The sequence below is a fragment of the Mytilus galloprovincialis genome, chromosome 8 (genome assembly GCF_965363235.1).
Source record: "Mytilus galloprovincialis chromosome 8, xbMytGall1.hap1.1, whole genome shotgun sequence".
NCBI lineage: Eukaryota > Metazoa > Mollusca > Bivalvia > Mytilida > Mytilidae > Mytilus > Mytilus galloprovincialis.
The window spans coordinates 52,695,209-52,766,486 of NC_134845.1; the positions used below are offsets into that span (position 1 = coordinate 52,695,209).

The 71,278-nt window shown below is 32.0% G+C and overlaps 3 protein-coding genes across 3 annotated transcripts in view; 1 reads left to right on the forward strand and 2 right to left on the reverse strand.

The window, feature by feature from the left end:
• Positions 1-13,216: 13,216 nt before the first annotated feature.
• LOC143042189 (von Willebrand factor D and EGF domain-containing protein-like) lies at positions 13,217-41,861 on the reverse strand. The gene is made up of 19 exons (XM_076214458.1): positions 41,723-41,861; positions 39,972-40,172; positions 39,337-39,525; positions 39,016-39,078; positions 38,167-38,531; positions 36,991-37,094; positions 35,075-35,390; positions 33,069-33,154; positions 31,286-31,361; positions 29,494-29,691; positions 26,419-26,618; positions 24,194-24,506; positions 22,047-22,202; positions 20,595-20,790; positions 19,655-19,845; positions 18,834-19,094; positions 18,405-18,429; positions 15,136-15,250; positions 13,217-14,043 (listed from the first exon to the last, which is right to left on the reverse strand). Exons 1-19 carry the CDS (start codon positions 41,808-41,810, stop codon positions 13,929-13,931), a joined length of 3,258 nt encoding a protein of 1,085 aa, XP_076070573.1. The 5' UTR covers positions 41,811-41,861; the 3' UTR covers positions 13,217-13,928.
• A 6,404-nt stretch (positions 41,862-48,265) lies between these two features.
• On the reverse strand, positions 48,266-58,229 carry LOC143042191 (uncharacterized). Its single transcript, XM_076214460.1, has 12 exons — positions 58,106-58,229; positions 56,846-57,052; positions 55,776-55,940; positions 55,253-55,315; positions 54,130-54,330; positions 53,652-53,816; positions 52,796-52,861; positions 52,108-52,317; positions 51,115-51,279; positions 50,410-50,481; positions 49,361-49,457; positions 48,266-48,653 (listed from the first exon to the last, which is right to left on the reverse strand). The coding sequence occupies exons 1-12, from the start codon at positions 58,161-58,163 to the stop codon at positions 48,407-48,409; spliced, it is 1,716 nt and encodes a 571-aa protein (XP_076070575.1). The 5' UTR covers positions 58,164-58,229; the 3' UTR covers positions 48,266-48,406.
• A 6,807-nt stretch (positions 58,230-65,036) lies between these two features.
• LOC143043374 (uncharacterized) overlaps positions 65,037-71,278 on the forward strand; it is a 7,220-nt gene continuing 978 nt past the window's right edge. The window contains exons 1-6 of the mRNA XM_076215710.1: positions 65,037-65,166; positions 66,493-66,693; positions 67,412-67,576; positions 69,632-69,694; positions 70,112-70,351; positions 70,801-70,891. Of these exons, the coding sequence (XP_076071825.1) occupies positions 65,112-65,166; positions 66,493-66,693; positions 67,412-67,576; positions 69,632-69,694; positions 70,112-70,351; positions 70,801-70,891 (815 nt within the window). The 5' untranslated portion in view covers positions 65,037-65,111. The remainder of the gene's footprint in view (positions 65,167-66,492; positions 66,694-67,411; positions 67,577-69,631; positions 69,695-70,111; positions 70,352-70,800; positions 70,892-71,278) is intronic.

Below are 71,278 nucleotides of genomic sequence, written 5' to 3' on the forward strand. Positions count from 1 at the left end.
AAAAATCAAATGGTAGCTCCCTTATGAGAATAAAGATATATATAAGTTTGTTTCTTATGGTGCACTGTTCAAAATTTATTTTCATATATGAAGACATTTTAAGAAATGACTGTATAACTGGACAAAACGAAACCAATAAGATAATGCATTTTTACTACATGCAACACACTAAGTTCATATATGACCCGTTTGAGTAATATATTTCGGGCCTTCAACAGTGAGTAAAGCGCATAGCACATAGTCATTATTTCATAAATTATTTCGTACGATATGTTAAGCAGACAATTTGTTAAAAACAATACAAATCGGATTTCCTTCTGACATACTTGCCACAGGCATTTGTCTCAGAAAAAAAATTCCTATATACCTTTTCTGAGACAAGTGCCTGTGATACTTGTTCTTCTTTAAGAAAAGTAGATTTAAAGAAATTATAGTTGAAAATATTTCTGTCGGCTTTTTCTTTTTTTCGCGTGATACATTTAGGAGATAACTGTATTGTATTTTAAGCTCCGACGGCATCAATTGGGGATTTGATGGTCGCAAATTAAGTTTACTGGCGACGCGTTAGCGGAGACAGTAAACGGATATTTGCGACCATCAAATCCCAAATTGATGCCGTCGGAGCTTAAAATACAATATTGTTATCTCCATTCTAATGAAACTGACAGAAAAAAACGTTAAAACATGTATTTAAAATCTGTCATATGCCGTCTGCGCTTGCGCGTACGTCCCATTGCATCAATTGTCAATTGATGCCCAATCGGAACAACTCGGCCTTTCTGGTTGCACGAAGAAATAACCTCGTATGCATTAGGCGGAGGAATCATTGTCCGGAAAATTTTCCGATTCGATTCAAAATTATATTTTTTCGACTGGACTGGTACATTTTTTTTACCACTACTGATTTAACTTGCTCCTGTCCGGAAAATTTTCCGATCCGATTGAATTTTATATTTTTTCGACTGGAATGGTACAAATTTTTTACCATTACTTATTTACTTTGCTCCTTCTTTCGCGCCAAAATATTTGGCAGAGTTAAAGTTCTTGATTACTCTGTGATATTTAACCAAATTATAGCGCCACCTGGAGGATAGAACTTCTTTGTGTCGCGGATCACTACAATTCCGGCCAACAATTTAAGAAGAATTTCTCCGTAGTGCATACGAGGCTATTGTACTGCGTAGCGAGAATGGCCGAGTAGTTACGATTGAATTGATGCCATGTAAGAAAGTGACGTTATCCAATCAAAATGAACGTTACAAACGTTGTTGCATTAGAATTAGGTTTAAATATTCTGATTATATTGCATTACTAAAAATAATTATTTACACATCATGTGGTAAAGGCATATTTTCAAGGCATTCATACGAAGCATTCTCTTTCTCTGTCAGAATTATATCTTTAGCTCTAAATTTACACATACTGAAAAAAAATTCGTGAATACTGTACTAAAAACTGTGGAACATTTTTAAAACATTTGTCTCTTTTATATATTTGAAAATGAAACTTAATCTGACTTAAAATCGGGAAATGATTTTTTTTAACTTCTTTTACTTTTAGAAGAATAATAAAATGTCGAAATATACAAACAAATAAGTACCGTATGAAGCCTTTGTAAAAAAATATCAAGCTGGTTGAAAACTAGTGGTTTCGATAAACCCCAAGAACGACACATAATTTTCTGTCTCTCAATTCCATCGTATTGTTTTAGTGAAACCATTTGTATATATACACGCATCTTTGTCGAAATTAAAATAAAAACAAAACACTTATCAATATATATATTTATTTTGTCTTCATATCTCTTACATAACAAGCTGACCACACTCTAACTTATTAGTCATTTAGTAGGCGCACATCAAAGTCGTGCACCTGTGGCAAATAACTTTGTCGGGAAAGAAGTAAAACAAAAACAAAATTATTTGTTCTGTTATCATTTTTCATAAGAACAACACATTTTATTATAAATATTAAGCATACATTTTTTTAGATACAATTGTTTATTACCTAAAATAAAAAGATTATGATTGTTTAATGAATTGTTTTGTCATTTGGCACGTGTCAAACGGTTCATTGATTTTCGGCATATCAAAGAAAAACGGGCACGTGCCTAAATAATGTTGAATATCTTGTTTATTTATGATTATTTTTCTATAAAATTTGAAATTTATGCATGAAATATTAATCTCTAACATAATATGTAAAAATAATACACACAAAAGCACTCCTTCTAGTCCTTAGTGGCATTGTATAGTCCTTAGTGCACTAAGGAGTCCTTAGCAGTGTTTAGACGTACCGTGATATTCTAGCCTAACGTGTTGATGTGTCTGTTGTCAGAGATGCACATAGACCTAGGTGAACAATACTGTCTTTAGTTACATCTAGTGTTTAGTTCCATAAAATTTCAGTTATTATCAAATTTTGTTGAAGAATTTATTGGTGAAAGTTAATGTAAATGTTCAGTTGCAAATACTACATGCATATTGAGGACACAATAGAAGAAGTATGGTTACTGGCAAATATATCCAGGCATCTCCACAATAAAAATATCTTCACGGAAAGCAAGCTATACTAAATAAAAAAATAAAAAACACTTATGTACGATTTTCAAAGTTGTTTAAGTAATTGTAATGTATTGGATATATACCTGTTGGACGCATGTTTCTGTCTTGTCATTACTTTCAATGAAAAGCTGGTGGTATTCTTAGCCCCAACACCATGTGTTGTTTTAAAATTGCTTCTGATTTTATTCACAGTTTTTGTTCAGATGGTGTCACAGTCATGTCTCAGTACCCAACAAGTCGGTTGAGTACAGGAACCCTGATGAGTTCAAAATGATGTGTCCTCTATGCAGAAAGAAAATTCCGCACATAGAGGCGGTCCTCTTTTGGTCACTAAACAATAATGAATAATAGTTCAGAGAAATGGTTGCTACACTAAACACTAAAATGCACTTTTGAACTTAAATTGAAAAAAAGCACATGAGATTACCAAAGGATAAAGGTTTCTGCTTTGAGACAGGCGATGGATGTATACTCATGACTTTTGATATCTCAACCGGCCCCTATTCCTTTAGCAAATGAGGAATAAACAACCACAATGCATTAAACAAGAGAAAACTCGATTTAAAAGAAGCCAGAGTCAAATGTAGAAATAGGTAACAGAAGAAACTACACAAATGGCAATAATAAACATAAAATAACAAACGGACCAGTAGCAGTAACTCAATGCAAGCTCCATGTTTGAAGTACACTTATCGGTAATTTGTGTCATTGGTAGAAAAATTAACAATTCTTAAACAATAATATCTGGGAATATTTGGTCTGCTCCAATAAAATAATATCCTTACCTACTACAAAAACATATAAAACTATTCTCTGTTCTTTGGTTGAGTTCACAAATAGATTTTTCTCTAAGATATTTCATTCTCCCATAGGATATTTGTTTCTCCTATAGGATATTTATTTCTCCTATAGGATATTTCTTTCTCCCTTAGGATTTTTTTTCTCTCTTATGAGTTGCTTTGATCTCCCATAGGATTTTTAATCTCCCTTAGGATTTGTAATCTCCCTTAGGATTTATTTATTACCCTTAGGATTTATTTATTACCCTTAGGATTTATTTATTACCCTTAGGATTCTTTTTTATCCCACAGGATATTTTTTCTGTTATGAAATCCCTTAGGATATTTATTAATCCTATCGGATATTTTTAATCCCATGGGATTATTTTATTAGACTAATATCCTGTAGGATAAAAAATATCCTATAGGAAATGCTTTTATTTTTCCTAAGGGATTTTTTTAATCCTAAGGGCGAAACTATATCCTATAGGATATTTTTATTCTCCTAAGGGATTATAAATCCCTTAGGATTTAAATATCCTGTAGGATATAAAAAAATATCCTATGGGATTATGACTTTATCCTATAGGATTTCTCAAAACCCTGTAGGATTTTTAAAAATCCTATGGGAGAAAAAAATATCCTACAGGATTTTGTCACTATTTTCACTCCAGTTGCCGAACCGGGCGAGCCACACCAATTTTTTTTGTGTATTGTGTTATTTATCCCCAGAGGTACATTATTGCCAAATTTGATGATTCTACGACAAAAAAAAGTGTGGTTCCAATGTGCAAATTAATCCAAGAACATGTTTTTAGGAAATATAATATTTATGTTATCAATTTAGCCGACATAGATACAATAAATGTGACATGAGTAAATTAATTGGATTAAGGAGTAGTATTCCATTTTTAGAGCTCTGTGATTTGATGTATGGGTTTAAATATTGTTTTATTAAATGAGTTCAAAATAAATTTTAAAACGTATTGAATTATTTTCTTTAAACGTATTTGTTGTTCAATGACGGCTACATATATAAAAGAATATGCATACAATTCGGAAAAAAAATAAATTCCCTTTTATTTCAGTGTCAAATGGTCGGCTTTGATTATTGTCGATGCCTTTCTCAGTAAAAAATAAAATTGAAACTTAAATATATAAATGCAGAAGTCATAGTGTATGAAACGCCGGAACTGTCTTATAGTGTAAAATATTAAATGTGTTTTGTCGCGGTGCCTGTTTACGTCCTGTCATTTCTTCTTTATGTAATGTACAGGTGCCTTTATTTCCTGATACTGCATCTCTAGACTAAAAAAGACTAGAGGCCTAATTAAAGTACCAAAAATTGAACTAAATACAAATAAGTAACACAACAACAAACGCCCCTGAATTACGGGCTCCTGATTTGGGACAGGTTCATACAGAATGTGGCGGGGTTTAACATTTTAATGGGAGCCGAACCTGCCCCTGAACATGGGACAGTATACCATTAGAACAAACTATAAAAAAATAGTTGAAAAAGGCTTAACTCATGATTTGGATACACATAGAAATACATCTAACTAAAACACAGAGTGGACCTGGCCCAGTAATTGTAAAAAGCACACGAAGTACTTATCTGAGAGAACTCGCAGTTATAAACAGCCATTAGTTCAAAGATCTCATTGTTATCACGACTGCAACCTCGAACTAGAAATATAATGGGTGTCAGGGTGATTTGTTATTACCCTCCTAGTAGGCTATTCTTGCAAGAAATGTGTACCAGTTTAAAGCTACCAATGCAATGACGTCTCCCATGATTTATGTAGCAGCTAAGGAATCCATCATTTTGAGATTTTCAGATTTGTATACTTTAGTGTCGTTCTTTACCCATTTAAGAGGGGCGAAAGATAGTAAAGGGACAGTTAAACTCATAGATCGAACATAAACTGACAACGCCATGGCTGAAAAATAAAAAGACAAACAGACAAATAATAGTGCACTAGCTAGCCCCAACATAGAAAACTAAATAATAAGCAACACGAACCCCGCAAAAAATTAGGGGTGATCTCAGGTACTCCGGAAGGGTATGCAGATCCTGTTCCACATGTTGCACCCGTCGTATTGCTCATGATATTACAAACCCGATACATAATCTAATTCGGTAGGTCACATTTTTGGTGAAAAGGGAAGTGGATTGTAATTACGACATTAGGAACATATCTGGTATCATCATCACCGATACGGTCTGATTAGTCAGAGGCTGGACGTCAGGATCGGGTAAATCTGTTAATGGTATTTCATTGGTTATAAATACTATTTAATGGCTGCTTCGTGGTTGCTTCCGGAATGATTCTGGGAGAAATAAAGGCCATATTAACGTCTGATTGGCTATTATTGAGTGGTATGCATTATATGTCAACGCGTCCGTATGTGCGGTCGGATAAAAATCATGATAGTAGGTCATCGGTATAAATTATAATGAAGTAAGTGTTCATTCGCTATCGTAAAGAGCTATAATGTTTATTAACAAAGCACTGTCAATTTAGTGTAAATAATTAAATCAATACAATTCTGTGATAACGAAATCATGTATTCTTGAAATTATGTTGCAATTTTGGTACGAGGCTGTATATCTATGTAACATTGATATTCTTTAAAAATAAAACAGTTATACACACAGTCTACACTTTAGACTGTGTATTAAAACGGTTGAATGATTGAGATACTTTAGTGTTAGATTTCTTCGTAAGCATAGATTTTAAATAGTAAATACACAAAACGTTTGGTCTATGTATAAAAATAATAATCATTTAGTTTTTATTGCTTGGACATATTGATAGGAAAATATCAAAATCACGGAATTTACCGAAAATGTCATTTCGTTTCCCCCGCTTTCATCGCTTCATTGATTTCTGGTGTAAATAAACAAAAGCAGAAAACAGCTGACTGATTAGAAGAATAAAAAACTTAAAGGTGAGCAATATGGTTTCTTGTGTGCAAAGAAGCCTACACCAAGCATCACGGTATAGTTATCGGCAAGGGTTACAGTGCACTATAGTGTCAGCTGTTGTAATATTATTTTTTTACAATATGGGATAGTACGGAAGGGATCCCAGAAAAAAATTAAAATAGCCTTGCCAGACGTCATAATTATTTGGACTAAATATGGGACAGCATCGTACATTGAGTAACTTAGACACAATTATGACTATGAGTTACCAAGCTTGACAATGCATGGTGATAAAAAATCAAAGCTAAGTCTACAGCAAAAATTTGAAAAAATGTCCTTAGGTGAACATCTTTATATCAACATAGCTGGATACAGTTGTATATCTAACCCCTCTAGCTGGACGTCCTCGACTAAAGATGATATTATTATTGAAGGCAGAAATTTATACAATCGCATCTTATTTCCTTCAAACCCAAAATACTTGCAACACAGCGAGGGTAGCGAGCTCCCAAAAGATGTTCTCATGTGGGGTAGACAGTTTGATGTATACTCGTACATGATGATTTATTCTTTTGAGTTGTCGGAGGCGGATTTAGAGAGTGACCCAGGAGGCCCCCCATAATTGTCCCAGCTGACCTGAGAATCTGTCCCTCCTCAACCATTGACGTCATACAACAATTACTTTTCCATTGTGGCATCAGATATTTATTATTACAATCTAATTAAAATATTGATCTCTGATTACGTTATACTACATATGTAGTATAACGTAATCACAGATCAATATTTTAATTAGATTGTTATTATTATAACATCAAAATTTTACATGGAAAAGTTTTGGTCCAAATAATTATGACGGCTGGCAAGACTATTTTAATTTTTTTCTGGGAGCCCTTCCAGGCCCCTTCCTACGAAAAATTAGGTCGCAAAATTCCCCCCAAAATTTGCTCTCAAAGTCCAGATGTAAAACATGGCTTCAGTGTTATGACGTCGTAGGAAGGTGTCCCAGAAAAAAATAAAAATAGCCTTGCCAGACGTCAGTCCTAAGAAGGCGTCCCAGAAAAAAATTCAAGTAGCTTTGCCAGACATCATAATTATTTGGACTAGGAATATTTGTGATGTACAGTTAGTAATGGCGGACATGTACATATTGTAGCAACAATTTTATTATTAAGTCTTCTTCCATTATAACCCTGGTTCACCAATAATACAACTAAAATCACAAATTAGTAGAAAAAAGCGCTATGCATTCATATTGCTTGGAGTGCAATATTCCAAAAAAAATAATAATAACCTATACTCACAAACCACTGATCTCAATATAATCAGCTAAAATACTACAAGCTTTTTAGAAAAGCTATTACTTGTCTGTGAAATGATTATTCGATAACGGTAAACCAACTCGTAATGGCGTCTGGAAAATTTACAATGGATGGTTTTAATGTCCCCATTTGAAACTCGTAAAAGTCGTGTATTTTATTCTGAATGACCTTCTTAAGACTTACTACTTTCTCCGTTTCTGACAAGGCTCATTGATACGTGGTCAGGCGGCCCGCCCCTCTTATCTGAAAGTATTTAAAAACTAACAGAGATTAGGTACGATCTCAGGGTACGATTAGCTACCCCTTTTCTCTCTCCTTATTTGCAAGACAAGTTTGTTTCAATTGTGCATGATTTGATCTTTTCACCCAAAAACTGAGTAATTTAACTTCTTAAAAAAACAATGATTTCTGTCTTTCGCATATACATGATATATGTCACTAGATACAATTCAACCATGCAGTTATTTATTAAATAATTCTAAGATGGTTTACATATTTGCAAATGATTAAATGTAATTCAAATTGTCATTTCAGAGTTTTCGGTTGCCTGATATTTAAAATGTGTGAACATTTAGTCAATTTTACTTTCATATGTGTATGCATGTACGGGGTAACATATAAAAGTAATCCAGAGTTTCTAAGAAAGTAAGCAATGCTATGTCCATAGCACCTTGCCCCGATAGAACTAACATGTGTCATGTTATTCAACTTAATGTGACCACAACTTAATTCGGGGTAAGGTAAACTACTGACCCAAAAATCAAAATTTCTTTTTTTTTACTTCTTAGTACCATTGCACGGAATGAACTGAAACATAATCTATTTCCTGCAAGCAGAAGCAGTAGTTTTCAGTGCTCTGTTTGCTCAAAGACCTCTCCCTAGTTTTTCGTGTTGCAGATTTTGAGGCTTCATATGCAAATTTCTGGAAAAAAAACTACTTTAGACGACTTCCTCCCGTATCATTTATATAGAATTGAATTCCTATCATGACACCCCGATCGACACTTCATATTTTGATGAAAAACTAGTTTTAAACCCAATTAATTTTAAGTAAGAAGCTGTTATTTGGTTAAATTGCATGATATAAATGATACGAGAGGAAGTCGTCTAAATTAGTTTTTTAACATGAGCAGACGCGAATACTAGTACCACGAATATTTTGAAACAGTAAATCATTTGCTTCCAACAAACAACACATTAAAATATCTCCGTGTTACTGGCGTCCGCTCATAGTTAACAATATTATTCCTTAAACTGATTCAAACACTTCTGATTTTCATTAAATCTACGTTTTTCATGAGAAAGAGAGAGATATTCTATAATTTTCAAACACTGACAAAGAAAAAATACAATGATTTTTTTGTAAGATGAGACACTACATGACTGTATACTTTTTAGAAATAATCATTTGTCTTGGATTCTGTTCTTTCTAAACTCAACGAAAACAGGGGGCCAGTTGCAATAGCTTATGGTACATATTATCCCTGTTAGGTTTTAAAAAGTTTTAGATAAGAGGGGCGGCTATGCTGATGGGAACTTTGAACTAACGGCTGTTAGTAACTGCGATAACTCTCCGATTTGTATACTTAGTGTGTTTTATTTTTGTTGAGACGTACAAGTACTGAGCCACGTCCACTATGTGTGTTTTTCTATGTGTATCCAACTCATGAGGTAAGCCTTTTTCAACTAGTTTTTATAATCTGTTCTTATGTTGTAGTGTTACACCACAGTCCCTTCTTCAATCGAGGGTTCGGCTCCCATTAGAATATTTAACCCTACCACATTTTGTATGTACTTGTTCCAAGTTAGGAGCGCATAATTCAGTGGTTGTCGTTTGTTGTTGAGTTACTTATTTGTATTTAGTGCAATTTTTTGTTACATGATTAGGCCGCTAGTTTTTTGGTTTTTTAATAGCTGACTGTGTGGTACGAACTTTGCTCATTTGCAACATATCTATATAGCATTTTTACTAATCAATATCTGAAAATGCCACATTTCCAATACTAAATCAACAATCCGATGCACTCATATTTTCAGCGAAGCAGTCAACAGCTTTTTAGAAAGCTTAAACTTGTAATTTCTTAATTTTCAAAGTGAATATCATTGATGCGTTTTGTTTTGATCTGTGTCAAAATAAGCCTTTACCAGAACGTAATAGGTGTTTGCACATAACGTCATAGGTGTTGGCACATAACGGCACATAACGTAATAGATGTTTGGACATAATGTAATAGGCATTTGCACATAACGTAATAGGTGTTTGCACATAATGTAATAGGTATTTGAACATAACGTATTAGGTGTTTGCACATAATGAAATAGGTGTTATACATAACGTAATAGGTGTTTGCTGAAAATGTAATAGGCATTCGCACATGATGCAATAGGTGTTTGCACATAACATTAACGATGTTTGCACAAAACGTATAAGCTGTTTTCACATCATGTAAAAGTGTTTGCATATAATGCATTGTGTTTGAACATAATGTAAAAGGCATGTGCACATGACGTAATGAATGCTCACAGAGAGTATCAGTTGTTCGGCAAAACGTATAATTATAAACTATACCATGACGTATTATGTTTTTCACTGGAGAGACATATGTATAAACACAACATGAAGCCGTTAGACTATAATATCATGTTGTTTGAATAGAACAAAGATGTATCAAAACAAAATGTTTAGAACATTCAGCATAACAATCACATTTGCGACAGGTCGCAATTATTAACTGACTTACGTAAAGGAAGAATAGACACAAAATAGAATAAATATGAAAGAATGTAAAGGTGGTTGATCATAAAGTTTGGAGGTATTTACAGAATATATAGTAGTTACAGCATAATTTAATGCCTATTGCACACAACAAAGTTCAGCAATGACATATAATACAATTGTTTTACCAAACAAATAACAAATTTGACAAAACACACAGATGCAGTATCAGAAAAAATGGCACCTATGCATAACATATGACAGGACGTAAAGGCAAAGTGACAAAACATATGAAATATGTACACTATGAAACAGTTCCGGCGTTCCATAATAGACCTTTTCAACATCTCTCGATACCTACAGTTGAGAACGACTACGACAGGTAAAATGTGAAGGGTCGTCTCAAAAATAAAAAATAAATGATATCATTATTAATTTTATTGCTCTCAATCATTGACAATGATAAAACTTTCCTACAGAGTTCAAATGACATGTTTTGTTTTAATTTATTATAAAGAAAATGATAGACTTTAAGTCACATTTCATCTTTTAGATGTTTAGCTACTAGCTGTCCTGGTTGAATTTGGAAAACGAAAAGAACAAATCATGTTTTATTGTAGTTGATATTTAATTAAACAATGATTATGTCGTTAGGGCGGCACATGTCTGTTAGTTTTTGCCTTGGATGCCTCCATAATGTACTCAATACTTTGTATCATTTCAATTCACCAATTTGGTGTTCCACTTGAATTCTGTATTCACCAATCACTGCTTAAATGTTGTAACATTGAAACGAGGGATCAATTATATTTTTTTTTCAAAATTCATCAAGGAAAAACTTTACCTCGAGCAAGATATCTCAAAGCGTAGAAGACCGTCGTTGATAAAAAAAAAAAAAACATGATATTTTCCTTCGACCTTAAAAAATCAATTTGTAATTATGTAAAAATTGAATATGTACAACTAAGGTGAAGATCGGTAGAAAAACACAAAGTTGATCGTGTTCACTAGTGTGATACCGACGGACGGTCCAGTATTTTTTTTCATTTTTGAAAAAAATCATAAAAGCTTTTACACCAACAAATAAATCATTATTGGCATGCAGCAAATATTTGGCGAAAGACTCAAATAATCACAAAAGTGGAGAGAAAATGGGTTAGGATTCTGAATGATTGGAATATTTGTTTAATCAATTCAATATGAAATGTCGTGCAAATACATACGAAATAAGAATATTATATGACAGAGACATATGTATAGTGGACGGATGCGGACGTTTCCCCTTTTCGTGTTTTCGTGGGAAATCCAGAAATCGAAAAAGCGAAATCGAGAAAATGAGAAATCGGGAAATCGAAAAATCAAGAAATTGGGAAATCGAGAAATAGAGAAAGCAAAAACACAAAATCGAGAATTCATTTCGCGTTTTCGTGGGTTTCTTTCCGTGTTTTGGCGTTTTTGCTTTCTTGATTTCTCGATTTCTCGATTTCCCGATCTTACCTATTTCCCAATTTCTTGATTTCCCTATTTGTCGATTTCCCGATTTCTCAATTTCGCGATTTTGCTTTCTCGATTTCTCGAATTGCCAATATCGCGTTTGCAAAATGAAAGGAGAAGTAACGAAAACGCGGAAAGGCGAAATGAATGGCCGCATCCGGCCACCATACATATGTTTATTTATTTATTTGGTTGATATATATTCTTAAACTATATAGTCAAAACAGTAAAACACCGCCAATTCAATATGTTACGTAATGATAATCATGATGGCTTTTGTCTTTGAAACGACCAATCTATTTTACCTGTAAAAAGTAGGTGTCATTAGTCGGTGTCGAGAGATGTTGAAAAGGTCTAATATTAATGCCTTACTGATTAGATAATCACAACAATGAATAAATAGAATGAGACTATACAAATATCAGTATATCGAAGAACATACACATTAAGCTTTTATCCATAACGGAATAGGCAATTGTATTAAAAAATGATTTAGAAACGTCGCACGATACTGGTGTCACCTTTACACGCTTAGAAGACGTTAGCCAAAATAAAAACGTTAATTTAGAATGCATATTTTTAAGATGGCTTTCTAAAATAAATTTTGACGGAATGTTTTGGTAAAATACCTTAAGAAATTTAGATTCATGTTTTCAAGTTTTCTTAGATAATACATGTAGATACTAAGCTTTTTATTAGCAAATTAGGAATTAAAGTGTAAATGGAATTGAATCATTTGAATAATAAACATTTTCATTACTAAAGCAATCATATATTCCTTTTTGATAAACTACGCACTGTAAATGCACTAATTAATACAATCCACCACAATGTCGAGGCGATTGGATTACGGTATTAAGCATGGCAGTGTCATTGAGTTCTGAACAAATGTATACAAGTAAAGGGAATCAACGGGAACAGTAGCTGTTTTTTTCTTTTCTATTAATTTGTATCTAAGCAGATGGGAGTGTCGAACATAATAAAGTCTGGAAAACACTTCAGTTCCGCGAGGAAATCTTGCCCGTCTAATGAATTGATAGAGCTTTTACTTAAAACATTAAAAGTTTTCTTCACAAGCAACCAAAAAATAGCCGTATTCCGAATCGTCTGTGAAAGCTTTAAAATGATATATAACACTTTAGGATATCAATTTTAATATTTATAGATTAATGACATGAATGTGTCTTGTCCACGATTTCACCAAAATAACACAAGTAGCGTGCGACGTTTCTGTCAATTAGACGTAACATTTGTATACTGTACATGTTACATAACGTCAAAATCGCATGTGGGGACATTGCATCGGACATTATAGTTTTATCTGATATCTCGTAATTTAGATTAAATTTATGGGAAATTAATATCAAAATAGAGAGATTTTTTTGTACTTTTATCCCTATACTTTTTTTATGTAGCGAAAAAAGCACTGTATAAAGAATATCATGAAAAAAACAGAAAAACTTAACCCTATGTCAATTGGGTATGAAGGGGACAAAATGTCGGACATTGTCATTCAACTCGAATAAAAAGAAATTATTTTTTCAAAATAGCTGATTATTGCATGAGGTGATAGTGTGAGCTTTGTACAAAATACTATAATAAGAATTATTCACTTACGACATGGTGATTGCTGTGTTTTCACCTTATTTGGGGACAATTTGGAAAAATGACGGCAATTTTTCTTCCATGGGACTCATTATTTGTGTCATATTTATCCATTTTTCAAAATTCAGTCTTTTCAAAGAAAGAAACCTACATTACATCATCGACCAATTATGACGTGCTTGTTCTAGACAAAACATTTATATCGGTTGGTGGAATTTTATATATATTTTTTACGATACTTAGAATTTTCCAAAATTTAAAGTGTAACGCGGTGCAAGGAAAAAATATTCAAACATGAAGGTTTTATTGATTTTTACTTAATGAAAACAGTCTGTTACATATACAAAATTGCATTTTTCTGAATATAAATTTTAAAAGCTTTAAAATGATATATAACACTTTAGCACATCAATTTTAATGTTTATAAATTAATGGCATGAATGTGTCTTGTCCACGATTTCACCAAAATAACACCAGTAGCGTGCGACGTTTCTTACAATATCTTAAGGTCCTTAATTATTTATAAAAATTAAAAGGTATATTTTCATCTGCTAGGAATTGAGGCCTTGCCGCACTCTGTCGTGATGTGTCTGGCATGCTTATAAAAGATGCGTCTCTCACATAAGATTGCCTGAAATTTAAATGAAACGAAAAATATCATCTCAAAATAATATCCTAATATAGAATTAGAAGTTATCAGTGGTATTCAAACGAACAGCTAAACATATGTTTAAGATAAACATACTTTTGACCAACTGAATGAATAAGATCTACCACTTGATTGATTGCTTGATTGTGTTTGCCAATCAAATAATTAAACGTAAGTCGACTACATATGATAGCCCCATATTCAGTTGTTGCATGGTTGCATAATACATCTCCCTAGTCTCTCTCGTGTAAAAAAGTTGTAAACATCGATATCAGATTTACATATATATCTATACATGTAAATTTTATATAAAAGAGAACACTCACACACACACACACACACATTTCTTTGTCGAAATACGTAAATGTCATTCGCCTACTAATGTGTCAATCGAATATCTTGACGACTTAAAACTGTATTTTTTTAATAGAATCAATAGAAATGAACATACCATTTTTGTAAATGTCAGCTTTTTGCAACTATTTACTTGACTGTGTGAACAAATCTAGGTTTCAACGTATATTTAAAAAAGAAAAAGTGTTGCTGGCATGTTTGTTGAACATACACATCATATCATTTATATTGTTTATGGTTGTGTGGTGTTTGATGTTATAACTTTATAAGTTTGTTTGTTTGGCTTGCTTTCTTTATAATTGAAATATTTTTTTTTGTTTTTGTCTCGGTTACCATTGTCAAATATTACTCTTAAAAAAACGTTTGCACGTTTAATGAAAAAATATAAGGTTGGAAAATTTTGCCTCTACTCGGAATGTTAAATTTTGTACCAATATTGAACACAAATTACGTACATATATCTATGTTTATATTTTTGTGTGTGACCTATATGAAATTAATTGATGATGTGCATTCACATATACCTTCCCTTTAAGTCTTATGTTAGCATGTATACAATTTTGACAATGAAATGCCATGCATTCGCCTATTACTGCAATAATTAACAGTTGATAATTCTACATTTGATAGTTCATATATTTCCTATAAATGTATTGTTTTATTGATAGAAAACTATCTACATTTTTATAACTATGAAGTTACGCATAGACCACTACTTACTTGGGTTTTACTTTCCATTTGAAGACGATTACAGCAATAACAATTAATATGATGATAACAGGCGCTATTATCAGAACTATTAACCAAACTTTAGTCTTTGATTCTTCTGAAGGCTCTGTAAACAATTGCACTGATTAGTCATTATTTTAGTAAGTGTAGGTCTAAGTTGATCTTATGTCGGGTCCGAAGCGCTTTACTGGATTTGTCTTCACCAGTGAATAATGCAAATAAGTACTTTTTGAGAGGTTAAATGATCAAAAGGACATACTTAATTTGTTAAACTTATATCAGTTATACCATGCGTAAAGGAATAGAAACCATAGTTAGTATTAGTTCTAGTTTAAAGTTGTATTGGGGAATTTATCAAAAGTATGTCAAGGCTGTACGGAAATCTTTATTTCGTAATTTCTGTGTCATTTGGTCTCTTGTAGAGAGTTGTCTCATTGACAGTCATACCACATTTTCTTATTTTTATATATTAATATAATTTTAATAGATTTACATGAGTAAAATATTATGATCTTTATAATGAGTTGGTTATACCCTCAGGAAATAGCAGTCATGTTCACTTACCGGTCGAATCGAACCGATGCTAGAAACACGAAAATAATAGTGTATAAAGTTGTTGGATCCGACGCGCATTTGTTGAGTTACCTAAGGAACACTAAATAAAGGCAACAGTAGAATACCTCTATTCCAAAGTCTTTAATCGATTGAGAAAAAGAAAATCCGGATAACAATCTAAAACCGAAGAAAACACACCAACTGTAGGACGAAAACAACGGAACAACATAAACCCTGAAGTGCGACAAAAGCAAATGCCATTGCATACATATAAACGAACAGATAATTCTAATAAAAAGAAATATGGGTTGAACCTGGTTGTATTGCTCGCCAAACCTATCTCTTAAGCTGGGGTCACACATTCACGATTTTTACTACCGTCCTTGACAGGACAATTCCCGATTAAAATTTGCCAAAAGTCTGATCAAGATCCTGTGAATCGTGGATGGAAATTCAAACTTTAATTAAAATTTGTAAAACAAATAATTTAATCACGACAACAATCAGATATTGTTCAGGAAGCGTCGATACTCAACGTTTTCCAAACGAATTTATCCCGATAATCCAGTTCTCAATCCGCTTCTAATCCAATTTGTATCTGTCGCCTGGTAAAATTCGACCGAGTCTGTCACGACTGCGTCCCGATTCTACCGAAGGTAATCCGACAGAGATCAGACAGTGACCAGACAGTGAACCGACGCTGACGGGAGTTATCCGTTCGAAAACTGTCGGCATACTCGGGATGATCAGGTACTGTCGGAACGAAATCCTATCACGGTCCGCTCTATCGCATTGCAAACGGCTTTATGTGGGCTCAGTCGTATTGTATTTTGAAATTGTTTGGACTCTGACGTGGGTACCATTGACGAATTTCGTATTAATAACGGGACTGTTCTGGAACGGTTTTGGCAAAAACGGTTCGCAATCAACAAGATCTGGATGCAATCTGGACTTATTCGGCAGAAAAACAGCAATGAAAAATTTCTCCAGATCATTCCCGTTCCACCGATCACCGTCCAGAATACACAGAACATTGTTAGGATTTTGATCTGATACAACAGAATCTGTCACGACATAGGAACGATTGTAGTACGACTAGACAAAATCGGCTGAGTTTCCCCGAATGTTACGGGATGCACCTAACTGTCCGATGCTTCGTCGAACTATTCGGACCCTTCTCGACCTGTAGGAATCTGTTACGAACTTAAACGACTGCGTTCAGACAATGTAAGGACATTCCAGATAATTGAGGATAGTAATCCGACTTTTTCACTTTTCGTGTCGTATCGCTGACTAATCTCAAACGAGAGCAATAATCGGCAATGTGTGAACTCCGCATTAATGGCATTGTTAAGAATATCGCAAAAAGGACAACATTGCATGACTAGAATACAGAACAAATAAATGCAAGAGAAATGCATAAATAAATAATATAATAGTAAATTAACATTAACAATAAAGCCTCGGTCACACCTTACCGGATAGCACGAACGGACGCCTAACGGATTAAAATAAAAGTTGTCCGTTGACAAAATTGTTATCCGTTGGGAGTCCGTTGATGTACTGACCTAATAAAACGGACGTGTAACAGATGCATAATGGACACACACCGGATATGCAACGTTCGAGAAACGGAAACGTACCGGACAGAACGGATGTCGAACGTACATCCAACGGACGAGTAACGCATATAACGGACATCTAACGGAATCGTACCGGATAAAACGGATGAACAAGATATACGGAAAAATCAAAGGCAACAATAATAATACATGTAAATCGCATAAATATTCAAAATTTGTCTGAGTAACTGGTTTTGGTTTGTTCTTCAAAATTCCGCCAAAAGGCCGTGTCTGGCCTGAATAAGAACTGCTTGATTGTGAAGACGTGCCTATACTCTAAGATCAATTATGAATAATAAGAATTCATGAACCTTAAGAAATCTGACATACCAATAATTGGCATTTCTGATGCAAAATTTTCAATTGACATTTATCCGTTTCAGATCCGTTCATCATCCGTTTTATCTGTTATACGTCCGGTAGAAGTCCGTTTCTCGTCCGTTCAACATCCGTTTTATCCGTTAAACGTCCGGTAGAAGTCTGTTGGTGAATTTATCTTTCAGACCTCCAACGGATGTATAACGAACACGTAACGGATACAAAACGGAAACGAAACGGACGAGTACCGTACAAAACGGACGCCTAACGGACATTTTATCCGTTGGACGTCCGTTCAAAGTTTTGAACATGCTCAAAATTTTCCACCGGACAGAACGGACGTCGACGGATAAAACGTACAATTAAAGGATATGCAACGGATATGGACGGACGTCTAACGGATAAGAACGGACGTCTTACGGACATGACTGGATTGAAAAAAAGTTATCCGTTAGTCTTCCGTTCGAGCTATCCGGTAAGGTGTGACCGAGGCTTTAACAATGAATACCTTGAATTAATTGACGACAGTACACAAAAACAGCATAGGTATATTATACTTGAGTGTGCTTCCCCTTTAAAGGGATTGCAACAACTTAGTATGGGATTCATAAAATTTGAGATAAAAGTCGTGTACATCTACATACATTGCATGTGATATAGTTCTTGAGATAAGCGATTATTCATGAAAGAGGAATTTAATATATCAATTTGAAAAGCAGATTTGATAAAAAAAAAAAAAAAATTATGTGCAATGGCTTTACATACCTTCAGATTTAACAGGACATGTTTCCTAAAATAATAAAAGTACATTTAATTTAAACATCAAATACATGTATATATACATCAAATAGTAAATTGCACACTTCGAAGTGAAATAACTTAACAAAATAAACGAAAAACGAAGTAATGAACATGTACGCTCAAATAAATGTGATATAGGGAGTTTAATAAATTGATATTGCGTACCATGGAACAATGAAACATCTTCTATTTATAGAAAATTGAAGGAAGGTAGTTAAATTTAAAGTGGAAAATGGTTCAACCATATTCATAGCACAAATATACCCAATTTAATGTTAAAATTAATCACAATTTGAATTAAGTGTAACACAAAGCAGGATTTTCACGTGGTAATTTACAGACTATTATGTTGCAAGGAAAAAGATCGCCGATAAAAACATGTTAATGACATACCAATATATCACATGCCATAGTTGTTGTATCACATTCATAGCACGTCGAGTCGTAGACAATTGTTGTTACAGGATCTGTATAATTTTGTCCGTTATTTGAAACTGAAATACGGTATCCAGTGGCAACAGTTTCAAAACCAGTCGATCGTTTCCTTCTAGATCCAGGTAGCTTACAATACATATACTGTGAGCTACCATATACTCCTGAATGGGTGAATGTATTTTCTTCTTCTAGTAATGTATTCGTATCGTTCTTTTTAAGCTAAAATATACATTAAACTACATTGATATACCCCGGGTAAAGTTGTTTTATTGTGGGTGACAAATACATAAAATTAGTTATTAACCCTTAGTTTTTACAGATGTACCAATGTTTTTAAAATAGGAAAAGCATATTTTTATATCGTGAACTTGATGATTGCATCTTAAATTGTACTTGATTCCAAGTGAAGAGCTCACTGTTGAAGACCGGACGATTGCCTATAATTGCTTGCATCCAGATCATTAAAACGTTTTTTTGTTATTTCGATATAACGTGAGTTATGAAAAGGAAGTTATTGAGTCCACACATTGTTTATTATTTCATTTTTATTTTGCATAATTATACGTTTATATATGTTAGATGTTTAAATCAAAGATAACCGGTAAAAGTAAGATATTTTAATTATACGAAATCATCAGGGAATCATTATTAACTACATGGTACTTGTTACGAATGTTTAAGATGAAACAGTTTCAAAACATGTAGTCTACGTGTTAATTCATTTCTATTGTTTATTTGTAATCTTATAATTCTTAAACAATGTTAAATATTCAACATACAATAATGGTAGTATATTTGCACGTCAGACTTGATCCGTGAATGAAATCATATCCAGGAATGATAAAAGTACGGCATGGCTTTTTTGACGAGTCACATAAACCTTCAAATGCATCAAAGATAACTGTCGGTGCTTGAGAAGCCGTGAAGGAACACAATTCCCCATAATAACCGTCAATACATTGACATTCTTCTGAAAAATGCACAACAAAAACACGATGATAGCAGAAAAAAGTATTGATATTTTATGTATTTGTCTTAGTGTTTTTATCTATAATAAAAGTAAACAATGTGAACCGTTTTGAAATTTTAGTCCTAATTTTCCTGAGTGGATATTTATAAAAAAGAAGATGTAATTATGCAATTTTAAAAACAACAGTATAAAATGTGTATAGACAACTTTTGAACAGCGGTATACTACTGTTGCCTTTATTTATATTTAACAAGTATTTTTCTTATAACTAAAAACACCGTTTACTGTAAAAAAAAGTTATAACCGTATGTATCTGAATAATATATAATATTAATCTCATTATATTCAATTCTTTTACTCAGGGTATCTATCACTCATGTAAGATCTGTACACATGTAATTGGAGAACGTCTTGTGATCTTATATAAGTATTAAAACGTTTCTGTATTGACTATTAAACATAATGTTGAATAAACTGAAAATCATTTCTAAGTTCTAAAATATTCGATCTTTGACGGGTAAAGTTTTCCTTGCATGATTCTGAAGCAATTCGGTATTTTAGAAATAGACTTTTGAAAACATAAAATAAAGAAAGACGCACATTTTATCTTTGAATATTACGAAATCAAAACAAGGGCTTAGATCTGGTTTAATCTCACGGCCAATAGTTGTAATTCATCGTAAATAATTCTATCTTTTTATAAAATTTGTTCAATAATAGTAAATGAAATTGTCGTTTCTTAATCATACCATCTACACAAAGTCCGTGGCTCGAACAGTTGTCTGGACACGTCGACTCCTCAATGATAGCTGATATTGGTTTATCGACACCTGTTGAATTAGTGCTATTGGTAACCGTCAGAATTTCCAGACGTTTTGATTCCTGAAGGCATGCACTTGCAAAATTTTTAATTGCAACCTTCAACCAGCTATCTCCTCCTGTGGACTGAAACAAAATTCAAAAATAAAGTTATATCAACACTTTTACTTAATCTGGAAGTTTAGCTACCTAATGATGCTTGTATAGAAATTAGATCACATGACAACACATTTGTTACGTTTGGAAGGTTCTCATTCCCGTTGGAACCAAATGTGCCATCTTCTTGCCGACCTGTCCCTTATTCTGATGAGGCAGACCCCATGCAGGAATTTCTTTGGACATGACAAACATAGGTTAGCAATACCCTTTACCTTTAACTTCTACTATATACATGACGTTCTTTCACTAAGTAATTAAAAAAACGGGTATGTTCGTTATGTCGTAACTACATATAAAATCCCGATCCCTTTACAAGAATGTGACCTATTTACCAAGTTTGAAATAACACGAAAACACGACGATTTCCATATGTTCAGCATGATATGCTTACCATTCCGGACAACATTCATTTGGTGTTTTTTTTAGACATGGCGTGATCAGTTTGTTGCCAATCTATGAGTTTGAATGTCCTTCTTGTATCACTCGCCTCTTTTTTATGATAAAAACTAAATATTTAAAATGTCGATGAATAACTTTTGTAAATAACATTCCCATTAACACTTCAAAATTTTACTACTTGAAGTTTTGAACAAACCATCAAACACATTTGCACGTGATGCTTTTTTACAACCATTGGGACTTTTTAAATTAAGTGATATGTCTCTGATTCGTAATCCTTAGGATTTTGAAATATTTACCTATTATCAATCAATGTACTAGTAAATTACCTTCGCCGTATTTGGCACAACTTTTGGGAATTTGGAATCCTCAACTTTGTACTTGTTTGGCTTTATCAATATTTTGATAAGAGCGTCACTGATGAGTTTTATGTAGACGAAACGCGCGTCTGGCGTACAAAATATACTCCTGGTACCTTTAATAACTATTTTCCCTTAATATTTACTATCACATTTTGATCTAAACTCATGATGCAGGTATCAGTTTTTGAGTAAGATTTGAGGGCCCAGTACACGTGTGCGTGAGTGCGCGTAAGTGTGTATTCAGTGTTTTTTTCTATGCACTGATTTGCAGGGTGTATTTTATTATTAAGTTGTCATTTTCAGTTTTTCTTTGACCTATATGCTCTTTTTTACTTTCTCCGTTGGTATCATATAAAGCTCTTTTTTTTGTAGAGTACATAGATTATCATTAAGTAACATTATAAAGCTATCTCATTTGTCTTACATTTTCGTTTATCTAGTTTGTATAAATGAGAGCACTACCTTAATGTCCAAAACACATCCAGAGATAAATGGAACTGATTCCACATAAGGAACATATTCAGAGCACACATTGTAAGCTGCAGCATTTTGAAAATGGTATGTACAATGTTGTCGTGCAGAATCCTCTGTCCAGCCATTGTGCCATGCTTTTGTAATCTTAAAAAAACAAAAAGCTTAATTGTTAGTCTAGTATAATTTTTATTTTAAGTTTCTTGCGTATAATTCGATGTTTAGTGTGACGTCCATTATCACTGAACTATTGTTTATATTTGTTAAGGGCCATGGTGAAGGACTCCTCCGGGTGTGGGACTTTCTCGCTGCATTTAAATCACATTGGTCGCATTCGGATGCTTCTGCTCTATGTTCGGGTTGTTGCTTCATTGCAACAGTCCCCATTTCCATTCTCTATTATAACATGGAAACTGGAGCGCGAATATCAAACCTCAAGTGCATTACAAAAGGGATTCGTTATTGTTCAAAACAAGCTAAATAAACGGACATTCATAATTTTTATCAACATATACAGTACGATATACAAATAATCCTGAAGGACAATTCCGATTGCTGAAGTTTGTGGATTCTAAAAAACTGTATAAAATCAAAAAAAAAAAAATTTATATCAAATATATCGCACAATTAAAAAAAGTTTCAAAATTATAATTTTTTTGCATGAACGATCTCAAAATCATTAAGGCGGGCCTTTAAACTGATACGCTTAACGACCCTTTAACTAGTCAAAACAGCATAAATTAAAACAAAAAGCAACCAACATCACAGAATTAGAATAAAAATAATTTGAATTTGAGAGGGCGTATATGGCTGAGGGTAGACATATAGGGGATAATTTTAGGGAGATAATTAATTTTAAATTACATAAAATCTTTCTTGAGTTTGAAACATACATTTTTTAATTTATTTATATATTTTCGCGGAAAAATGATATCCTGTTTAAGGTATTCGGCCCATAATAGGCCAATATACAACAGGCAAAATAATTTACATTTTTATGAAGGATTGTAAGTAGGGAGGTCTAAGAGTTCTTACTATGAAAAAAAAAATCCGCAAAATATTTCAGGTTAACAGCAGAGCTGGGTTACAGTGCCCCCCCCCTTTTTTGTCCTCAAATGCCAAATAAGGGGTTTAAATAGTATGCAATTTAAAAAAATCTATATAGTATAATTTACTAATCTATCTTTTAAAAGGAACCTTCCATGTAACCCTGTAAAACAGAACATAAAAAATAAATTGTTTTTTTGCTATTCTATTTTTAGAACTGTGTTATTGTTGCTAATAATAGAAAAAGGAGAAAAGTCTAAAAATTGCCAATGCCGGTACAACATATTTGACAACCAGTTGCATCCAAACTGCACACATTATTTCCGTATCACGATAAGACGAAGAGACTTAAATCGGCGTACTTTTTTGGTAAAACGCCTTCGTCTGTCTTGGCAGCCGACCGAGTCGTCCATATTTGTTTACCATAACTTCTGTTTCCGGATTGTCAAAATTGTACAATTTATAGAAAAAATGAGCGTTTACTCCATAGTTAATGAAAATATACTTCAATTAAGCCTTTCTGATATTTTAATCGTCATTTTAAAAATAATAATTATACGTTCGCTTACTAGGCGGAAAATACCGAGGTGTTGAAAAAATTAAAACCTCGGTCAACTCTGGAAAATTTTCCGTAAATCTTTATTATGGGTCGGATACCTTAAGATAGGGTTGAAGTATGCATAACATATATTTTTTTCTTTGAAATATAACAAAATTAGGTAGCGATCACGTTTCGCACTTCTAATACTAAGTATATAAATAGATACTAAACAATCTCCCTGTTGTTGTCAATAATGTGAACCACTCACATGAAGCGAATACGAATCACAAAAATAACCCCAAAAACCTTTTAACAAATTAATCATGTTTATTGCAACATACACTAGTGTGAAAAAGATATAATCATTCGTACTATGAACAACATAAATCACATTGCAATTGTGTTTTTAAGAATTAAAATTAACATCCATTGAATATGAATATTATCATAGAAGGCAATACACAAATGACATAAAAATAACGAACTATCATTATGACTTTAAAGAGATCTGTGGGCAAATAATGAAATAATACATATTAACTTGTCTTACGTTCATTAAAGGAGACTCGTCAGATTCCATTGGATAAGATGGTGGTTCTTCGTCATCATGTTCATAACCTGATACATCTCTTTTTTTTCGATTTGCAACTGTAGCACAATCGGCAGTATAAACTCCTAGTGTAGTTCTTGTGTTCCTGCATGGTCTCATCGCAGATGTTAATTCACAGTCGAATTCTGGGTCACCATGGGGATAAGTGTTATTAGGTGTCACGCAGGTACAATATTGCTGACCGTAATATTCTGTTTCCTTTAATGTCCCGTTAGGATGAAATAAAGTTTCGTCTGGATATGTACTATTGACACTACAATATTAACGATACTATTACCATAGTTAACAAATGGTAATAGCATACATATTACGTATATGTAAGCAAATTTGGATGAAGGGGCCTTCTATATTTCAATCACATTTGTAGTAATCTTTTTTCTGTTCTTTATCTTTTTTTACTATAATATCTATACTAATATATTATCACCCTATTATGAACTGTTAAATAAGTATTTGAAGAAAAAAAAAATCCCCTTCATTCTGGACGTTTTGCCTATTACATTCTCTATTCTATAAATATTTGTCTATGTATTCTCTTCTTTTTGCCATTTAGTTCTCTATTCTCCATAACACAATGTTGACTGTTGAACGCCAACTTCTAATATTTTTACCTAGTATTATGTCGGTTTGTTATGTTCACATATCGTAGATAGAAAATCAGGTTTAATCCATCATTTTCTACATAAGAAAATGCCTGTACCAGTCATTATCAGGATTAAGAAAATTGTTATCTATTCTTTTGATGTGTTTGAGCTTTTGATTGTTCAATTTGATAAGGGAGTTTCCGATTTGAATTTTCCTCGTTCGGTATTTTTGTGATTTAACTTATGACTTTCACTGATGAACATAAAAATAGCAGGATTTTTTTTATACGTGTTATGTTCTCCTTATATGGTTTATGATGGTATGATACTAAACCCCTTGTATGAGAGATTGTGCTTTATATTTATTTGATGCAAACACAATCTTTCAATTAGTTTAATTGATGTATTGAGCTGGCATGTCAGTAACTGCTAGTAGTTCTTTATTGATTAATGTACGATTGTCATTTTTTTCTTTAGTAACATATTCTGACATCGGACCTTGACTTTCACGAAACTTTGCGTATTTCTGTGCGTTTGTTTTGTCTACATTGGCTCAAAGTATAATGGGGGAGGGAGGGTTCAGATCTCAATAAAAATGTTTGATTTCCTATCACATTGTTGTGCCTGTTCCAAGTCAGAAGCATATGGCATTTATTAGTCTTGTTTGATTTGTATTTTAGTTTCCTTTATATATTTCTGAGTTGAGTATGAGGTCCATTATCACTGAACTAGTACATATTTTGATTTATGGGCCAGCTGAAGCACGCTTCCGGGTGCAGGATGTTTTGGCTGTATTTTAGACCCGTTGGTAGCCATCGATTTTTTCTGCTCTTTGGTCCAGTTGTTTTCTCTGTGACACATTCCCCTTTGCCATTCTCGATCCCATTTAAGGTTGATTTCCAGCAAACCATTGTGTTAATCAAAGAACAAGAATACACAATAACTTTAGCGTAATCTTATACAGTCACAGTGACAACATTCATTACATATGCAACACGACGGGTACCACATATGGAGCAGGTTCTGCTTACCCTTCCGGAGCACCTGATATCATCACAGGTTTTGTTGGGGTCCTTGTTGCTTTTTTTTTATATTTTTATTTTGTAGCCTGTGTTTGTCTTTTTGTCTTTTTCATTTTAAGCCATGGCGTTGTCAGTTTATTTTGGTTTTATGAGTCTGACGTCAGTCACTCTGGTAGCTTTCGTCCTTCTTTCATTTTGTGTCTTTTATCATATTTCAGGTATGAAGGCAGCTTATAATGTAAGAATATTCTATGGAACACGGTATGTTGGGAATAAAAATGGAAATGATTTAAAGTGACCACAAATCGACCAAAGAACAGAACAAAGTCAACAACGGGGTTTCCTTCTTAATTTAAACTGTAATCATAGTAATAAATAGCGAAAAGTATTTACTAATAGGTAGAAATGAATTAATTAACCACAATATTGTATCGAATAGCGTCAACAACCTAGAATTTGCTGATATGTTAAACTTTATGGTTAAATGAAATATCATTTTTTTATTTTTTGTATCAAAATCATGCTACGCAATCGATACATGAAAAATGTAAATACATACTGCCACGATAAAACAAAAGTCTTGAGGTCGGTTGAGTCTAACTGATCTCTGGGCGTATAATCGTCTTCCGTATTACCATTGTAGATACCACACAGCCCTTTTGTCATATTGGTATCTATTACAGATGGTGTTATGTTAATGCCATCTATATAGGTAGAGCCATAATTAAAAGTAAGCTTTGTTCCAGTTGGAAGAGTGATCTATTAAAAGAAAGATAAAAGAGAATGAAAGCATGCCAACATTTTATATGGATATCAACATGGTGACTTGTTTTATATATTGATAGAAAAAATATATGATATTTTATTGATAAACTGATTTTAAAATTGGTGTTTAAAGCAACCTTCAACACTATTTTGTCTATAATTGATGGATGAATCTCGAGTGAACGGAAAGAATCTTTGACCTTCGGTAGGATGCTGGCAGTTTTAGTCTATTCAGATTGGAATCGAGCGCACCTTTAATGAGCGGAATCCGAACATCAGTGTTGACATGATGGTGATACAATTGTTTGACTATTTGAATTATGGCCATTAGAACCCAAACTAACTATCGAGAAAACAACAGCACAACATACATGAAAGGAAAAAAGAAAAGTAGGAATTCTAAGTTAATAAAAGGTCATGGGCAAGGAACGTATGCATGTATATCTCACGAGCTGGTAAATTTGATACAACAGCAAAAAAACATACATCTAAAACGTTAAATAACAGAAAAAGTTCTCTCATAGGAAAATAAAAAAGGACGGTCAGTTATCAAATTGGAAATGAAAAGTTTAATCACTTTAAACGAACGGATACCAACATCGACAACATAAGCATTCGTTTGAAGTAAACCATAGTCTGTACATAAAACCAACAGTGGCATACCGGTGTGCAACGATCATGAATCAATTGAAAGAAAAAAAAAACTGGGTTACAAACTAAAGCTGAGGTAAACATCAACTATAAGAGGAAAATAACAAAATCAACAATGCAATGAACTAGAACAAATATGCAAACATAGGTACAAACGAACTATTTGATAAAAATTGTCAGTTTCCTGACTTGGTACAGGATACTTTAGGACAACATGGTGGATTGAACCTTGTTAAATTGCTAGTCAAACCGCAAACTATCACAATGTTAAAACAAGAATGTGTCCCCAGTACACGGATGCCCGACTTGCACAATCATTTTTTTATGTTCAGTGGACCGTAAAATTGGGGTAACATGAATAGGGACAAACGGACGAACAGACAATCAGACGAACGAACGAACGGACGAACAGACCAGAAAACAGAATGTCCCTCTAATTTCGTAGGTTGGGCATAAAATGTGGCTGAAGGGATATAACACTACGTGACAGATATACAGCACACACAAACACACACTTGTGAACATTTATCATAGAAAAGCACAAACACATTATAGAATAGTCGTAATAGCATGGACAACGAACATAGAAGTATAATACAAACACCACATGGTATAGAAATGAGTAATGCGCTTACTTAACTGACATAAAATGTCGAACTCGAGACAATTATTTTCAAAACAATCGTCAAAAGAATTTTCCGGACAATAGTGTTTTGGAAAGACAATTTCAAAATTATTTGGAGAACAACCGAAAATATAACAGAACATTATCAAAATGAATGCATAACTGTTGGATGTACAAAATTTCAAGAAACGACGTATTAGAATGCATATTCACACACAGTATAGACATAATATACTCGAATATGACAATATTGGTAATGAAAAAAACATTTATCAATAGTTGGACAACAATCAATCAAACATAACACATTATTCAACTTAAACCATAAGAAAATCTTAAAAATAAAATCATTTAAGTAAGTATATGTACAAATGTATATGTTTAAGTTATTTTTGTATGGTTCATTTTGTAAGTTTTAATTTAAAATACAACCTTTAGCAAAAAACATAAAATAATCCTCTTCAAATATATCTATTAGAAATAAATGTTAAAGATGTACTTTTAAAGTGAGGTTTGGAATTCGTGTCAGTTATTCGAACTCATTTGTGTTTTCCATACATTACATTGTAAAATATTTTGGGCTAAAACACCAACAGTCATTTCATTTAAGACCTAATAGCTCATAAAAGGTCATTTGACAAAAGGACGACAAGGTACGATATGTAGATATAGGAAGATGTGGTGTGAGTGCCAATGAGACAACTATCCATCCAAATAACAATTTATAAAAGTAAACCGTTATAGGCCTGTTTTTGGCCCCCTATTTTCTCATTTTCAAATTCTGCTACCTATTATGTTGAAATATTACCTTAGATTTGAAGTTTGTTTGAATGAACTTCAAAACCACTAATTTTAGCAAGTGGGTGAGGTAAGAATGGTAAACTTTCAGTTATTTCTCAAATATTAGAAATTATTATTCACTTTGCAGTTGTTTTGACAACGAATTTTGAGTTTTTAAGTGCCTGCACCAACGGGATCAAAAAATATTTTTATTCCAATGACACGATAACTCTTTTTAGCTGTCTAAATCGCCATAGTTTATTCTTGGTCACGTAAGCGCACGCTATTGAATTTTAAGAAACAATGTCCAAATTTGGTAATTTTTGCCACTTTGGCGTTTTAGATGCCGCTTTAATCCCCTCATATCATTCATTTTCTGAAATCAATGGTTTTGAAGTTGATCCAAACAAAAATTCAAACCTAAGGGAATATTTTAAAGTGATAAGCACCTTTCCAAATTAAAATTTGAAAAATGAGAAAATATGGGTGCCAAAAACGAGCCTTATCGTACCTTGTACTTTAATGGTTCTAGATGATCTTTCATTTGATTTGAGACCAACCCAATTCATATGCAAATATGAGGGAAATGTTCGAGTCAGCATTTTCCCGCCATATTTCATAAATGAAACATCTAAAAAAACATTCCATGACCTTTACCTATTTTTAGCTTATTTTGATCTTTCACTTAATATATTCTTTTAGATATTAGTATCAAATTCAATTTCTACATATATTTAATTTCACCTAAGATCACCTAAGTACAATGTACATCCTTGAGTGATATGCGTATTGATTTTATTTCGAAGATCTTACCGTATATGATGAGCTTGTTTTTGTAACTATCAAGCTTTGGTCGTCACATAGTCTTTGTTTCATATACCGGTTAACTTTATTTATTCCGTTGTACTTTGTTTTACAGTAGTTTGCAACAAATAAGCTGTCTCCGCTGCGCACAGCTACTCCACAATTACAGAGAACATTAGTATAACATGACTGAAAGTACGCACTGACCTACAAAAAATGAATGAACACTTAAATAAAATACGCTAATGTTAAAATTTTTAAATAGTGATGTAAACTGCGTTTTAAAGGAACACTTTCTGCAATATTCATCCTACATAAGCAATGATAAGATGTATTTGAAGTAAACACGGTGTCTCTATCATACAATAAGGATGATTTATCTAGAAAATTAAATCGAAATCGGTGTCTTCATTTGAATTTTCTTAATTTCATGCACATTTATTCAACCTAATATCACATATGTAATTTTAATTCAAAAATAAATTTCACTTGCTTAATTTTGCATTTTCCATTACGAATGCCAATAACACTTCTAAACAAACGAACGTTTTTTAATAAAGAGATTTTCGTTGAAATTTTAAAATATACGCATACATGTCAGGTTCGTATTTACCATATAAAATACATGATTAGTTATATTTTTATAATCATAGAATTGAAAAAGAAGATAATGAAGATATCTGTCAATATTGTTAGGACTCATGCAGCTCGGTAGCAAAATGAAATGGATACAAACAAAGATACACGTATTATAATTTGATAGGAGCGAAACATTTCGTTAATATAAGACCAATTAATGGCGCGTTATTAACTACTTCTTTGTGAAACACTGTTCTGGATAGCTTCAACTTTTTAGCGGATGTTATTATTAAGAATAACATTCCAGCAGCAACGCTATAGATTTGATAGTAGCTTAAATAGGAATTATAACATTTGAATTTTCAAAAGTGTGTGTTCTGATTTATCATCAGTAAAAACATTCAACATGTTCAAACCGCATACGCTTCATCAAGTCTAGGTAATAAGATTATAATTACTTAATTCAATGACACATAATTTGATAACAAAATTATGGTATAAATTATGTAGCACTGACTGATAATACACTTGGGACAAAATGTACATAACTGTCCACAGTAACTGATATCAACATAGAAAATAAATTGAACAGATATATCATGTTACGGAGGGGTATTTGCAAAAAATACCATTCAAAGGACTATAAAATTTCCAAAGCCGCTACGGATAGAAATTTGGATCCACGACTGGTATTTTTCGCAAAAAACCCCTCCATGACATGATATATCTGTTTTAACACCGAATAAATTATGATTGACACTGTGCGTACATATGAATGGTAATCGTAATACCGCGGGAATTATACATGTACCTTATAGCTGTTTTTTGAAACGTCATTGTACCTATATGTGTAAACGTCATTGGTATTCAATCAGAAAATCGATCATTTGTACAGACGTTTTCCCCCCTTTTTATATGAATATATCTCTAACAGTTTTCGGTTTAACTCAATCAATAGTGTTTAACCATTTTGTCTTAACAATCGGGATAACAGAGAAGGGTTTCGAATATTTTTTTGCTGGAACAGGCTCCCGAGGGTAAAAAAGGAATATCCAAAATAACAAATACGGTATTTGAGGCAAATTCACCGGTGGTGGTAGAAAAAAGGGCAAATTCTTTTGAAATGACGAAAAAATGTTAGAATATGCAAAAAATACACTGGTTCTCAACCAATAAATGCAGCATTCTTAGATAAGGTGTAATTTAAGTATATATACTATACCTGAAGCGGAAGTCGCAAGTGTTTGTACATTATGTATTCACCTGCTAACATTTCGTCAAGTTGTAGCTCGTATGTTCTAAAATGTTTTATGAATAAAATAAATAAACCTAGTAATGAAATAGATAACTCTCTTTTTCTCTTCGTTGTTTTTTATGTGAGCTTTCAATAGTCGTTCTAATTCCATGTTGTGCGATCATTCGTCAAGCATGTAAAGACAGTACACAGGACACAGGACACTGGACACAGGACACAGGACACTTAAAAGGAAGTGTGCCTATTTTCGTGCGGAATTTTGTTTTAGTTCATTCATGAAGATTATGTCTACTCACCGTGTTTGGTGCAGACAGGAGTTTAATTATCCCGATTTAATGCTGCTACAAGCATGACAAAAGTAAAAAACAAAAATACCGAACTCCTAGTAAAATTCAAAAGGGAAAGTTCATAATCCATATGAAATGTTCAAACACACTAAACGAATGGAAAAACAACTGTCATATGCCTGACTTGGTACAGATATTTTCTTTTGTAGATTATGGTAATTAAAATAAAATAAAATGTTAATAATAATTTATCTGTCTGTAAAAGTGTGAAGTAAAAGACATATATATTGACAACTTAAAATTGTACTGAAGATGCCAGTTTAATTAAGTTACGATTTTTATAGGCGAAAGTGGTAAATCTGTTAGAAGTTCAGGGTTAAAAAAATCAATGATATAAAATAACTTGTATTTTTCGTGCATATTTTATCTTGGATTTGCCAAAGTCACGGTAAACTAAAATCGTTTCTCTAATTCTATGGAAATTTATCCCTTTTCGAACCCATTGTATAAAAGAATTTAATCAACGTGTGGTTGCTGGTGATCTCAAAAGATCATTGGATGATTTTAAGGGTCATGACCTTTTTGGCTGACTGGATGAACCAAAATATGATAACAGGTGTTAATGAAATTGACAACTTCGTGCAATGTGAAAGGCACTCGAAGGGGATTTTCGGTAATCAAAAAAAGAAAATGTCTTTTTAATCATTAGAGAAACAGATTCTTACATAGTTACTCGTGGATTATCGGATTTATCCAATCTCGATAGTTAAATTGTAAATTTTAAAGTACTTGCCGGGGCGGCTCGAACTTTAACATTGATAATTTAACTATCTCGATTGGATAAATCCGATAATCCACTGGTATCAATGAAAGAATCTATATATATACAAAATCAATCAAAATGTTATTCTCACACATAATAATAATTTCACGTAAATAAATCATTATTGCATCAATGTGAGCTATGAAACCATCTGAAAGCGGCAGACGATTTTTCAAATAAATCTGCATAACACGAAACAGACAACTTATGACTAAGTAAAACGAACGCCACAAAATTTAGATGATATAAAACCTACTTTTGAAGAGGAAGCAGTTATGAATTTTTCTCATTCGATACTGTCACAGTCAAAAAAGAGAGGACATAATTCAGTTACTACTTTTAAATAAAGGCAACAGTAGTATACCGCTGTTCAAAACTCATAAATTCATTGACAAAAAACAAAATCGGGTTAACATATGATATGATATGTTCAGTTTAATGTATAAATTATTGTGTTAAAAGTAAGATCACAAAAAAATCTGAACTCAAAGGAAAATCAAATCGGAAAGTCCCTAATCATATGGCAAAATCAAATGACAAAACAAATAAAAAACGAATGGACAAGAACTGTCATATTCCTTGCTTGGTACAGGCATTTTCAAATGAAAATGGTGTATTAAACATGGGATTTTATACTTACTGTTGATCAAATGTCCTCATGTGTGGGTCATTGTTTGAAAAACAACTTTTGCCTAATGTGCTAACGTCTTTGTCTATTACATGGATCTGAAATGAACATTAGATATACAAAGAATTATATAATACGACAAAAGCAGGTATAGTTTCTAATTGTTTACTTTGTCCCTGTTGTAGACCTTTCTATGGTTATTCTCATCATTCATTATCTACTCAATAAGGTTTCTTTAAATACAATCTTCCTTTATGAAAGAGGCAAAGTTCAGTGTACGATACAATAAAACAGTCAAGTTCAAAACGAATTCTTTCTTTTGGATATTCCTGCTACAAATTTTCAATCTGATACTCCTTTAATAAAAGCTGCATGCATGTGTTGAGCGCTATGCAGGTTGAGATACCATTAAATGACTACAAACATAAAATGTTGAAGAAATTCTAGCATTCTAGCAGACACACTTCATAGTTTATTTGACCTTTATAACTCTTTATATTTCTTATAATATAATTATACCCCTTCTACATGTAACATACTCCATTGAATTAGGCGATAACTGTGTTGTATTTTCAGCTCCGAAGTCATAAACTTTGGATTTGATTTCAAATTAAGTCTACTGGTGACGCATTAGCGGAGACAGTAAATGGGTACTTGCGACCACCAAATCCATAATTAATGCCGTCGTAGCATAGAATACAATATTGTTATTTCCATTCTAAGATATGAAACTGACAGAAACAACGTTAAATCATGTTTTTTTTTATAATATATGCTTTCTGTGCTTGCGCGGACGTCTAACAACATCAATTGTCAATTGATGCCATGTAATTAGACGATTTTAATATAATTTCACTTTAATATTAAAGGTGTTTTTTGCAAAAAATGTGTTATGGTTTATGGTCAAGCATATCAGTGTTATCAATTTAATATATTAATGATTACATGAATTTTAAAATGCAATATGACGATTTGTTTTGGTCTTTTTAATTGGTGCCTAGTAGGTATTTAAAACAATGAATTCCTTAATAACCAGATAACATGCCTATCATATATCTAATATACACAAAAACTACGAAATTCTGACGTACATCAAATCGAAAAGCGTAGAGTTCATGGAAAATGAAACGATTGACTATATCAATAAACGGACGATTGCAAAACTGTCACATTTCTGACTTTGAATTTCCAAACGAAACTATTTGATTGCATTGGTTCATCAAGACATAATTCTGTCATTGTATGTTTTATAATTATTGTGACGTGGTTAGTCATTATATTTGTCGATATTTTACACTGAGCGTTAGCGAGGTGTACAATATGGTCAAATAGAATACCTACTCTTGTTAAACTGACCATACAGCATGATATGAAGTCAGGTTTTGGATTATAATAATACATATACAGTATCCCTCATGTATGGTAGTGGTTTTCAGGTCCGTTATAATGACAATATTTGTTGAGGAACTAAACCAAACGTAATTAGTTAACCTGAGAATATTTTGGATACACTAACCAATACAATGTAGATATATCCATAAATCACACAAATATATTTTGTACAACATTTATGACCTAAATAATAGTATACAAGCATATCTGACTAGATTTTGTAACAAACGTACTGAGGTACTTATTAAGTCGATAATAAATACACAGACATAAACAAATTGGGAGGTAAACAACACTCTAAGAATATTATACGTCCGAACACCACATCTGGAAATATCCTCATCAGCTACATTGAAAGCCAAGAATCCGAAGACCGGATGCACAAATCATTAATCACCTCAAAAGATATTCGATAAAAGTAACATAAAGTACAAATACAAAGAATAATAGAAGCTTTGAAAATCGTGCAAAATGAGTATGCATCTAGAATATATAACTTGAGACGATCTATTATCATTGACGAAGTAGAGGCAGAATAATAATTTCCGTCTTGGTTCTTGAAAATGAAGTTGTTTTGAGAGGATTCTTGATGAAATCCTGCAGCATAAATTCTCATAAACACGTACCTTTATATCTGTTGTATGATAATTTCTCCAGTAACTTAATGAGCCTTTTGCTGCTACTGTATCTGCGTTATAAAGCCTTACTAAGATTAACCTATCTTCAATATTTGCCAATTGGTCTATTTGGCCTGTTATGTTGATCAGTTGTGGATCCTGCCAATTACTATGAGAAAACTTTATACCACAATAATCTGTTGTAAATACAAGGCCGTCTTTTGTTATTCCATTTGTACATCCTTTGGTTTGGTAATCAGGAACTCCATTTAGAAGAACTAGAAGACAGTCGTCTTTTTTGATAGACTCTTTTAGGTTTGCAGGTCTGAAATTAGATATAATACATCTTGTATAAAGTTTATTATTATAGTCATATTGAAAAAGGGTTGTCCTTATTGTTAACATAAATGTTGACACCAATTCAGAAGAGTCTGAAATACTTTCTCTGTTGCTTAGTGTTCGAACGGATATCAATTTTCGCTAAGGATTTAGAACTTAAATACGTTCTCTGTTTTGATTACGATACCTGTCTTTTAATTCACAATTTTCATAAAACGAACTTTTACCAAGGAGTACATTGTGTATAGTTTTAAGACACGATTCCCACTCTGTGTTACTATTATGATAACTTTGCACTCAAAATAAAGTGTTAAATAAAGCATACTGTCGATGCAATTTTGAAAAATAAAATGACAGTTTTTCTTGATACGACCAAAACACAGTTACTGTGAAAGTACTGTTATTTGTGTGCTATCAATTTTCGTGGATGGCTTTATTCACGAATGCAAGTGTCTAACAAAATATTACAACTGTTGTCTAAATCAAGACATAGGAAGAACCCAAATTGATTTTGAGTATATGGATACGGGCATATAATCTAGCGAATACACCAAATGCAACATGAACTTCAAACAGATTTTAGGCATTAAATCTTCTAAAAATCAAAAGTGAATCGCTTTCGATCTTTTAATGCTGATGTAAAATGTAGTATTAATCGCTGAAAGTCAGACTTCCCGCATAATATACAAAGTTTGAGCGTTCATTTTATTTCCTTGATATTTTCATACGAAAAACCTTTTCATATTGGAATCGCGTGATTATTTCATACGAGGTAATTCTACAATACGAATTACATTTGTACCATACTCTTATGTAACCGATTTTTTTAGCATCATGGTACTTGCCAGGTTGACACCTTTGCTGATAGTTAATCCGTTTATCATACGATCTCTGGTCAATCGGTGTTATGGAATATGAGAACACGTGTGTAACAATGAAAATAGTTACTTTGCAATTTCCTTCAATCGAGACATTACACAATATTTTGCAACGTCCAATGAATAAATAATAAATATATATATAGAACAACATATGACTATTCTAGGTACTAGATGTTTCATGACGGTTTCAAGTTCTTCACCCAGTATTGTTTATTCAGAATGACTAAAATCTACAAATTTAAGCAATCCCGAACATCAAGATTTTACTCAAACAACAAAAATTGATAACCACTTAATATAAAAGTACTGCACAGTGTCTTCACTTTACAAACATTCGTTCATATCCTTGATTTTTCTTGTTTTTGCTCTGACTTAATTGAGTATCAGTATGTGCCTCACAGAGTATGTAATCTTTCAAAGCTAAACAACACGAGCCCTATCAAAATCGTAGGGGGATGTCAGGTGTTTAGGAAGTGTAAGCAATATCCTGATATGTTTATACAACAGACCAGTTTATAAAAAGCGAACAAACAGGTTACATTTGGTGCCTTGACTGCTACTTTTTAATTTTGTTATACAAATCTTGTTTACTTTTAAAGCATTAACAGTAAATGGATATCTTGTATTTTCTGACGAAACGTGAAGAACTGGTAATTGAAAAAGAATATATATTGATAATTTTCAACATATGTTGGCAATACTAACGCATGTCTTGGCCAAGCACATGATAGTGGCATCGTCAAACTAGCTGGTATTTGAAGCTCTTCTCCTTCTTTGACTTGATAATTGGTTGGTGAGGCTGCAGCGATCTATTGAAAAAAACGTATCAACAACGTGTATTTAAAGAACTACAATGTGCATAGGAAAGTTTTAAATCAATAAAATTGAGAATGGAAATGAGGAATGTGTCAAAGAGACATAAACCCGACCGTAGACAACACAACAGCAGAAGGTCATCAACAGGTCTTCAATGTAGCGAGAAATTCCTGCACATCTACAATGAGTTTGTCTTTAAAAAGAAAAAAAAATAATCTTAGATTATGGTTCAAATGATTTATCAATTGCAATGTATGTTAAATTACTCCAATGTTTTCTTATGACTTATGATTTCACTCTATAACATGTCATACACATATGTACACTTGAGTTTCGAGAGTATTGGGTCATATTCATGACATACATTATATATGGAACTCAACCCGCAAATGAATTTACAGAAACTGAATCCACAATTTACAACATTTATATATTAGTCAAGGATTTGTTTCTATGGGTTCTAGATCGTTATAAAATTTGATGTGACTGTCTTACAAGTGAGTGATGTAACTAGCTATAAAACGATGTTTATTTTACATTTTTTTACATAAAGAAATGTCGGTACCCAGTCAGGAATATAACAGTTTCTATCTATTCGTTCAGTGTGTACCACGTTTTGAATTTGTCGTTTGATTTGGGACTTTCTGTTTTAAAATTTTCATCTGAGTTCTTTTTTTTTTTCTTTTTTTGCGTGCTTTTACTTTGAATTGCTGTCGGTTAGAATGTGTTATATGCAACATCTTTGATATTTTCCTGGTAGTGAATCAAAAGTTCCAAATACAAATTAGATTTTTTGTAAATCTAAGTGATATCAAGATTACAATTTAACATGCAAGAGGTGTGACTTGTGTCCATTTGCATAATAAGGTACGAATTCAAATCTTAACAAGGTAAACTATGGAAAACAAGTTACCACAACTTTTTGATATTTTGGGTCCTCAATTAGACAAATTTGCACTTGTTTCCATTTGATCTGAGCGTTAGTGATTGGTTTAATGTACACGAAACGCGCTTCTGACGTTTTAAACTATAATGCTGGAACCTTTTATAACTATAATAACTAACCTTTAACCCTGCAAAAAAGACTGGAGACTTATGTTGTGGACCATAGACTGTAAAGTTACCTCCTCCTACTTGTAAAGCACACTTAACTAACATACTAGGTTTATATATCGATGTCCAGTGTTCTTCTAGCATACGACCCAAACCAGCCTCTACGTCTGTTTTTGACAAATCTTGTAATTTGGCGTTCTTCATCTCAATGTCATTTACATACCATCGGGTTGTGTAGGTATATCCATCTTGTAAATCGTCTGCATGGCATTCAAAAGTTGCATTACTGTAGACCATTAGTACTTTAAATTCATTGATAGCCTCTCTTTCTGTGAGGGTGACTTTAACATACGGTGTAACCGTTACGTTGGGAAATACTAAATTGAAAAATAGATTAATTTGTATGTGATTGGTTTAAATGTTTTTAACAAATTGAAGATAAAAAATTACTTTGATGGAGTATTGTTCAGTTGTCTAGGTGTGACAAAAAGGTATACAACAAACTGTTGATTCAAATGTCAAAACGTACCGTCATACATCAAACAACTTTAAACACCTTACAAATTTCTTTAACTATATCAGTTGCTGTATTAAATAAATACGAAGATTTTCATTTTTTCGGAGATATCTATAAATTGACTTCATTCTAAATATTGTATCCATTATTCTACGTGTTTGTTAGTTCAACTCGAGATGAAGCGCGCGTCTGGTGTATATACAACATTGCATTCATTTCGTTGATGTGTATACCGATAGACTCTGAAGGATCATATGAATATTTTACATATCTTTTTACTAAAATATTGAAATGTTCTCTTGATAAAGTTACGTTTAAATGTTCCAATTTGAATCTATACATACTTTCACAATCTGGTGTAAATCCGTTCGCTGACGTTGTGCCGTTTGTGCATGGAAGTTGGTCACCTTCAAGTAAAAGTTGACGAAAAAGCATATACAAGAAAATCATCCCAAAAACAGAACGAGAACTTTGTATTTAGTTAATAATATATATGTAGCAATACAACATAGAAACGGAACAAGAAGATAATTTATGTCAGCATACTATTATAACTTTTTAATGTTGAATTGTTAATTGACAATGTTTCCTAAATATTTGGTTGCTAAATATCGTAATGAACAAGTCTTTTTGATTCGATATTTTCCTTCTTTTTATTTACGTACCAAAACAGTAAGCTGACGTACATCCACCTGTTATACTTGTGAGGAAATACACAAAATAGCCATCACAGTTTTTAATTTGGATGTCGTATTTTGTGTGCTTACAATTTCCATCATAGTTTGAAGCATATGCTGTTCTATTAACTGTGACTCCAACTGAAGGATATGGCTCTTCACCAGCAGGTAAATCATCTAAAAATACATATACGGTCAACCAAAGGAGCATTGATTATGATTGCAAACAGGACCAATATCAACCAGAGTTCAGATGTAATAATTGTAAGCAATTTTGGGCAACCGTGTCGTGCTGTCTTCTGCGACACAAACACCTCAAACCAAAAAGACTTGTCGTCGTCGTGAAACATGTGAAATTGAATTAGAATATTTTTCGATGAAATTACTCTACATACAGTTTTAAGAATTTGTACTCAATTACATTTAATGAAAAGCTGCAGTGACCTTTAATACTATAATAAGTTATACTTGTGAACATGGTGAATATATTATAATAAGAACTAAATTATGAAAGTATTTAAAACATTATAACATCATTTATATATACTAGCATACCTGCTTAAAACTTTTATCGTAAAACATTATGGTAAACACAACCTGTGGTAAACATAATTTAACCTTACCAACATATAGATATATTGGTTTCGCTGTATTGCATCTTAATCCTCCTATTGGACATTGTGTTGGCATCAACTCTCCTGCGTTACTTGTAACTCTATACCATCCATCTGCTAGAACATTATCACATATCTGTGTAGTATCAATTGCAAATGCTACAGATCGTTGCCAATCGTCTATATAAGCTGTTGTTTTGCATGGATCAGCTGCAAAACATTAATTATAGAGTGATCCGATGAGTGAGCCTCATACAAATGGAGGTTACGCTAGCTATACTAAAGTGTTTTCCAAAAAGAAATTCCTGCACTAAGTGAGCAATACGACAGTCGTCCGTTTCTTAGTTTTCTTTATACTTTTTCTTAAAATATGTAAGCTGTGCATGCAGTAAGTTACATTTCCCCCTTACAACAAGTGAATGTATATGACTTATTTTTAATAATTCACGATGAAATACTGATAATGTCAATTTCTTAAAGATAACAAAGATGTTTCATACGAAAAGAATATTCACAGCATATTTTCCTATCAGGTTAAATATGGGATATTGAGCATGATCTTAGTTCAAGGACTGACAATTATCATGCCCAAGGTAACAACGTTTGTATTTAATAAGCTAGATATCGAATATGAATTTTATATTGCATTGATCTATCTTATTACTTTTATGACAATGATAATCATTATTCATTGAATTGACAGTATAGATGAATAAATACTATAATATCTTTACTTCCATTATGTACTGGATAAATGTTTTCACAACGAGATCAGCAACTCCAGATTAAGTTATCAAACATAGCCAAAAAAAAAATAATATCAATGTATGTTTTCATTCTTAAATAAAAGTTTTCGCGTTCACATTCAAGTCACATGAGTCCGTAATGAGATCTAAATCGAACACATATTTATTTCAACTATTGCATCTCAGAAACATCGCTAGCAAATAGGTGCCATTGATAAGAAAAGTAAATAACAACTGACTTTGTTTTCAGTATAACTACATTAAACCCGTCACACCTTAATTAGACAGACTTCCATATCATCAAACACTTGAAATATCAGTACAAATTATGGCAACAAGAACTATCTTTATGAAAATGTTGTATTTATAACAATTGGAATGTTCGATTTAAGCGTTCAATTTTATGATATTTCAAAAAGATTTGATGTCATTAATTTTATGGTTTACATATGAAAATTATGAAAAATAAGATGAAGTATAAAAGGATACAGAAGAAACATACAACTTGTAAGGACGGAATTATGAACAAACAATAAACGATAGGTTTTATATTCAATCATGTCGATCGGTTCAGGAGCATTAATGACCCAAAATTCCAAAAGGTTGTGCCAAAGATGGGTACGGTTTTTTATGCTTGTTGGAAGAAAATCCTTATTATTTAAGCAAATTCATACTTTTGCAAATAGAAAATTTATTACAAAAAATGACCATATAATTGTTGTTCATATCAACCGAAGTGCCGACTGACCTCAGATTAATTTAGAACACGTAAAACAACACACGACAGCACATCTAAACAGCACCACATTATCATTATGTTTTTCTGTTTGTCTTTTTGATTTTTAGCCATGGCTTTGTCAGTTTGTTTTAGATTTATGAGTTTGACTGTCACTTTGGTATCTTTCGTCCCTCTTTTATCACAAAATTAATTTTAAAATGATAAAAAAAACCGCCATAAACCAACAGGTTTATCAAATAAATGTGAATAATAAAACTCGTATAAGTTGCACTTGCCTGCTTCAAGTTGTTGAATACATATCATTTCTATTATAAAAATTATGTGTATGTTAGCTCTCCTGATTTTGTGTATCTCCTTATTCATAGTTATATTTCAAGAGTAATGTGTCGATACGTTAAATATGTTAAATATCACTGATTCATTCAATATATTCCATATCAATACTTGTATAATTGAAGTGAAATGCTCCGATTAATTTAGTGTTTTAAATAACACATATGAAATCTATATAACACAAATCGACCAGTAGGAATAATTTTGTCGAAAAAACAAATCGACATTTAAATCTGGAAAGTCCTATTATTTTAATGCCTTCAACAGACAGTTTTACAATAAATAAAAGTCATAAATACATGTGTAGAAACTTGAATTGATGCATCAGCATCAGCTATTTTTATCAGTGATATGGTTTGATAAAAGATGAAATGGGGAATACATTTACATCTTTTGAACAAAACAAAATTAACACAAACACATTAAAAGACATTGGCATTTAAAGGTCAACATATAATATCTTCGACAAATTCGTTGTTAAAGTGGATTGTCTGAAATGATATATATGTAAAGGCAAAAGCTTGTTTAAATGCTTAATGCGTTCGTAAGGTTTACAGTCGGGCTTTTTTTCAAAAATAATCATATAGATGTCGGACTTGAACCGTATATCTGTTACATTTTTATGGTCAGCGGTAAAATAAAATGCAAGTTTTTCCAGTAGAGAACCTATTTGATATTTCGTACATTTTATTTCGCTGAGGTATCACTGTTGTGGACATCCTTTAGTTACAAGAATGAGTAGTAGTAGCAGTAGGAATGAACACATTTTATAGATTTTATGAAATTTGTGAATATTCAAAATGACAGATGAAATATGAAACTGAACACAAGCTCGAGATATTTTATGTAAGTCGTAAAAGTCAGCAGCACGGTCCGAAAGACGATAACCTTTAGACAAAGGTGAAAAAAAATTGTATTAATCAGATAAAATTGTTATTATATCTTTCTTATTCAATAAGCTGTGAAACCGATGATTCTCATAAATATATCATAGTAAAATAAACGTACCGTTGTGTTTACAGTAGGTCTGGCAACATTGTAGTTTGAAGTCTGAATCATGGGAAATAGTTAAAACAGAGAAATCAGGTTTAAAAAATCTGCTTATGCAAATCATCACTGATTAATTGTTTGTTTTTGGATTTATTTGAACTACTTTTTGTTTATAGTTTCAAGCCCTTCTGCTGTCGGTAGTATCTCTTATCTCAATATAAAACTAAACAGAGATTTGGTATGATTATGAATAACACATTTTACATAAAGTAACTGTAGGGGATTATTGGCAACAACACAGCCTTGAACGATGAGAAAAAACCAATTCTGATAAAAACGTTTTATATTTAATATTTTGAAAAACTACAACTGAAAGCCTCGCACGTTTTCTATAGTATTCAAAATGCAAACACTCACTTAAATATGTGTTATTAAGTGACAATACATCATCAATACATAATGATGGTACATTATACAACGTAGACAGACACATAACTAAAAATATATAACTATAGCATTGATGTATGACTTCGACGTGCTTTAATTTGCAGACCACACGTATTTGATTAATTCTTTTTAAGAATACTCAACATGATATATTAGAACGAAGTACTTTTCATTATCTGCGTAGTAGTAATGTGACACTTGTATTTGTTTTTGGTTAAAACAAAGGAATCAATCTGGTGTTTGTCCTGTACTAAACACGGAAGTCATGTCAATCAGATAATCATTGACCGTTACCACAAGTTATACAAACTGTCAATAGTTTACAAAATCAAAATTTTGTTTTAAGTGTGCAATTTAATATTCAAGGTTTATAATATTAAAGATTTTTTTCTTCGCGTTGTCAATATGTTTTACGGTTTTAAAATTTGACGCAAATAACAACGATTTTAATCAGCTATTTAATTTATATTATGATACGTGTTCAAACATTTTTTAAACTTTCTATATAAATACATTTTCCTTCTTTGAATACTTCTTGAGTTTAGTTTATTTAATTTCCAAGGGGATATACAGATCAAATAAAATAAGAAAAACAATATATCTATATATATTTTTATCAACGAAAACCACAACATTTAAAGGTAGGAGGGTATCACAACATTAGCATCATTGTGCTAACGTTTTTATCCTTAACAGGACTTACTAAGATATGTAACGTTAACACCAGTAGGTGTGACGTCCCTTTATTTTTGTGTATAAATTGCGTAATTCATTGACGTAGTTAGCTAAGCTTTGTATGTCTGAATAAAGCGATTCTCTATCATATAGATAGTATGTATATGTTGTCCTCTATTCACAAAGACATTGATAGAATGTGATACATAAAGACATGAATATTACTTGGTCATACACCATGAGCTGTAATGTGATTATACATGGTTGTATAAGCGCAACTATTCATCATTATCTTAGTATTTTATTTCGTTTGAAATTGAGTTTTTATCGTTTGCTTTTTGAAGTTATTATTTATAGAGGGGACCTAGTAACGCTAGTTCTGATGCTGGTTCTGCAACAGTATGTACTATTTATAAATTTGAATTGAGATGCATAAGGCACGATGACATTTTTTAAGGTTTTCACGGGTGAGGTTTAATGGTACTATATAAAGTTTGGCATTCAATGTATACGAATCGAACGTGCTTGCAGTTACGTCAAATTGAAGTTGGTCACATTGGTATATATGCAGTTGCTTCTATGTTTATTGTACGTACAGAAGTTGGAGGTATTAGCAGAGGAAAAAGAAAAGATGCGAAAGAGGAACAATGTTATAGGCATGTATTTATATGCTGTTTTACCAGAAGAAATCTGTATAATAAAGTAAAATAAAGTATTGTATCGCATGGGAAATAATATGTTACTACGAGTAACTCAACCTATATATGTGTTTGTCTTGTTTATAGCCTATTGAACTTAGAGAGATTAAATGCTTTGAATTCACACGAACAGGGCGAGGGAGAATTTAAAATGTGTCTTGTATTTGTTATATACCGTTTTCTGATGGGAACAATTATTTATGTCTTTCTTCATGCAGTTACAGTAATATTTTCATTGCGTATGGATATTACTTTTTAAGGTGTATATATCTAGATTAATTAGTGAGCTTTATTTCACATTCTTAATGAGCCATAGGACGTATTAAAACCTTAACGCATTAGGAACGAATACACGTATTCCACTTTAGGGTGGTCGGTGATTCATTATATTAAATTTTGCAAATCATTATAAACAAACATTTTTTGGACGGTATATAAGTCAGATGATGCATATTTTAAAAACACACCACGGGTTGTGTCAGGATTGATCAGTGTCTTCTACGACAAGAAAAACCTTAAACTATGTATTATCTATAACATAATCAACCGAACCATGATCATTCTCATCTATGAAAGTACGTATCATGGAGAAAATTTACCACCACATTACCAGCCCTACATAGTACTCCTTTCGGAACGAACATGTCTGGATAAAAAAAACCAAGGTACTGCAATGTCATATGGTTTCAAAATCAACATCAAAGTCGGAATGTGTCAAGTCTGGTCTTCAATTTTGGAAATATAACGACTTATACAATTCAACTTTAAGACCTAATGATAGTCAAGGGCAAAAACATTGCAATCGGTCTGAAATAAAGTCTCCCAAATCTACCACTGCATTCTTCCGGTAGGTTTAAATTACATTAAAATTAAACTAGTTGAGATATGTACTTGACTCTATCATACAGACTGGTCAGTATAGATTTTTCCATCTTTTACAGTAAGATAGGAACCTTCACATGAGAAAAAGAGAAACCCCATTCCTGATCAGTTTACAAATAAAAGAATTGAACATCAACAACGTTCTACATCACAAGGGAGTTACATATAAAATTAACTTTTATTGCAATTCAGTCTGCCACTATTGTTTCCCACGTTAAATCAACACTATTGCACCTGAATTATATAACTATTAGCAAGTAATGCAGGACCTTGATTTGTAGAACAAAACCTCAAAACCCTCTGATATGTGGCCGTTCTTACTCGTTGTATAATCCCAGCCCCTCTGGCAGAATGAATTATTCACAGGGATCCAGACATAATGGAACATGAACATTTCGAAAAGGTGATATGTAATGGTCCAAAGTTTAGAGAACCTCAACACATGAAGTTAGAACTGCAATAAGGTATTGAGAACGATGAGAACTACGCTGGATTATTGGTTGAACAATAAGAAGTTATACTGGACACAAGAATCGGTAATACAATCAGGTCTCGGATAAAATGTCAAATGAAGTGCGTTTTCAGCAATCAAAATATTGTGAAATGTCTAAATGTCTATCATTTTTTCACCCTTTCCCTATCCTTAGTCAGGAGTCTGTAATTCAGTTGTTGTCGTTTGTTTTTGTGTAAGATATTTGTTTTTGTTCATTTTCTAATTTAAATAAGGCTGTTTGTTTTCTCCTTTGAATTGATTGACATTTTCAAATCGGGGCCTTTTATAGCTGACTATGCGGTATGGGCTTTGTTCATTGTTGAAGACTGTACGGTGACCTATAGTTGTTAATGTCTGTTTCATTTTAGTCTCCTGTGGACAGTTGTCTCATTTGCAATCATATCGCATGTTCCTTTTTTTTTATATGTTGTTGTTTCTACGGGCAAACTTGAAAAATACTGTCTTTGTGTGTACATCGTACTTCTACGAGTGTTTTGAAAAAGCGTTTGGAATAAATGATTATTCAGGTAATCCAGCACATAAATCATATCATTTGACAAGAATTACATTGTGGTGTATCATAATCATGGCTTAAATGCAAATTACATTGAACAGCAAATTGGACTAAAGAATACCTTCGATACACAAAATACCGTAATAATAACCATACATAGCAGACTCATTTTAGTGTTGAATGAAAGAATTGTTCAGTTAATTGATAACGAGAGTAAAAGAGGGTCTTCAGAAAAACTGAAAACTGTTTAACAGCGTAGGGGTATTAACCATATGTGAATTCTAAAAAACAGTTTCTTATTAACAATATATAATTGAATTAGAGATAGAGTTGTTCTACAAATTGGCTGCATTCCTATGGGAACGAACTATGCGTGTCTCCTTGACGACCTCTTCTTATTTCTCTATGAGTGTCTGAGCAGAAAGCATTCACTACATAAAGAAATGCATGTCCCTAATCAAGAAAATGATATTTGTTGTTGTATTCGTTTGATTTGTTTGATGTTCTAATTTGCAATTTGAGGGTTCGGTATTTTGTTAGATTTGATCACGTTGATGATATTACATTAAAAGAAAGAATTACATGATAGATATAGGAAGATGTGGCGTGAGTGCCAATGAGACAACTTGCCATCCAAATAACAATAAAAAAAGTAAACCATTATAGGTCAATGTACGGCCTTCAACACAGAGCATTGGCTTACACCGAACAACAAGATATAAAGGGCCCCACAATTACTAGTGCAAAACCATTCAAACGGGAAATGAGTAAAGATTCAAATAAAGGATATAAGTATACATAGGCTCATGATAACACCATTAAACTTTGGAAAGTACAGGAATGACCTTAATTTGTCCACAACCCACGTCAGTAAATGCCATTTTTAACATTAATAAAAACTATGATTTAGTGAGAAATCCCTTAAAAATAATTCTCAATGCATCTTTCAAAAATGAAACAACAGTCCACAGCTAATAATTTTATGGTGCTTAGGGACGCGTTTTTCAGGCTTTAGTATGCAGTCGCTGCATGTATGATGCGACTTAGAAACCGTTTAAAATTTGAATGTTGAACTACTACTTGTAGTAAATTTTGTTCTCAATCGATAATCATTGTCATTTTTTAGATGTGATGTTGAGTTGTTATGCAACAGTCCGTATCTATGAATGTTGAAGTTTTTCTTAGTTTTTTATTTTCATTCGTGTTTTTGTTGTTTCGTTGTTTTCTTCTTGTAGTTGATGCGTTTCCCTGTGTTGTAGTTTGTAACCAGAATTTACTTTCACTCAATAGATATATGAACAACGGTATACTGCTGTTGCCATTTTTTAGTTATAAGGAAGCTGTAGTTCTACCTTATGTATTACGTGTCCAATTAGATATAATTGTTTTAATCAATTTTTAGTTTAACGATCATGTTTTTCTTCCCTCTCTTTAAATTTTTTTATATACAACCGTCATGCACGCGAGTTTATTAAACAAGATATCAAACTAGATTTAATCAAATACTTTCATTTTTAAAAAGTCAGTGCTCAGTCAGAAATATGACATTTGTTATCGATCTACTTTGTAAGGTGCTTTTGTAAACGAACGAATAATATATTGTGTTCGGCGTACTAAGTACCAATTGATGCATTAGTGTGTGAAACTATTATAAGCATACATTAAACTAGGAATAAGAGCGAAAGATATATCTTGAAAAAAATTTTGCATATCCCCCCCCCCCCCAAAAAAAAAAATAAAATAAAAAAACAAAACAAACAAATAAATAAAAGCACAATTTTTTTGAAAACAATGTGCTGCAAAACAACTCAAACAAGTGTCTAAACAGTATTGAAATCGGAACCAAGTAAATAATATGTACAACATCATCTTGAAAAATATACATGCAAGTTTTCATGATTATAAACAAAAGTTATCTCTGTCTTTACTACAATTTATTAGGTCGTATAGTTTTGAATCCTTCAGCATTATGCTTTTCAAATAATTTTAAATTAGTAGTCGTATCTTTCAGACCTAAAAAGCTGGTACTTTTTGGGGGTAGTGAACCACTTATTTCTTTGTCCGTCCACTGGTTATTAGTGTTGGCTACTTTTTCTGTTTTCACTTCTCCATTAATAGGCTGAACCTTGTAAATGCTACCTGAGCGTTTTGGAGAAGATTTTGGTACACGCAATCTTAAAAATAAAAAAATAGAAAATAAAAAAAACCACTTTTATTTTTGTTATTGTTTAACCACAAAATAACAAAATAAAAATTAGCATTTTTTTTTAGTTCCGTGAATATTAAAAAAATCATTTAGAAAAAAGACTAACTTAATTATTATGCGAGGACCGATTATTTTTTTATTAATACAAACATAATTAAAAGTTGTTCAACTTTAATGTTAACGAGAAACCAAAGCAAAAACAACATAACAGAAACTAACGTATGCCAGAAGATACGACACGTATTACTCGAGCTACTTGTATCAATAAAACAGGAATTGTTGTTGGGAATAAAATCCAATGATCTGTGAGCAAAATATCACATCAGCCTAAACAATATATTCAAACGGGTTACCATCATGATGATGATTAAAGTTAAAGACCATATCAAAATGGTAAAAATGTATATGTTTTTATTAACCGATTTTGATTGAAAAATAAGTAAGATGTTTTCAAGACAAACTACTTTCGATTTAATTATGTTTAGATACTGATTTGTAAACATTACTTATCTATTGTATGAAATTATACCATTTTTATGGAAGGTTAAAGCATCAATTCATTTAAAAATTTGACTTTCGAATAACATTTCCATAGTTCGTGTTTTTATTAACAAAAAGTGTTTAAAATCTTAAAGAAATACATGAACTAAAGTTTTTTTGTGTCATCAAACTTACCTTAAAATGAGAATAGTAAACAATATTGTTGAAAGCACTGCAAGCATAGCCACAATTACCCATATATACGGTTTATCTTCTTTTTCATGCTCATCACCTATTAAAGCACAGAACGACACTTGAAAGCAAATTAACTTGAGAAAGATATAGATCATTTTCAAAGATTCACCCTCAATCGTATCATGAACACATGTAAAATAAAGTGGTATCACTCGCGCACATTAATAACTTTATACGATTTTGGTAAGATTCAGTTATCTGTGCAGCCAATAACAATTATAATTCAAAACATCTTTTATTGTGTTATACTTTGTAAGATCTATCGTACTGCAGTTGTACTTCGTCACAGCTCGTTTTACTTATTAAAATGTACATTTACATGAGTTGCTTAAATCTTTATTTTGAAAGGAGAAGTGAACAAGGTAGACATGGAAGATAACTAGCTGCCAGATAACTGCGAGGACTCTCATATCTGTGCATTGTGTCTTTTTGTGTCGGGATGTATAAGTAACCGGCCACGTCCACTTGTAATTTGCCCATCTAATGAGCTTAGCCTTTTTCAACTGATTTTTATAGTTAGTTCTTATGTTGTCCTGTTATACCACTGTTCCAGGTTAGAGGGGTTGGGTTCCTGCTAACATGTTAAACCCCGCCACATTATTTATGTGTGCCTGTCCCAAGTCAGAAGCCTGTAGTTCAGGGGTTGTCGTTTGTTTATGTGTTACATATTTGTTTTTAGTTCATATTTTTATATAAATAAGGCCGTTAGTTTTCTAGTTTAAATTGTTTTACATTGTCTTAACAAAGCCTTTTATAGCTGACTATGCGGTATGGGCTTTGCTCTTTGTTGAAGGCCGTACGGTAATTGTTAAAGTCTGAGTCATTTTGGTCTCTTGTGGACAGTTGTCTCATTGTCAATCATACCACATCTTATTTTGTCATCATAATAGTTTTTGATTGAAAAGTGATCGATCAAATCCAGTTATCTTAACATCACATGGCATTAACGTACATACCATGATAAATTAGAATTGGTATATGGAACATACCTTCTTTTGGCCGAGGTTTTCCTGGAGGATGTCCTGTGGTTGTAATTGTAGTATCAGGGACGGGTAGAGTACCTAAAAAGTTTAAATAACGTATCAGAAATAAAGGACAAAAAATCACTAGAAATTGTCTCATCAATAGAAAGATCTAATCATGTTGAACAGACCCAACCTAATTGAACATGTTTAATGAAGACAACGGTAGAAATAGGCGATGCACAATAGCATAAGGTTACAAAATAAATTAAGTTTTGCACTGATTGAGGAAATAACATACCAGTAGAATTAAGGTACATGTGACATAAAGTGTGCCTAAGCATATTGAAGATGAAAATATATAAATGGCATTGTTAGGTTGTTTTCGTCTACGACAATGAATATATAATCACGAAAAATATTATCATTTTAGATTGTGATCAATAAAGTTGTTACCATGGTAGGGATACAGAGGGATAGTACACTAGCATATGGCGACTTTGATAGACTAGAATTCTTGTTTAATTTTATTTGAAAGTATTAAAAAAAAACAAGTGACAACAACAAAACGTGTAACTTGTTCTCACACATCTTCGACTGTTGATTTTATTTTGGTATTGATGACGACCATATTACTACTGGGATACTATACTTCTTATGATGTGGCTTATTAGTAAACGCAATTTCTGACTAGAAGTACACAACAAAATTTTCTATAAAATATTATCATACCAAAGCAATATGCTGATTTGTCAACATCCAGCTGTGTTAAATGATAGGTTCTATAGCTACCACAATTTCGAACTTTTATGTCAACCATCTGGTCACAAATACTGGATATTCCTGATCTACAAACTTTTCTATCGACCGTCATATCAGAAACATCCGGTATATTTCCTGAAACATCAATACTTTCAATTCAAATTAAACTCGATATTCACTAAATCCGATATACTTATATTATTTATGTCAAAATGTTTTCCAAATCAATTGATGAATGACACTATTTTACACATGGAGCATTAGCATGATCTTGGAGAATACTGTAACTGACTGCATAGCGTTCAGCAGTATGTTTGAAGAGTCTTTACTAGGTTGTAAACATAAGCCCACCATCATCAGGAATTGTATTATCAATTTATTTTTTTATTTCAGATGATGTTTACAAATCTACTATTTTATACCTTTGTCATTTGCTCATTTTCTGTAGGGTTCTTTTGCACATCTTAATGCAAATCTCAAATTTCTCTCCTAAATTTCAATGTTTAATGATGTATTCTCTCATTTTTCGTACGCATGTGTTTAGTTTGGTTGACTAAACTAAAAGAATATCCTTTTTTGCCTTTCAAAAGCTTTCCCAGTAGACATTTGATATTGTCTCATTTATACAAAAATTGATATATATCTCCATGTCATTACTGTTTGGCAAATTTGTACTTGTAAAACGATTATTGTGCCATAGTCTTGTGTGAATATCCTGCATTTGAAAGGCACACCTCTGGTTTCAGAGAAGAATAGATATTAATGTATAAAACCTCATAAAAAAATATTATTGATTGAGAGAATAAGGTTTGAAGTTATTGAACTGGTACATATTTTTTACATGATATCTGTCAAAAAGCATTGCTTTATTCTAGATAATTATCAATACGACATATCAAAAGGCCGTTACCATACATTGAAACAAAGAAAATTTACTCAAGTGATATATAAATCTGGACTAACCGTCCATCCACAATGGATATAAAGTACCACACTGCATCATAGACACGCTCTCATTGACTATATCATTTCCGGTTGCACTATCAATTCTATACCATCCCGATGTTATTCGACTGTCCTCTATTGCCACATCATCGGACTGCAGTGTATAGTTTGAAGACCTTTTCAATTCTCCAATAAGTACCTCGTAGTTACTGCTATGACAAGGGTCGACTAAAAAATTATATAAGATTTATATCTATATACATGTATATGCAGATTCTGGAAAAATTTTTGGAATATTTATTAATCGATATTTACTTGCTGTGAATAATCTAATGCCTTTTTTCAATTATAAAAACAATACTCAAAGTAAACCATAAAGACAAAAAACCAAAATTTATCAAAACGTCCCTTCGAGTACAGGCTTTTATAATTACGTGTTGTCTTATAGCTAGTTTTTCATGTCTGCTCTAATTTGCGATTGTCGGACAACACATACTTAAAAATGATATTGTCGAATATATATCATTGTTATTAATATGATATTTAAATATAAAATAAAAACGATTAGATTTTTTTATATGATATTTGTCTCTAGACAGAAGTAAAAATACACTTACGACTAGGAAATACCAAATGATGCTTATAAATATTTTATTTTTAATAAGTAAACTTTACATTTTTGTCCTTAAATCGACTGAATACGCACATTCACATCCAGGTGTAAACCCTCCATTGTCTGAAGTTTCTCCCACTGGACATTTAACCTCAGTACCTAACATGTATATATGTATAGCATAAAACTTAGTACAATATACACTTCTGTCAATTCAAATATTGTAGTGGCTGTTGAAAACAACCGTTGAAAGATGAAACATGTTACATGTGTAAAAAAAAAACCAACAAAGTAATAAGTTTTAATATCATTTCTTCTCACGTAATTCTACAGGCATTTAGAAATACAAGTCATTTTCATATGACCAATATTCCGGTTTAGCGGTCTTCAATGTTTGTGATTTCCTATACATTTTTAACTTTGCGCTATGTTCATTTTTTTGTATCATATACCTATTTCTGATTAATCAACTGATGTATTGTCACACCACTGGCCCAGGTAAGGGGAGGATTAAGATCCCACTAACATGCCTAACCCCACCTCATTCTGTATGTACGTGCCTGTGCCAAGTCAGGAGCCTGTATATCAGTGGTTCTCGTTCGTTGATGTTCTTTATATTTGTTTTTCGCTTTTTTTTGGTATATAAATTAAGCCGTCGTTTAATTTGTTTAAAATTTGTCAGATTGTTGCTTTTTATAGCTAACTATTCGGTATGGGCTTTGCCTATTGATGAAAACCGTACGGTAACCTATAGTTGTTACGTTATGTGCCATTGGTTCTCTTGTGAAGAGTTGTCTAATTGGCAATCCTACCCCTTTTTTTGTTTTTATATTTATTACTTTCTATTTCCTGATTTTGTCAACAATAATTTTCTAAAATACACTAATGAACAACACACAGATAAAAACAAATGTAAGCCAAAAATAATCCAAGAAATGTTATATCTCACCGAAACAGTAGGATTGGTAGCATCCACTTGTGGCTTGTAAGTTATATATGTAAAAACTCCCACAATGTTTAACCTGGATCGCATATGAACTAGTACAGCAGCCCCCGTTGAAGTTTGCAACACAGGCCGTAACATCTGCAATTTCGCCAGTAGAAGGATACGATCCTGTTACAAAAAGAGACTGAAAGATACTATGTTTTGTAATTTTGAATATGACATAAACACCCAATGGTTCGGGTTTATTCTATTGTTGATGAATTTGTAATTATTTTAACTGTTATTACACAAGTAATTATAATAAGAATTTTACTTACGTACTTACTGTAATGTAAAACCCAACATTAATATATCTTAGATCAAAAATCATCTTTCATTTGCTTCGTTTCCTCTTGATTTTATCACAGATTTCAAAACTGACATTCCTAAATCAAGTTAACACGCTATTATGATTTCATGTTTTTTTTGTGCTATTTCCTACCATTTAACCATATTGGATAAGTCGTTCCGCATCTGAATCCGTTTTCAGTACATTCTGTTGGCATCGTATTTCCTACGAGACTTATTGGACGGTACCATCCTGGAGTCAGCCGATTGTCACACAAATTGGCATTTATTGTATTATTAACTGATCGCTGCCAATTATCTAAAGTTTGATAATTTTCTTCCAAGCAAGGATCAACTACAAAAAGTTATAGTGATATATTGGATTCTGACGTTTACATTGTAAAACATTAGTGACAACAGTAGTTAACAAATGTTTAGTTCTTATAATTCAAGTTTATATAAGCTTAAGTGAAACAAAATATAGCCGGTAATTTAAAGACCATTTGTCTCGAAAGCATAAGCGTCTATGGCTAAAGATGCCTACATGTAAACAAAGGAATCGTTTTAATATTACTGATATGCTTACTTATCTAAAATCTACATGGATATCCTCAACATATATTGACAAGTGAAACGTAAATGAAAAAAAAAACATGCACCATGCGAATTCACTCTGTCATGATATAACATTGAGGGAATTTAAAACTTTTGTGAACTAACAAATATGACGACCTTCGAGTATGATATGGTAAAAGCTACACTTTGTTATCAGGCAACACAATCCTGTCAAATGTCAATGACTATAGAGACGAAAAGAATGAGAAACACAAGATAGAATTCTTGAGATACATCAATAAATATCCCAAGATAAAACATGCATCAATAACAATACTTCAACAATTTGCAAAACGCAACATTTGATTCAAATTTGGGACAGTATATTAAACCTGTTAAGAAGCTTTACTCAGCAAACCGATTGTGCTGTCATTATTATAGAACATTAACAACACATAAAAACATAGATCATATAGAAATAAATCAGAATGATGGAATTGAAAATTTACCTTTAATAATTCTTTACCAAATTGCAAAAAAAAAAACCCATTATAAAACAATCAGAAGTTGAAAAATGTGTCTATCAGGCATGTATCAATTTTCAATTTTTAAATGTACAAAGTATGGAGGTTCCAAAAAGAATCATACAAAGTGACCGCTGGATTTTATAATCAAATAAAACAATGATGTAAATTGCATATGAAATATGTTTCACTACTTACATTGACATCCAGGTGTAAATCCGTTGTTAGATGTTTCACCAACAGGACATGGCATTTCAGCACCTAAGACAACAAAATGAATGATAAGTAAATCGTCTAACCGATTTAACTACTTAAAACCTTTGCAGTTGAGTTACCAGCGTACGGAATTAACTGAGTGTGTTTATTAAATTTATGTCAGTACGAACATTTTGATTAAAAATAAAATACATTTTCGATAATAATAAGAATTTGGTTGTTCCAAGTACTACATATCATTATGTTAGAGTACTTTTATTAAAGGAAATACAAGTGTCTTGAATAAAATGTTAGTAGCACACGGAGCAATTGAAAAATGTGTATGCCCCATTTATGGCTATTATGAATTCTGGTCTGTACGCACGTTCGTCTGTTTTTTTTTCTTCATTTGTTTCTAGTTGCCAAATTAGAGTTGGACCACAATAGAGGAAGTTGTGTACTTTAGACACTTTCTTGATCCTTATTGTTTTCAAATTAATTTTGTAATTAAAACTTCTAAACATACCAAAGCAATACGCCTGATAACATGATGACACTGGAACCAAATTGTACACCAAATATTGTGTACAGTTCTTGACCTCTATTTCATACGAATATTTACAACAATCTCCATCATAGTGTGCCGCACATGCTTGAACAGTCGCAACAACACCGGTGTTTGGATACGTTCCTAGCATAAAATAATTTAAAAAAGCAATCATGATAACGTTCTCATAAAACATTAATAAACCTAGGAAGGAAGTGCTTAGTAAAAGACAAAAAATGACCATTTTGTTCAGTAATGAGGCTGTACTTTGCAATTTTATTCCACAAAATATATTTCTTTGATGTGTTTGAGCTTTTAAATCTGACATTTGTTAACATAATTTCTGTTTTGATTTATTATTTTTGAGTTCATTTGTTTTGTGATTTTACTTTTTTGTGACAGTGTGTCAATCAGATGTTTTTACAGCTTGTAATTACACGACGTATTTCGTTCTTTTACCAGAATTCGGGGAGGTTTAAGCATATACAAAATTGCTTACCACCACGTATATCTATAATGCAAACTTAAGGTCGTTACGTTTATTTTTCCGAAAATAGTTTTGTTTTCCACGAGAAACAAGTTATATATTGTTCATTTATAGTATCCTGTTTGAGAAAAAATCTTAAAACACCATTTAATAAATACATTTTCAGCCACGGCAAGGATTGGTGTTGAAATATTGTGTATATTTTTTTATTTGCTTTTAATTTTTAAGGTTCCCCTATGTTTAAGATATGAATGAACCATAGTCATGATAGTCTCACTTAGACAAAACCAGCATGACACATTTGTATGATACCCTAAAAGGAGTGTATTCTTAATGGTATGCATAGACTGTAACGTTCACTTACTTGGTAGATAGAAAAGAGAAGAGTCGCTTTTAAAAAAAAATTTGATCGATGTTTCTTTATTTTGAAGGCATCACAGTACATTCATCAATAATAAACCTTATTTTCACATATCAATGTGTTGATTAGCTTTAAAGATTTATCAATATATATATTATATATATATGATTGATCAAATGGTATATCAAGAAAAACAAGTACCGTTCATCCATATTGAAGATGATGTCCCACACCTCATTCCACCAATAATACATTCTGTTGGCATCTGTTCTCCAGCATTGCTTATGACACGATACCAGCCAGCTTCTAAGGTATTGTCACATAAAGTCGGAGAAGAGGCAGCGTTCGCTACAGATCTAACAAACTCCTCTGGGGAATCTAGCACTATGTACGTATCACATGGATCACCTTGAAAAAAGTCGTAAGTCAATATACATTTTAATACGACCGCGGACAACGTGTCTTGTTGTTATTATCATCATTATTATAAATGCGATGCATATTGTGGTGTGCAATGTTGTACTTGTAGCAGTGTATGTCGTTTCGCAATCATTTATATCATAATAACATGTTGATACGGATATAAAAAGATGTGGTATGAGTATCAATGAGACAAGTAATCATCCAAGTCACAATTAGTAGGCGTTAAATCTTTTAAAGACAAAAGAAGGCCTAAAACACTTATCCTTTCCTAATAACGAACAACAAGCTATAAAGAACCCCCTAAAATCTAAAAACATTTTAACTGGAAAACTAAACGGCATAAACGAAAACACGTACGACAACACAAACACTGAAAAACAACTTCTGGACATTCGACAGTTGCAAACAAACGCACCAGGTTTTAACGATTTAACCAGTGCGAACCAAAATCCTAACCTTAAGTTGTGATATAAAATTACAATATAGAGAAGTCACACTATATAAAAATGTTAGTTGAAATGGCGTAACTAAATCAACACGTTTATTTACATACCTTGAACAAAATGGCATAAACTAGAATAACGTGAATTTTGTTGTGAGGAGCATATGGAATACGGAAAAACAAAACAAACTAAATTGACTTGTTGTTCAAATTATGAGAACTGAAATGATGCTAAATATTTATCAAAGGTGGCACATATTTACAATGGTGATATGGTATATACCCAAACAGTAGGTGGCGTAGCTACTCATGTTAGGACTGTTTACCAATTACCACATTATGATAATGAAATAGTTTAAAGTCAGTGTAAGGCTTTCAATAATGAACAAAAACTTTTAATTAATTAATAGTAAGTGCAAAATGCCACATAGTTTTATTTGTATACTTGTATAGGTAAACATCAGTGGCTTAATGTTATAATTACAAATATTTGCAGATTTTACATTGTTGTGCTGCTATTTAGAGTAGTTAAATAAATATCATTTTACAAACTCTGTTTTCTATATTTCACACATAAAAAATCATAAGATACTCACATTTAGTCGTTAAGAAATGAATTAAAAAAAATAAGAGTAATGTTGTGATCTTCTCCATGATATCTGTAAAATTTTGGTTGACATATCAAGTAACTGTCATTGGCTGACGCTCCGCCATTTTTATTTTACAATACTTTTCTCATTTATTTATGTCACATGTTTTTTAAACCTCCAAAGCAATAGATTATTGATTATCAAATTAAAATCTTAACAACACTGTTAATATGTTTGTTTTTATTTTCGTCGTTTTCTTTAATTGCATGTTATTAACCGTTTGTAGTGTACCTTTACATTTGGAGAGTATTATTGGTATAACGTATCATGTTCTCATCTAAAACAAACAAATCTACCATTTAAAAAATGTTTGGTTGTTTAATTTACAGAATTGAAAATGTATTAAATTATTATTACAGTCAAATAATTTGTTATTCTTAATGTTTATATTATTATGCAGGCATTTTGTTCTTTTTATATACATTTTTTTTAATATTAGATATTAAAAGATTTTTTGATACAAGACATGTAATGCATTATCCAAAATGTTTTTAAACAATGTGTTCGAAATTACAATTAGCGGTACAATTATTTCTAGACAATACATTAATTTCAACAAATAATATTTTTATATTCATCGATAATTCGTTTTAAAACATATAAATCCAAAAATTCTCATATCCGTAAATCTGCTTTCCAGACTATCATGTCAGTATCAAATCTTTTCACAAATGTAACAAGAACGTGTGCATATTTTTCTATGCTAGATGTGTTTGGGTATTTGATTTTTCAATTTGATAAGGAACGTTTTGAAAATTTTCTTGAGGGTTCGGTATTTTGTAATTTGACTTTTTTGTTTGCCCAAATTAGGTTTTACGACATGTTCATAGACCACCCAAAAAAAGAGAAAAAAAAACCCCAACAACAACGAAATAAAAAAAATTTTAAATAACAATCCAGGCAGCTCTTAGTCAAAACGCTACATACATAGCAAATTGAACATGCAAGCGCTGTTTATTTGGAGTTCAGCACTTGGCTTATTACAAAATGAATAACACGTTATTATTTAATTGGTCTCAAGCGCTTTATTGGATTATCCTTCATCAGGTAAGGGATGGACCTTTAAACCCAAACCAAATTAATGCTGACTTTATGCGCGTTAAACATTTATCGTATTAATGATTTTAAATGATTATCGAGGATGTTGTTATGTTCATCAGTTTTGTATTCAAAGATATAATATTTAAAAAAGTCTTGTATACAGTTTTGTTAAGTCTCAAATACGAACGACGTTTTATAAGAAACCACCATGTGTCTTCTAAATCTTAGGTCGCATTTACAATGTTTGAAAGGACGATTGCTTGTATTGCTTTTTATAATATCTCAGTTGTAGACGTAACATGGAGTGAGTTTTATTTGTGCATTAAACTTTTAAGATCGTGATATCGTTTCAACTTGTATTGATGTGTATGCGATTATTGAGAGTTCAAAGTTCGCAATGATACCAAACATACATCAACGTGCTCCTCTCGTATAATCAACGTTGTTTCTATTTATTTTAAAATATATTTATCTAGCTCAGTGAAAGTCTATATATAAAAATATCACTAAGGTCAAGGTATCTTCCGTGTTTAGCATGTTTGTAAATTCTCAAATTACATGTTATTTGCCAAATATGACTTTTTTTGTGTAAACCAGAGAATGATTTAAATGACAAGCATAACAAATTTAATACGATAGCATTATTCTTGAAGAAAAAAGGCCATTTAAATTTCTTTTATGTTTGTTAGTACATTCGTTATATGGCTTTCTTTTGAAAAAAAAACAAACTACAAAAATGACAGGTCGTTTATCTGATCTTTACTGACAAGTTAATGACAGTAGAAGTTCATGTAAAAATATGAAAACTTTAAGCATGTGATTAAAATGAAATGTTTGAATGAGTTCAAAATAATTCTTTTATGTAAATTAAAATAACGAAGATTGCATACAAATGCCACTCATTTTAATTCAAACCAATAAGTTTAGTAAGGTAGATTATTTTGTCTTATGCATTTTTTCTCTCACTTAGATTAGCTAAAAACATATCAATTACATAACATCGACCTTTTCAAGTATGATAGGTCCATTTAAAAATGATGAAACAAATATTGATGGATGAAGGTTAATATCCTATTTTTATATATAAATTAAACAATATCCTCAAACATAAATTTTGGGCGCAAAAAATTAGCACTATGTTCTTTTCATGACAGAAACAACGAAAGTATCTTAATTGTATTATCAAATACTAATAATTGTTTTTTGGCATAAAAAAGTTTTAGGGTAATCATTCAATGATAAATGCTATGATATTTTGTGGTCAAGCTCAAATTTAGTTTAAATGATAATAAATTATAAATCGTGTTTTGTATTGATTGCATTAGAACATGAAGAATGACAATCAAAGTTTGAGTTTTATATTAATAAATAGAAAACTGGAACATTACTGTAAATCATAAGTTAGTTTATGATAAATTGAAGGGCAAAAGTATGATTTTTTGTTGTTGTTATGAAATTCGATTTAGTTTTTCTTTTCTTATATCTTCCCTTAACTTGAAGTCCATTTTGGAAAGTTCTTTTGTCCATTATACGGTTAGGTGCGCGGACTTCTTTCAACTTATCTTCACGTTATAATTGTAACAAATCTATATCGCAAATGTAAAAAAAAAGGATGTGGTATGATTGCAAATGAGACAACTCTCCACAAGAGACCTACATGAAAGACACACAAATTAACAAATACAGCTCACCATACGGCCTTCAACAATGGGCGAAGCCCATACCGCATATTCAACTATAAGAGGCCCCTAAATGACAATGTAAAAAGAAAATGAACGGCCATATTTATGTACAAAAAAGAACGAAAAACAAAAAGATAACGCATAAATAAACGACAACCACTGAAATACAGGCTCTTGACTTGGGACACATAACGTACATAAATAATGTTGCGGGGTTAAAAATGTAAGGGGCAATAACCCTCCCTCTAATCAGGGACAGTTGTATAACAGTACAACATAAGAAAGATCTATAAAAATCAGGCTTAAGGTGGTACTAACAATACTGGGAGATAACTCTTTCAAATCAGCTTAACGTTTTGATTACGTTGTGTTGTTAAGAAAATATTAATAAGCTACTCAATGATCAAAATAAGTGTTTGTCAAACTGCTATATAACCAGTGTAATTTTTCTGATAAAACGGTTGGTTCAAAAAAAATTTAATTTTTATATTTTTATCAAAGGGTCAAATTAATACTTTGTTAAAATTTCAAGAAAATTAAACGAGCCAAATTAATTTTAGTGTTAGTGTTGGGTACCACCTTAAATCATAGAAGGAAAAAAAAGTGTGATGATTTATAAAATTATTCATTTTAATTTTAAGTCAAATATTTTTTTCACAATATTATTTAATTTTAATTTTAAGTCAAATATTTTTTTCACAATATTATTTAATTTTAATTTTAAGTCAAATATTTTTTTCACAATATTATTTCATTTTAACTTTTTCAAGCAAAAATATAAATATGCCTTTGTTTAAGGTATCTTCCGGGTTTTAAAGTGTTTATGATCGTTTATGCAAAACTTTCATGTCCTGCCAAAATATGATTACAATCGATTGATTTATTACGTTTAGGGGAACAACCCTAATACGATATAATTATTCTAAAAAAAGACACCTATCCAAACATTTAATGTTTCAGTTGTGGTTAATAACAAATTTGCTTTATTGTTGTCTATTCAATCTCTATAACAATGACAAGTGGTTTAATTTTCTATTGTTTGTCACATGTGTCACTCTTATTGTATGTTGGAGCAGCTGTTTTGATTACAGTTATCTTTCAATACAAAAGAGGAGGGAAAGATACCAAAAAGGACAGTCGAATTATCAATTGAAAAAAAAGTTTTAGGCGTGGCTAAAAAAAGTAAAACAGATAGAAACTAGCAGATCATGCATCTTATGTGGCGACTGTCGTGTTGCTCATGTTATAACGAGCCCGGTAAATAGTCTATTTTGGTATGTCAAATTCGTGAAAAGGGACTGGGATTGTAGTTATGACATTAGTCATTGTTAGCAGGCCATATTCTGTTCATACTTTGAACATCACAATTATTTTATATCTACCTGAGTGACGTCAAATACTCTACGTCAGAGTAAATGTTAATCTAACCAAGTGTCTGTCCGGTTTAGGATTCGGTCTCAGTACTTAAAATCTTTCAACCCGCTTTTGATGGAATTTACATAGATACATAAATTCAAATAATAATAAAATCAACGAATGCGGTTCTTCAAACAATATAGGTTTTGTATGTAAATCGTATTACTATGAATGTCTTGTAAAAGAATTAGGTATAAATGAGCACTCAGGTAATCCCACATACAAAGAAATATCATTTGACAATAATGAGATTGTAGCAAATCATAAGTCCTTCATGGCTTCAATGACATTACATTGAACACGAAATCGGAGGACTTTCTTTGTTTTATTGGATACCTAAGCTTCATAAAATTCCGTACAAACAACGGTATATTGCTGGCTCTTTTCGTGTTCCACTAAAGATTGACTAAAATTCTGCCCGCAGTGAAAGAGGGTCTTCAGAAATACTATGAAACTGTTTACTAGCGTAGTGGTTTTTTCCATATGTGGATTTTTAGACATTTTGAAGAACTTCTAAATAATTTTAAATCTCGGTCTTTTTTCTGAAATAAGTTCTATCAAAGCTTTTTATTTTTCAACCCTGTCTACCACCATTCCCCATGTAAAATTGAAAAATTGCTTTTCAACATAAGAATGATAGCATACGCTATAAATGTATTACTTTGGACATATGTTGTTAATAGTGAAAAACAAAAAGGTAATACATGCTACACAGAACTTTTTTCATATGAATTAATCGGAGTTTCTTCAGACACTTGTCAAAATCAAGATGATCAAAGAAGCAATTATTTTATATATTGATGATATTCTTCTAGGAATTAAAGAACAAACACGGCTGCCTCCGCCTCATTTTTAGACTTATATCTTGAATTTGACTTACACAGTCATCTCAGTACAAGGATATATGAAAAATGAGACGATTTTGATTTCGAAATTATAAATTTCCCCCACCTTAGTAGTAATACAATAATTTCACCTGCATATGGGATATACATTTCCCAATTTATTCGATATTCAAGAGCCTGCAGCTCCTACACAGACTTCATCAGTGTCTGAGCGGAAATTTAATGAACCATAGGTATGTCAAAGAGCGTCTCGTCCTTTTTGTCTTGAAAAATTTCATCGGCAGGTATCAAGACATTGTTGATAAATATTCCGTATCAAATTCACAAATAAAACATGATGGTCTTGATGTATTATAGATTTTGCGTACTGACGTTGTTTGTCATCGTAAGAACGTGTTATATTGTTTATTTATTTGTCTTTGTTCTATAACTAATATAACTTGAACTGTTGCATTGTTTTCTGTGATATCCATTCAACGTGGCCCGGTACTTATACATCCCGTCAATGAGATTGTGTTTTTTTTTCAATTTTACTGGTGTGTTTTGTGTATGCGACTTTTTGTGTTTTGTTGGTTCTTATAGCGTAACTCTGTACTTTAAAAGATCCTATAGTATGTTTTGTTTTATAATATGTCATTATGTTATATTTGAAAGATAACAGGAGAATAAGTTTTCACGGAAATATAAATTCCTATCATGTTTTTGTATGATACAAAATGTCATGAATTCTACATGATTTCTGTTGTGACGTTCACTCCCTTTTCTTATCATCAATTGCCTTGTTATATATGTTCCGGACCACATGAGTATTTGGACCATACGCGTATGGTCATGACCATATGCGTATAATCATATGGTCCGACCATACGCGTATGGTCCGACCGTACGCGTATGGTCGGACCATATGAGTATAAAACTCGCTTGGTTATTAACGGGCCGGACCATATAAGTATTTTGACCATAGAGGTATTTTTTTTTATTTAAAAAACAATGATGGTTACATGACATGTGTAGTATAATATTGTTATAATTCAAATACTACGTAAAAATTAAACATTGATGCCATAGTTAGCTTTCATCTCTAATTACATTCTTGTATGTAGGCTTGGTGTGGCCATTCCGATATGTCTGTGGTGTTTTTAAAAAGCTAAGAATCTTAAATATCGTAACATGACTGCAATACACAAAATTCAAAAAACTTTCTAGTGTCATCAAATCTTGTGTAACAGTTCAAGAAATTTTTATTTTTTTTAAGTCGCTCGTAATAAAAAAAATCGGTAATGACCATCGGTATAAAATGTGTTTATCTTAGTTTTCGCATAGTATATAAAAATAAAATAAACTACGTGTAACATCTAATTCTTATTTAGCTAATTATTATCATAATATAATAGTAAAATTAGCTATATGAAAGCGTCTTTTTAACGTACTGTACTGTAATACCGTATGAATAGTTTATAAGTTTAAAAAGTAAATAGTAATAGAGTGTTACAGAGTGTTAATTACCCCGACCATACGCGTATGGTCCGACCGTACGCGTATGGTCGGACCATATGAGTATATACCCATATGGTCATGACCATACGCGTATGGTCCAAATACCCATATGGTCCGGAACAAAAACATTATATAGTGCGGTTTTTATTTACTATATCACAGTTCCATATTTTAAGTAAAGTTAAGGAATGAATTGTTGAGAAATGCTGTATACTTTCATTACACTGATTAAATATTATTTTTTTGAAAAAAAATCTTATATTAAATACAACCTAACACAGCATTGTATGTTTACATTCATTTGCTAAACAAAAGATATTCACAAAGACAATACTTGTTTAAACGTGGTTATATATGTATAATTAAAAACATAAGTCAGCTGATCACGATTTGCAAGGAAGTTGAAGGTGATCATGTATATTTATTTTTCTTTTCTTTAAATTAAGTATTTCGTTCATTAACAATTAGACGATGGAAAAAACATTATCGATGTTATTCTTTAGTATACTGACGATGGCAACTGAAGGTAAGAACTAAATATTGTTTGTGCAGTTGTAACACGATATTGATATCATATTTTTTTATTGATATTCATTATTAAGTATTTCTCATATGATTCTTTGTAAACACTAATTTACAGACCGAAATTAATGCAATTATCACTAGCAAAACTAAAAAAAATGAAATCTTCTATTCTGAATAACCGAAAATTCATTGAAAAAGAAAAAAGAAATATCATGGAGCCTTCATATCTGTATCATGCCACAAGCTCTATTTATTTACATCAATTTTCTGATTTTTTGCACAATCTCTAAGAAACTTTAGTTCTGTTTGTTATACTGGCTCTGCAATTCGAGTATCTCTGTATTTCACTGGGATAAAATAAATGTGAGACTGAAATTTAGTCCTCTTTGAAAGATTTATGCACTTTCTCACAGCTGGGTACCTTCATAATAAATTTGTATCTGTGTTTCTTTGGCTGACGTTCGACCTCCATTCTCTTTATTGCTATCGTTGTGACTATATAGCTACATTTTGTATTTATCAGATTGTAATTTGTCCCAAAGAAAATTACAAGTGACACTTGTCGAAGGAATTAAAGGTCTTTCCAATTTTTTGTAATTTTCAATTAACTCACTTTTAAATTATTTGTTGACGTTTTCGTTTTTTAAAGTTTTGTTTGATATGATGTTTTCTATCCTTATTTCGACTTACATGACTATGAGGTATTGCATTTGGTCATTGTTGAAGGCCATACGGTGACCTATAGTTGGTAATGTTTGTGTCATGTTGATCTCTTGTGGAGAGTGGTCTAATTGGCAATATATCATACCACATTTTCAGTTTTTTTATATTTACATGTATATACTTCCAAATTTTAATCTTACAATGTTACAAAACCTTAGATTTGTAGTTTTTTAGTATGAAAGTTTGCTACGCAGTTTCAAAATAACAAGCGTTTCAAAACACAAGTATATATTGATATGAGATCAACAAAGGAACAATAAGAGCAAACATAAGATAAAGGAAAGTGTGCTCGTTATTGGAGACATAAGCCATTGAAATTTTGGCGGGGAAAGTATCTCCCTTGATTTATCATACCTTAAGCATTGACAAGTTTCTCAAAAACTATTTAAAATAACAATGATTTAAAGAATTTTACAGATGGCTTATACTGATGCAAAAACAAAGTACAAAGGAACAAATGGTGTTTAATATGCCAATTTTGTTTTGGCATTCAAAGGATAAAACAAGAGGATTCCTAAAATTTGAAATAGATTCTAAAACATTACAAGCTAACTTTCTTAATCTGGATCATTACCATGACTACCTCATTTGTTGAATTTTGCAGGTGATCCGTGTACTGATTATAAAGTTTTGGATTCAGCTGACGACCACAGACGATCTGTGGCGAATAGCTACGGTCAATTGTGTGATAATACGCTGGAGTCAGGATGGTACAGAATTATCAGCAAAGCTGGGGAAAGAATGCCTACAGAATGTATAGTTGGTGGTTTCCGTTGTGGGACAATGTCCTCTATATGGATGAGTGGTAAAATATCACATTTTAGCTGAAGTTTGAATGATTTTTGTACTAGGAAAAAGGAAAACTAGAAATATACAATAGTGTACAAAGTTTACTAGAAAGTATTACTAAATACAAATTGTTTCTAATCAGCTTCTTCATACAGAAACTATATTTAATCAATGATTCTTCTGAGACATTTTAATTGTCAATATTCACATGATTCAGTAATATTATCTTTTGCAATTTCAAAATTGTAATTAATGTTCTCCCTTTACAAGAAAATTAATAAAAACAATAGATTAAACAATCATACAAAAAAGGTTTCTAGATCAGAATTGTACAGACCATTATTTTTTTTTATGACATCGAAACAGCACAAAGTTAATTTTTGGCGTGTGAACGAATTACAAAAGTCCTCAGGTCTTTTTATTTTATGTTTTTTAGAAAAAATATTAGTATATTAGCTTTAAGTATTTCGTTGTTGAACCTTGCATTTAGTACTTCGAATGTTGATTTAATTTAGAAATTACTCGAACCAAATTGTCCTTTTCATTTTCTATAATATCTTCCATTAATTTGAAACATGTGAAATTCAACCCCAATATAAAAAAAAACCCATTCAGGAAAAAAACGACTGTATTATGTATAGCAAAATAAGTACATTATCATATTTAGTTTGCTTACATATCATAATAAGTTTACACTAATCAAACTGCTTTAAAAAAAATTATTCATGTTACAGGAACCTACCCAATAATAAATGAAACAAACTCAGTTACAGCATGTACAGCAGACTACAATGGAAATTGCTGTGCTTATTCTCATCAGATAAAAGTGAAAAATTGTACCGATTATCTCGTCTACGGTTTGGTTCCTGTTGCACCATGCTATCAGGCGTATTGCTTTGGTAAGTTAAACATACCTCTACAAATTTCAGAAAATCATATTATTCAAGGACAATCGATAGCTTTCATTTGAGGAACTGTTTTTTTTAATGTGTATAATCTTCATTTTATTTTATTTTTTAGCTCACCTGGCCCGAAGGGCCAAGTGACCTTTTCCCATCACTTTGCGTCAGTCGTCCGTCGTCGTCGTCCGTCGTCTGTCGTCCGTCGTCGTCCGTCGTCGTTAACTTTTACAAAAATCTTCTCTGAAACTACTGGGCCAAATTAAACCAAACTTGGCCACAACCATTATTGGGGTATCTAGTTTAAAAAATGTGTCCAGTGACCTGGTCAACCAACCAAGATGGCCGCCATGGCTAAAAATAGAACATAGGGGGAAAATGCAGTTTTTGGCTTATAACTCAAAAACCAAAGTATTTAGAGCAAATCTGACATGGGATCAAATTGTTAATCAGGTCAGGTTCTATCTGCCCTGAAATTTTCAAATGAATTAAACAACCTGTTGTTGGGTTGCTGCCCCTGAATTGGTAATTTCAAGGAGATTTTACTGTTTTTGGTTATTATCCTGAATATTATTAAAGATAGAGATAAACTGTAAACAGCAATAATGTTCATCAAAGTAAGATTCACAAATAAGTCAACATGATCGAAATGGTCAGTTGACCCCTTTAGGAGTAATTGCCCTTTATAGTCAATTTTTAACCATTTTTCGTAAATCTTAGTAATCTTTTACAAAAATCTTCTTATCTGAAACTACTGGGCCAAATAAATCCATTCTTGGCCACATTAATCATTGGGGTATCTAGTTTAAAAAATGTGTCCGGTGACCCGGTCAACCAACCAAAAATAGAACATAGGGTTAAAATGCAGTGTGTGGCTTATAACTCAAAAACCAAAGCATTTTGAGCAAATCTGACAAGAGGTAATATTGTTTATTAGGTCAAGATCTATCTGCCCTGAAATTTTCAGATGAATCGAACAACCTGTTGTTGGGTTGCTGCCCCTGAATTATTAATTTTAAGGAAATTTTGCAGTTTTTGGTTATTTTCTTGAATATTATTATAGATCGAGATAAACTGTAAACAGCAACAATGTTCAGCAAAGTAAAATTTACAAATAAGTCAACATGCCTGAAATGATCAATTGACCCCCTAAGGAGTTATTGTCCCTTATAGTCAACTTTTTACAATTTTCAAAGAATTTGCAAACTTTTACTAACATTTTCCACTAAAACTACTGGACCAAGTTCATTATAAATAGAGATAGTTTTAAGCAGCAAGAATGATCAGTAAAGTAAGATGTACAAACACATCACCATCACCAAAACACAATTTTGTCAGGAATCCGTCTGCTTCCTTTGTTTAATATTCATATAGACCAAGGTGAGCGACACAGGCTCTTTAGAGCCTCTAGTTTATTATTCCTTTGGTATTATTGAAACTGTTTTGATATATAATAATCCAGCAACAAATAGTACACGTTCAGGCAGAATAGTAGCATGTTCACTGCATGATTCAAATTGTATCAGTGCTATTTTTACAGACACACCGATTTAAGTTTTGAGTTTGACATATGTGAGCCCTTTTCACAATAGGACACCAAGATAAGAACGACAACAAAGTATACAGTTAGATAATATAATTTTCAAATCATTTAAACCGTTACAATGCAATACATCTTCAAAGTTACCAAATGAAATAATATCATTTTAAACTTACTATGCAGTATGGGCTGTGCTCATTAAATATCACACGGTTACCTATATTGGTTTATTTCCGCGTCATTTGGTCTCTTGTCAAAATTGTCTCATTGACAATCATACTACATCTTTTTTCTTTTATATCACCAGTATGTTTGCCATAGCTAAAGTTAGCCTTTATTGGCTTTAACATTTCGGACGTTTGGTCTACGATCATTAGTTTTAATAATTGAGCGTCACTGACGTGACCTTTTTGGACGATATGCGCTTCAGACACACAAAGTTATAATTGTGTTAATTGTACACGTTATTTTATCGAAGTTAACATAAGAATACATATATAAAATATATATTTCAGGATCAGAATTGCCTTGTCCGACTGGAGAAACTTCTGAAAATGGTTTCAGTCCCGGATGCAGACGTAAGTACAAAAGATCAACCTTTGTTATTGTTTCATTTTTTTGTAATACACATTTTATTCATTATCCATATTCTTACTTTCTTCTTCACAATAATTAGACATTAATCTACATTTGTTAGCATATTTCAATATTTTTGTATCGGACAAATCTATAAACAAAATACACTAAGACAACAAACTCCCTTCGAATCTAAAAAAAATATATTACGTAAAAACTTATCGGACACGTATAGTCTACATAGTTGAGTACTCTAAATAAAACATATTTTTTTTGCTAATTATTCAATGTTATTGAGCCAACGTTTTTTGCAAATGATATGTGTTTACCACAATTTTGTTAGCCAAATTCAAGTTGATAGTGTGCACAGAAATGTTATAATAATAAAACTAATATATAAATTATATTGTAAATTATAGGAGAACTAACGACCACAACCTTTACAACAACACAATCAACTTCAACAATAACAGCAACATCACCACCACCAACAACAACAAGATCAACACCCCAAACCACAGAAATACCCAATGAAGAATCTACAACAGAAGAAACAACTGATACATCTAGCGCAGCTATCGCTTCATCTCTGACTACAACACATTCAGAGGACATTTCGACTACTTCACTAGCGACATCAACACATCTACCGAACAAAGGTACGGAAATACAAGTTCTTTCTTTTTGGATTTTTCAAAATGTGTATGAATAATTACTTGTCAGAAATGATTTTTTTTTGTAACAAATGGGACTGATATTTCAATTCAAGAATCATAACGTGTAGCGAAGATGAGAACATATTGTTTCTATTTAAAGAAAATAGTTTTCCTTTAAATTTGTTTAATGTACTAGAAACAGCTTATTATTATAATCTTATTGATTTTGAGTTGAATTTACTGCTTTAATGCATTTCAACTATCTTTTTTTCATAAACATAAGGCTCAATATATTCAACAAAACATCATGGTATGGCATTTTTTGGAGGATAATCAATTTGCGATATCTATCATAGAAATATTTTTCATGTCACATATTGTATTCTCAGCAATATTTAAACATGCTAGCATTTTACTTAACATACATAAATGTTGCTTTCTTTCAATTTAAGATGAAAATGCAGAATCTTCCATCAGTATGACAGTCGTTGGTCTGACTGTCCTTGTTGTTTTCTTGCTTATTGTTATAGCCGTATTTGTTGTGTAAGTATTTTACCTTTTAAACGGCAAATAAAAAAAACAAGAAGAAATTATATTCAAAAGTATAAGATTCAGATATACCATTTTAAGCAGGAACACAGGGGTAATGATTTTAAGTTTTACTGCTTACTGTTATACGTTCAATATGCTCCAATTGGATGAACTATTTTCCTCGTTTGGGTCGCTGTGTAACAGCCTTAACAGAACTTAGATGCAATTAGTTGTTTAAACAAATTGAAGATGAATCGAATTCTTTTCGACTGTCATTTTCAAATAACGGTGTATTTATGTAACTTTTTGGGACGTTATATGAATGTCTGTAGCCGCATGGTCTAAATAGTCGAACCATCCATTGCCTTTTAACACTAGGGTTGCGAATTCCTATCCCGC

What these genes read in the sequence shown, in the direction of transcription:
- LOC143042189 (XM_076214458.1), bottom strand. Translation starts at nt 41,810, where the DNA reads ATGAATAAGGAGATACACAAAATCAGGAGAGCTAACATACACATAATT. An exon ending in ACCAATATATCTATATGTTG is followed by an intron (nt 39,526 to 39,971) that starts GTAAGGTTAAAT and finishes ATGTATTTTTAG; the next exon opens with ATGATTTACCTGCTGGTGAA. An exon ending in TGTGCTTGGCCAAGACATGC is followed by an intron (nt 35,391 to 36,990) that starts GTTAGTATTGCC and finishes ATCTAATTTCAG; the next exon opens with ACCTGCAAACCTAAAAGAGT.
- LOC143042191 (XM_076214460.1), bottom strand. Translation starts at nt 58,163, where the DNA reads ATGGAGAAGATCACAACATTACTCTTATTTTTTTTAATTCATTTCTTA. An exon ending in TTATCAGGCGTATTGCTTTG is followed by an intron (nt 55,316 to 55,775) that starts GTATGTTTAGAA and finishes TTGTTGTCTTAG; the next exon opens with GTGCTGAAATGCCATGTCCT. An exon ending in CAAATCAGCATATTGCTTTG is followed by an intron (nt 50,482 to 51,114) that starts GTATGATAATAT and finishes TAAACTTTTTAG; the next exon opens with GTACTCTACCCGTCCCTGAT.